This window comes from Trachymyrmex cornetzi, unplaced genomic scaffold (assembly GCF_001594075.2).
Source record: "Trachymyrmex cornetzi isolate Tcor2-1 unplaced genomic scaffold, Tcor1.1 scaffold67, whole genome shotgun sequence".
Lineage (NCBI taxonomy): Eukaryota > Metazoa > Arthropoda > Insecta > Hymenoptera > Formicidae > Trachymyrmex > Trachymyrmex cornetzi.
The window spans coordinates 1,957,121-2,029,209 of NW_017299992.1; the positions used below are offsets into that span (position 1 = coordinate 1,957,121).

A 72,089-nucleotide genomic window follows, 5' to 3' on the forward strand; every position below is an offset into this window, starting at 1 on the left:
TACATCATATGATGTTTTGTAAAATAATATTGATATTTTTTTATTTAAGTATTTTATAATTAAAAAAATAAATTAAAATATAAAATATTTAAAATAAATAAAAAATTTTTTTAACAAATTAAAATAAAAATATTTTATCTGATCAGGATGTTTAAAAACAAATTTTATATGATTTTCCATTTTTAAATAATTTGATAATTCAGTATAGTTACTCACATTTATAGAGAAATGCAAGATATTTCCTTGAATGTTTATCACAATTATGATACTCGTCTCGCATGTTTGATCAATCAGACGTTTGCGTCTTCCTTGAAATCGTCCAGTTATTTCTCGTAATTTTGTCTTCGTAGAAATTCCCGTCCTACAAAAATCTTGACGGATACACAGTTTTCTCATTTGATAAACGTAAAAACTCCTTATTATTGACAAAAGCAACGTTTTCACGGCTTTGATTAATGTATCTTGATATTATTCATGTAAATGCTAATCAAAATTTTAGACCGGTTTGCCATATTGATACACATTGCTCAATCGACGATTATTGGATAGCCTTGCGCAATGTCCTCTATGAGGAAGTTAATATAGTATTATGAAAGAGATTCGTGGTGTAATTTTTTACGCAGCTAACATGCCGTGAGATATTTTTGCTGTTGTATACATAGCGCGGAATATCAATTTAGTTATTCAAATAGGTGAACGGAAATAATTCGTCATGTATAGCAAGCAAGTGATTCAGCATCAATACATCATCTCGAAGAGTTTTTAGAATTAAAATTTAAAGATATATTACATCACAAAAAAAAACTTTATTTTACATATACTCAGAATATATTACATATATCTAGCCCTTAAACATCTTTTTGATATGGCATATCCAATTTTTTTCCAATGCTCTTTCCATTTCTTCTAACTTTTTTATAAATAAAGGTACATATTATTTACTATGTATCATTATATTCTTTAATATGTGGCGTTTTAAGTGAAAGAAATGTTTTTGTGTTCATCTTTATGAAAGCTATTAGCAATCAAATTAGATTGGATACGCCATATTATTTTTTAATTTATACCATATGTTTATTAAAAAACTCTAGTTTACACAATAATCTTTGCATAAAATTAGCGAATGCAGCCTCTTAAAACCATGATTTGTTATCAGAGATTTTAGTGCTAATTAGTCGATTTTTATAGGATGATTCGGATCATATAAATTATAAAGTGGAAATATGACTCACAGACTATTATGATATTTTTAATAGTTATACTTAAGAAATGCATTCTCTTTCTCTTCAAAGTAAAATCTTCAAAATAATGCAAGTTGAATTTTGTTAATGGACGACATCAGCACATCAGCAGCTCGACCTAGACCCTCGTACACCTTTCGGTGAAAGCGTATTCCGATCGACGGGCTACAATTGGCGCGATTATTTCGCGAGAATGCATTACGTTTCATTCGAACGAACTTTTCGCCTTTGTTCGGGCGTAAAATGCAGCTTTAAGCACTAAGCCTTTGCGTGAGTGCATGCTCGAGTTCAAAGGGAGAAAATTGAGCGGAACTGTTGTCTGGAGCCGGACGTTTGCTCTCGACATTAGCGACATGTCAAGACAAGAGAGAGACAGAAAGAAAGAGTGGGGAGATCTTTGCTCCAGATTTTGGAATTAATTTTTGTCCAATATTTGATGTTTTGCGAATTCGCTTTGTTGCAAAATAAAAATATTATCAATTATACTACTAAGAACTTCATATTTTTAAAAAAAGAAGTGAATAAAATACATCTGACAGATTACAGATATGTTGATTTCAATTTTGTTTAAGCATATTAAAAGCGCATTAGATTGGATCATGATTTTAATTATAACTTATAACTAATTTTTCGCGTAATGGAGCCATCCAGTGATGAATAGCCTACTTTGTGAAAATATAATTTTTAGTACGATCGATCGACGATTTGCGCTCAGGCAGGGACAAGAAGAAATTAATCAAGGTTGCTCAACGACAATATCCTTCTTAATGCGATTACATCTCCATGGGTACGGAATGGAAGTTCCGTTGGAGTTAAGAAGGAAGATCAAGTATAGTCTCTCGCTATTCTCTTTTTGATCGCATCTATATTACCATTTATTTATGCAATGCGAGCAGTAGTGAATAACGGTGTATTTAACCAAATTTTTTGTCAGCATGGAATAAAAAATTGCATAAAAAAGAATATAGATCATAGATTGTCTATAAAAATATCTATAAAAATATAGATCTTAGATTGATATCTATAAAGAAGAAGTCAAATATTGATTAATAATTTGCTGCATGTTTAATATATAAATAAAATAAATAACATATACTTAATTATTTAATATATATAACAAATATTGTTTCAAACTTTATTTTTTTATCTGTACATATATTTCTAAGTTTCTTGATCGATTTTCCTTTATAGATCTACATAAACTGTGTATTTACATATATTTTAAGAATTTCTCAAATTACACATTAATAGATTTAAAATGATATTTTGTGATTGTGTATATGTATGAATATGAAATAATAATTTTAATGATATATAAATTATGATCATGATGTCATTATTTGTTCACACAGTATATTGATTCGCGATATCGCTTAAACAAATCGTTTTTTGGAAAAAAAACGTTGAATATTGTGTAAATTTATTCCGTATTATATGAAGGAATCAGTGTACACATAGGCAGAAAGATAATACACGCCGCTCAGAGAGAAACCAGTGAAAAAATGTGACGCACTCATACCAGCGGGTTAGTTCCATAACTGCATTGTGCGTTATTTAGAGCACCGGTAGCGAGGTGCTTTTAGGCACGTAATTCGATAGTCAACTTTCGGAAATGCGGCAAGGTGACATTAACACGGTGACGTGACTGAGTCGATCGTCAGGCTGACAGGAATGGTGAACCGGAACTTTCCCAAAATATGATTTCTGAAAAGTTTTTGTAATTCCGATTGCTTAAAGTTTCATAGATAACGCAACAGTAAAACAAGAATTGATTGACCGGCGGAGAATATATAATACGGCTCTTATTTTTGTGGTTTCTTGGAGAATATAAATAAAATTTAATTTTTATTTTTGTCATTGTATAAAAATGACCTTTGTATAAAAGATAATAATACTGATATTGCCAAAAAATGTATAAGTATTATAAATCCATTTTAATTAAAAAAATATACATATTATTGAACACAGCCATTAACTTACAGTTTTCATAAGCAGTAAACAATTTTCGATTATATTAACTTTCCAAATTTCGTATCATAATTCTTCAATGGAGTTCGTAAATCTTTATCGAATTGAAGAAAGCGCGCGTATCTTAAAGTAAACTTTGACGATTCTTTAACAGTTTCTTAACGGCTACATGCGCACCTTTCGTCCTCTAATTTGCTCATCTTTTAACTTTGCTTCCTTCTTGTACGGTCACTTTTCCGGAAACAGCGCCTCTTCTTTCTCTCATTCCTGCTTCCTAGATCGCACAATAACTTCTATTTTATCGCACAATGGCCCCTTGTCTTAAGATTTAGCTTTTTTTCGCAAGACTTTTTGCTCTAGATAGACGTCCGATGGATGGAAGAGTAATCGGATCTCGTCTGATCGACTTACAATGACTTACATCAAGAAGTTGAACTATGATCAGATAGAATCGCATTATTATGAGAGTCAACATTAATCGAATATACTAATAATAATTAAAGATGCATTTGATTATTGTAATAATATCGTTCTAACAAAAACGTGAAATGAACATATATCAAATCAGCAAAATTGGTTAAACGGAGTTTCAGGACATTTCCTTGTAACGTTGCAATTGATTTAGTATCGGAAAACGAATTGAAAAATATACATCGTGCATGTGTTTTATAAAAAGTCAGTGCTTCAAATATTTTTATTCATTTATCTTCAACTTTGTGATTAATTGCTTCATATTTTAATGCTAAAACTAATGACGTTTAATGTAGACCGATTTCCAGAAGGAGCAAAGTGAATAGATTAGTTTAATCATTTAAAATAATAAGTATCTATAAATGGCTCAGAGAATGAAAATTTAAAGCAAAATCAACAAGGGGTAATGAGCCAGGCACACGAAGTTAAAAAGCTTTTTTAAAAAACAAAGTGTGTATTAAATTACAATATTTTCTTTAAACGTTAATCATTTAAATATTGCAACAAAACTGATAGAAAACCTTAAAAAATGCACTGTCATAAATTTGTTTTAAAAAGTTACAAATCAGTCATTTTAACTGCTTTGGTTTTAGTGTTAAACTAACAATGAGCTCGTGTCTGCTTCTAAATAGGCTCGTTTACACTTCTCTTCGCAGGTGCATTTCTGGTTCCCTACTGTGTGATGTTAGTGGTCGGTGGTATTCCTCTATTTTACATGGAGCTCGCTCTCGGTCAATTCAACAGGAAGGGTGCTATCACCTGTTGGGGTCGGCTGGTACCGCTTTTCAAAGGTAAATATATAAATATTATGTTACAATCACAATGAAGTTACCATCATTTTTTATTTTTTCATAATTTTTTAAACTGATAACAGAGATACTATGATTTTAAATGTTTATATAATGCAAATTGAATATATGTATAATAATGAAAAAATATTGCATTATAACGATGCATTATAAAATCATGTTACATTATTTATTTAATCATATATGAACAATTTCTAGATGTTATGAAATTGAAATGTAATAATGTTCGGCGACATAATGACATAAGTATAGCCAGTAATTTATCAATACACACAATTCGACTTAATCTTTTTATTCCTGTTTAGCGTCAATTCTAGTCAATAGTTATTCCATTGCCATGACTAAAATTCTCAGAATGCAACTGTTTAACTTAACGATGGATAATAGAAATCGTTTTTTCGATTTCTATATTTTTTGATCATTATTTCCATCGTCAAACGTACATGGATATACTTAAAAGTTTATAGCTTCTCGAATCGCTTACGAAGGTCGTGGAAACGCATAACGGTGCTGATCATTGAATCTACTTATACATGTGTCGATTGTGCGCCGCGGGATTCATGAGACATATATCTTGTGACAATTAAGATACACATATATATATATATTTAAAATATATATATATGTATATATGTCTTCAAAAAAATATTGGTGTAGATTTAACACCAATTTATAGACACCACGTGGTGTCTATATAACTTTTACTGTAGTGTTAATATTGACACCAACACGCTGAGAATTATATACCTAGACATTGCATGGTGTTAAATCCACACCGATATTTTTTAAAGTGTATGTACGTATATATATTTCCTGTATATATTCTCATCCGTGAAAGTAGAAATCCGCGCGAATCGTTCGGGAAAATCTTTTCAAAAGCTTAAGAGCTGAAATGGCCCTTTTTACTCTCATTATATTCTAGCTCGCTTTCTCTCCTCACCAGTCCTCGGATATTGGTATTCCAAGACGGTCTCCTTTCTAACTTCGCGATCTTTCCCTTTTTCCAGCTACTCGAACCGCAAGGATGATCGTCCGATTTTGGCGCACGTGAAGCTGAAGATAGAACGGAATATATACAATGTATATACATACATGTATGTATATTATAAATATATACGTGTATGTATCTATATTTTTATATATGTATATCTAAAAAGTATATACATATACATATACTACTACAATACAAACACATCGCACAGTTACTTAAAAAGTGACACGACTAAAAAAAATGTAATTTTTTAGTTATTATCATGAATGAAATAAATATATAAGCATTACTTTATCAAGAATAAAAATTGAACTAAATTTTATAAAAAATTGTCAAGAATAAATACTCTATCAAGAATAAATACTCTATCAAGAATAAAAATTGAACTAAATTGTCAAAATTATCATAGTGCTTTTTTTTAAAAAAAAAGGGTGGTTTAAAAAAAAAATCGTCAAAATCATCATAACTCGAAACGATTGATTTTTTTAAGAACTGTGAAATATGACAATAACAAAAACGACATTTGATCATGTTAATATATTCTTTTTGTCGATATTATTTGATTTGTCAATCATTTTCTATCAAGTTGAAATAGTTTTTTCCCTTTTTTGGAAAACTTAACTTTTTTGAAATAAGGGAGCGATATGTTTATAATCTCATACATTATACATATAACATATACATATATATATATGTAATATATTGTGTATGTATATATATATATATATTCCTTGTCTCACAGATCTCTCTCGTAATACAAAGCCGCGGTTGGGTACTTTATGCGACACGTATAAATCCGAGAGAATCGTAGGATGCGAGAAACGCGACCGGTACTTCTTCGCGTAAAGAGCCTCCATTTCCGCCGATTTCCAACTTCATTTCCACAACCACACTTTCGCCCCGTCCGTCCATCCGACCGTTGATCGCCATATGATCGATCGAGATCCTCCATCGTCGTATTTCTGCGTCGTGCGATAAACGCATCTAACATATACGTACATACGTATTGTAGTATGCGCGATCTTACCATAGTAAAGAAGGTCACGATGTCATTTGTATACAATGTATGTATGCGTAAGAAATAATATCTTCATAGGAAGGACGGTGTGTTTTTAATATTTCTGCCGCGCTGGTCTCGATTTCTTTCGCGTCTACGCAATTATCGTGCTAATTTGTTTAGTAATCTTGTACTTCACAGATTACAGCGATCACATCACACTGAAATCCACATATGATTGTAAGGAGGCAACAAATAGTTTAAAAAGAATAAAGAATCTTCGGATAGTAAAATTTTTACAATAAAAATGTAAATGTCCTTTGTTATACATTGAATCATGATATTCATAATTACCTTTTAAGTATAGAAACAAGATTAGCAATAATCTCATGGATTAATACAATAAGTTTCTTATTTAAATTTAAATTGTTTTAGTACAATCATTAAAAATCTTTACATTAATTATTAGACCACACACTGGAAATATAAAAATAGAAACTAAATTTTTTTCAAAAAAATGGCTCTTATCACCGTGCGATGGATTGTTCGGTCTGAAAACTGAAAAAAAAATGTATTGTTCTTGATCAGGTATCGGATACGCGGTGGTCCTAATCGCGTTTTACGTTGATTTTTACTATAACGTCATCATCGCCTGGTCGCTTCGCTATTTCTTCGCCTCGTTCGCCACGATGCTGCCGTGGACCTCCTGTGACAATGATTGGAACACACCACTTTGTCGCGAATTCGACGCGAATATCTCGTACGCACTCGCGGATACGAACAGCGAGATTAATGAGAATTTTGGAAATACCACTCGGCTGCTGGTCGATTTAGGATCGGATGCTGCTGTTCAGAGTACAATGGATAATTATACGAGTGCTGCTCATGAATACTTCAAGTGAGTGACATTTCGTCTATGAAAACAAAATTCATCTTTGACGTTTCGTATTAATACTAAATGTTTGCCAAATGATTAGCAAAATGATTAGGGTTTGTAGAAAATTCGAATTCTTAGCAAAAAATTAATTTATATGTAACGCAAAGACTGTTCAAATGTGCATAATTTAAAATAGTCGATAATTCTCACATTTGAATAATACTTAAAGAATTAGACATTTATCTTAAACATTGAACTATTTCATTATTTTCTTAATTTAAATTTATTTTAATAAAATTGTAATGTAATAAAAACGATTATAATATATTATGAAAAGGATTTTTTTAATATTAAGTTTATATTTTTTTATATATTTTGGATTTTTGTCTTATGTTGCAATTATTAAACGTATTATTAATATTAAACCTTTCTTTTTTTAAGTAAGTCATTTATTCGATATCTCCATAAATTACAACACTTTTTTTCCTTAAGTCGCGCTATTCTGGAGCTACACCAAAGTGAGGGTTTACACGACCTTGGTGCCATTAAGTGGGACATCGCGCTATGCTTGCTCGTGGTCTATCTGGTCTGCTACTTTTCTCTGTGGAAGGGCATCTCGACTTCCGGCAAGGTAAGCTGAATGCCTCGTCAGAGATTCGACATCCTAAAGGCGGGTAAGTGAGTCTCGACAAGGCATATTTTTGCGAAGGTCCATAATAAAGCACCGTAAAACTCAGAGCTGTATCAAGTGCTATCTAAGGTATATGTATTTCCGATCATGAGGATGCAGTTACAGACCGAACGATTCTTTTGTGTTACAGGTAGTTTGGTTTACCGCTCTTTTCCCTTATGCAGTTCTGCTAATTTTGTTAATAAGAGGTGTCACTTTGCCGGGCAGTATGGAGGGAATTCGTTATTATCTCAGTCCAAATTTCAATGTTATCACAAAGGCAGAGGTATGTTTTGGTATCGCATGATGTGTACGCAATATTTGAAATATTTAGCATGATTTTTAAGAAGCGAATTTTTATCCAATTTATTATAGTCTGTTCTTTGTAGCTGAACTAATATACACTAGTTACACTTAAAATGAAATAGTATATAACTGAAATTTGGTGAAATTGATTAAGAAAGTTTTAGTGCAATTCCAGTGCAGTGACAAGAACATAACTTTTTTTTTTTATTTCTGTTTATATAATACAAATATATTTTGTCAAAATTAAAAAAATTAATAATAAATAAACTTGAACAAAGTTAATAGTCACAATTAATCAAGAAAATTAATATGGTAGTTGCTACTTAATAATGATTAAAAGTAATTTATAATTCCATTTTATTATATAACTAAATCTCGTGTGATTAAGGATAGAAAATAAACTATACAAAATATTAATTATTTAAGCGTATGTTGTAATAAAGGAAACATTACTCTTCTACGAAGCATTGAAAAATTGTTCGTTCACAATATGGAATTTATTTTTTAATAAAACTATATAAAAGGAAAGTATCGGTCGCGCTCGTGATTATTGTTTTATTGCCGTTGACCTGGATTACCACGAACCGCGACGCATTCCCGCGGCAGTGACAAAAGGAGAAAACTTTGGGAGCTAATGCATTTATAGGATCGCGAGCGGGTTCGAGAGCGGAAGCGAGCGGGGAAGAGATCGGGTATGGCGGCCGGGGCGGCCGAGGTATGGGGAAAAATGGAGTAAGAGGAACGTGCAGGGTTAACTGACGACGGTGAAAATGGAAACTCTGTGTAGCTGTCATAATGAACATTAGAGCTCGGTAGGGCACACGCTAGAACGTTAGAACGCACGCCGACCCTCGTGCTTCGCGCGCGGAATGCATTCCACGGGCGACGACGACGGCGACTTTAGCCGCTTATACCATCGTTGCTAAAGTGGGTTTTATATCAATGAGAAAGTGGATTTGTTGATCACCGCTAATCCGTGGATATACGAGAAGAATCAGGCTGATGTATTGGCTGGTGCTCCCCTTTTTCCTTTACTCTCCCTTCTTCGGGGAATTAGATTTTTTTTGCAGTTGTGTACTTACACAATGTTTTTTTTTACATGTACATGTATCGCTCATTATAATAAATATGTGATTAATATACTTGCCATAACGAAATTAATTTATGAAAATTATTAATAGCTTTTATAGACACAATTCAAATAATAAGAAACTGAAGCTTTTAAACTACGTGACTGTATATACACATATGTGGATTCTTAAAATTCACTGGTAGCATTAAATAAGATCCAGTTTGACCATTAAAGGTTTTCTTTCTTTTCTTATTGTGTGTAAATAATTTATATTTCTTATTTTTTACAAAATTTTAAACCTAGGTTATAACAGAAATAAATTGAAGATATAAAAGAGTAAAACAATTTGTAATTTCTGTTTTTTACAAAACTTATCTATTATATATTTCTTATTATGAAAGTGTAAGACTATATTTTATCGCTTTTATGAGGATATTCTTTCCGCTTTTTTCTAGGTGTGGGTGGACGCGGCGACGCAAGTATTCTTCTCTCTAGGACCAGGATTCGGTGTGTTATTGGCCTACGCGAGCTACAACAAGTATCACAACAACGTTTACAAGTAAGAAGGCCGGATTTTTTTGCGCTCACCCATACGATCCCGTCTGACACTCGTATTCTCCGCAGAGACGCCCTGCTGACAAGTTTGATCAACAGTGCAACATCTTTCGTCGCCGGATTTGTCATATTCTCGGTGCTCGGTTATATGGCACGTGCCAGCGGCAAGTCTATCCAGGATGTCGCCACGGAAGGACCCGGTCTGGTTTTCATCGTCTATCCGGCGGCCATCGCTACGATGCCCGGTTCGACATTCTGGGCCCTCATTTTCTTCATGATGCTGCTCACGCTCGGTTTAGACAGCTCGGTGCGTTTTTATCTCTCTCTCCTATATGAATTACTTTAACAATAATAATATTTTTTCGCATTTTTTATTGATATTTTTTTCATTTTGTTTTCGTATAAAGCTATCATTTGATATTAAATATAATATGTTGAAAATATCTTTCCATTAAGCGATGGATCTTCTCGCTCACGAATAATTAAGATCCAAATTAATGTGATTTTATAGTTCGGAGGTTCAGAAGCAATTATAACGGCACTCAGCGACGAGTTTCCAATAATCGGCAATAATCGTGAGGTCTTTGTGGCGTGCTTATTCACTTTATATTTTCTGGTTGGGCTCGCTTCTTGCTCACAGGTAGATATTCTAATTGCTAAAATTGTTGATACGTTAAATACTAATCCGATTTATTTCCAATCCAACAGAAACTTTCAGACAACATAAAAACAAGTGTAAAAAGTGTATATCTTAAAAGAACTTTTAATAAGTATTAATTTTTAAGATTTCTCTTAGATTTTTTGATATTTCCTTAAGTCTTGAATTATTAAGATCATTTTACACTCTTGTATTGTTATAAATCGTGTTAGATTTATGCAAAACAATATTTAATTCCTAATTCGTGTGCCTCACATTATAAACTGAAGATTATTGTTTTTTAATATAGGGTGGGTTTTACTTTTTCCATTTGTTGGATCGATATGCGGCTGGGTATTCAATGCTGTTCGCCGTTCTGGCAGAAACAATCGCGGTCAGTTGGATCTATGGAACGGATCGATTTTGCGCCGATATCAAAGATATGATCGGCTTCAAACCTGGTATCTACTGGCGAGTATGCTGGAAATTTGTAGCACCACTTTTTCTTATGGTATGTCACAATATAGCCGAAAATAATATAAGATTGATCATTAAGTAACAGTATCATTTAAAAAAGAACTTACACTTCTAACAATTTTTGTTAAACATATTTAAAAAATATATTTTTTCCAATTTTTATATAACGAAAGCAATAATAATATTTATAATAATTATAATAAATTTAATGATAATAATATTTATAATTATAATAAATTTAATGATAATAATATTTATAATTATAATAAATTTATTTGGAGAACAATTGTTCTCGGCTGTCTTCTGTTTTAGTTTTTATTTTATTTTATTGTATTTAATTTTTTAGTTTTTATAGGAAGAAATTACTGTACATAACAATCAAGTTTCTTGTCTTTATTCTTAAAACTAAACTTTATTTTTAAAACTTTTATTTGTTGTATTTTGTTTTTATTTTAACAATAAAATATTTTCTCAGTTAAAATTAAATTTTAAAAATCAAATTTGGATTTTCTTGCGTGATGAACAAACACTGAATTATTTTAACATCCTGCTAATAAAAGTCTCATCGTATTTATTACATGTACATTTGTCTTTTATTTGTTTATAGTTTATTATCGTCTATGGTCTAATGGGCTACGAACCATTATCGTACGAGGACTACACTTATCCAGTTTGGGCAAATATATTAGGCTGGTTGATCGCATGCTCTTCTATTATCATGATCCCAGGTATGGCCATCTACAAAATTAGCAGCACATCCGGATCTTTTGTTCAAGTAAGTATTTTATTTAAATGTTACAATATGATTATTATATTTAAATTTATCTAATTTAAAAAAGTTTTTTAAATATACAAAATTAAAATTCTATATATTTATTATTAGAAAAATATTATTCGACAAAAAAAGATACTTTGTTCTTTTTGATACAAATATAATTTACGAATGTAACTAAAGGACACATTTATACACTTGAGTTTAACAGATAATTTTATTAAAAAGATAATTAAATACGATTTGATTGATAAATTAATTTTATTGAAATCTTTAAATTATATTTGTAATATTTGGCTTTCTGAGAAAAATAACGTGGTATATGCATCAAATTTCAACGCAGAGGTTGAAGATCCTAACGACACCTTGGCGGGACACGCAGCATCAGAGGAACGATCTGTCCTCAGTGGCGAACGGTGCGATTCGTCGAAGTTTCCTGGCCGAGCAAGACTTCGAAATTACCAAGGATCACGAATTAACTAAGGAACAGACGGAGGTAATGATTCAATCTAGAGAGAGTGTCAAGGGGAACGATCCGCCCCCCGAGCCAGTCTAGGACAGTGCGGTTGTGATTTTGCACGGTGCCCGGTTCCAAGTATACCTCTGCTAGAGCACGATCGCCGAGCAAGGTCCCACAACGACAAGTAACAATCCACTGATTAAACAAAACAAGGATTAATCTCTTATCAATGGAGCAATATACGACACTCGAGCGCATTTGAATATTGAGGGTATCGGCGTGATTGACGACGTAGTTTTCTTCCTTGAATCGCGGTCGAGAATCCGCGACTCAACGTTCGCGCATCGGATTGCACTTTGTTCCTTCTGTTACAAGAATACAGATGATAAAAAGTCTAAAGAAGAGAAAAGATGTCGTCGTGATAACATCGACGTAACGTCGTCAGCTATGCTTTCCCTCGGATGGGTTTAACCGAACCTCTTAACGATAATCCCTATCCTGTAAATATAATAACGCGCGTCATTGGAGCACACGACGAATCGCATGAGATTGGTGAAACGCCATAGCGAATAAGCATTTGATGTTCACGCTTCTTCTAACAGACAATGTTTATCACAAACGAGCTATTGTCACAAATATGAATTACTACGATCCTATCAGATCTTACCTACTTTGGACAGCTTTAAACCTAGGAGAATCATTTACGCGCAAAATGTTTAATTTAGCGTAGTCTCGACCTTCGTAATGAATCGACTCGGTATTTCCCTGGAGTGTGCCAACTAATGGATCCGCTTTGAGGTAACTAACTGAGAACCGTTATCTTCAATAAAACTCCTTCTTGCGTAAAAGATTCCCCAAGTCGTTTCGCGATATCGCATCCGAAATGAACTTTGTTGTTTAATATCGTTTATTTCAATCCGATGCGAGTTATGTTATGCGAGCAATCGTAAAATGTTTACTTCATATATAAAGATGTTATAAAACAGAGATTATAATGTTAAGATATCTTGTAGGAAATGATTACGCGATTCCGATTAATTGATTGTGATTGACGATTCTCTTGATGGATCACGTTATTGTCTATAAAATAGGAAAGTGAAAGGGAATTGAGTTAATTACAGTTAATCGGCGTCAGTGTCTTAGAAAATGGATTAGATAAATTATATTTCGGTTTGACCAGTCCTCCGGGCTTTCGTAAGCCTGGATGATAAATGCTGTGTGGACTATACGCAAATTATAATCGTCGGTTAAGCAGTTTATTAGGTCTTATTACCGGTATGAATACGCTTCATCGATAGCCTGCTCAATCCTGTGTCGAACACCATCATAGCATGAAATAATGCGTTTTTTATATAGATACAATTTTCGATCACTGGGTTCACGCTGTAATCTTCTAGTCATCGATTATTTCCTTATATATGTATCTATTAAAGATCCGTGAATGTATGATACGCGACTTTTGAAATGAAAATTCTCTAGAAAATTGAACCACGAGTTTCATTCATCTTAATAATATATTATTTTACATGTTAAACGGCTCCGCACGGCTTGTTTATTCGTCGAATATTACAAGATTTTATTACGGATTTTATCATAGATTTTGTATTGAAAACGGATTTTACTATATTACCAAGTGAACGTACATATATTTATCGATTGCGTAATAAACATCAGTTTATAGTATTTTCATATCTTTTTTTTGTATACACAATATTAGATATTACGTGATTTTCAGTTTTAAATATCGAATGTAGAAATTGCATTTGATGAGAGTTAAACTATAACGGTTACTTTATACGTGCTTAACTATCTTTGCAGTTCAAAATAATTCCGATAACCTATAGTGTTACATATTTTATTTTTATTTCGATTAATTTGGATTCAACTGTTATCAGTATTATTTGATGTAACGTTTAATTTCTGTTATTAACAAAAATTTTAAAAACGTCTGTCCTCCGACTATATGGGTGCTAATTTACTATTAGTGTTTATCACTTCAGTATTTAAAATATATGAAGGATATCGTGCCAAATGATTTTTTAAATAAGAGCTTCTGTTTATAGAAATCGCAAAAGATTAATCCTTTGCGGTCCATAAATCATTTCTCGCTAAAATCTATAGAATATTTTATTTTCAATTTTATTTTTAATCAATCTAATATGAATTAAAGGTTTTTATTAGAAGAATTTATAGAGATCTCAAAAATATGGATTTCCGATTATAATAACACTTGAACAATTATATAATAAATCCGCAACGTATTAGATTGAGTCCAATCCGATATAGAATGATCGCAAAGGGTTAAATATGTGCCATGAATACGGGTCGATTCGCGGATAAACGTGTCGTGTGGATCTCATCATAGTCGAGCATCAGCAACATGAATCAGTTGCAATCTTCAGTAGTTTAAAATCATAATACTAAACGAGTATTCAAATTCTAACTAACGTGTGCCGGTTCGTAACTCTATTTGTCTATCTACTTCCACTTATACATTATCGTGCGGTAACAGGGACGATAAATCGTTTCCTAATTCTCATAATATCGCACAGCGCGTGATTTCCCCTTCGATGCAACGCCTTCATTGCGATAGGATCGTTCGTCATTTATCTAGTATTAGTTAGGGTCAGTAGAATTGATCGATATAGTGTAGGTATCTGACGGATGTTCTTATAGATACGTAAATCCAGAGATAAGTATTTGCAAGTAACTTTATGAACGACTATTTTTTTTAAATATTTCTTTTAAATTGCTTTAACATTTGAATTAATTTAAATATTTTAAATAATTAAAAAAGATTATTTTAATTGTGTATTGAAAAAAGAATCTGGTTGCACATTAATTGGAATTCTGAAAAATGTTAATTCTTGAAAATGGACAAAAATTTTCTGGTTGAATCTATTATAATTCTATGAGATAATCAGAATTCTATTTGATATGATCAGAATTTTGTTTGCTTGTTTGTCTTCAATTTAGAAAATTTTTTCAATAATATCCTTATTTTTCAAGATATTTGTATGTACTTTAATCCTTTGGTTACTTTTATACGTCACTATAATGTTTTTCTTCTAAATCTTCTGTGACAAACGCTACTACAGTTACTTTTTTCTATGCCTCGATACCTTGTCACTACTCAGTAGGAACACTCTAATTTATTTTGATTTGTATTTGTTTTATCGAAAAAATTTTTGCTTTTTAGTCAAATTTTGCAATACAGCTCCGTGCCCAGCTCATCTATAGCTAAAAGATTAATCATACATTCGCGATTTTTTTCCAGTCTACTATTTACTAAACTAATTTAATTTAGTGAACTAATTTTAGCAAGTTAGTTCATCAATTTTTCTTAGTGTACCGAATTTTTTCTAAGTTTGTTATTAAATTAGCGCATCAATTAAATCAATTTGCTTCATGATAAAAAACTTTTTTTTGTGTAGCAATGAATCCCAACAGGCACAAAACAGTAGCACAAATTTGCGTATCCTATGAATATCCAAGGATACCTACATCGCCTACCTTCGCTGCGCTACGATTTCGTTTCGTCGGGAGACGAAGAAGTCATCGGAATCTGGCGGAAAATTCCGATATACCATACTTGTAGGTACAATAATTACGTGTATCGCATTGTAGCCCCGTGAACTGGCCAATGAAAAATGGCCGGGCATAGAAATTAAGCATCTCGAAATCGTCGTGATAGAAAATCGTTAGAATCGCGAGGCGATCGCCGCGACCTGCGTTTTCCATCCCTCATCTCTTAACTCATCATCCCTGGCACGCAGGCTCGCGTCGTCGCACGCGCGACACATACATATATATATACATATATAGTTTATTTAGCGATCGTTGTTTAGATACAGAGATGTATACGTATCTATAAACTCACATATGTATGTATATACATATTTAAAAGTAAAATATATATATTTTATACACATCGCATCTGAGTTGCCACCGCAGCCATAGGTAGCAGCTCGGGCCTTGTTAACTCGATTGAACGATTTAAATGACTTTGTCTTCGAGACGAAGAAACTAGCAAGCTTGCGAAAGAAGAAAAAATAACGTCAGTTATAACCCTGTCGACTATAAACCTTTTTTTCCCTACTACCCTCTCAAGTCGGGGCGATCATGCCCGCCCAAGAGCCATATTGGCCGGGCATCCGCCGAGGCTTATAACCGCACATAAGAAAGTTTTGCACCGCTTTGGATTACGGCATTACATCGCACTGTATTTTTTAACGTTATACGCTTCTCTAATTAGTGCACCGATAATTGTCAATCGACATTGTATTAATCGCCGTATTAACATCGTTGTTATTTTCATTAGTTTTATTATTATTTGTAAGTATATAATAAATGTGAGATACTTTTTTCCTTTAGATTTATTATGCGGAATTATATATTATGTGGACGAAACGAGGTCATTATATCGTCGATGCCGCATTGACAACACGGTGCCGAGATAATAGTGACTCCGTTCGTTCACAAAAACAACAGCCCTGACTGAATCTCTAGGGCATTATTCAGTAAAATAAGAAGTACATTAGTTAGTCACTGTGTTTATAGACCTACGTTTATTTACGGAGAGATGAAGATTTTCGCCAGTAATGATGAAACGATATATGGGAGAAGTGGAGAGAATTAGAAGTGATTAGTCCAAAGGAGGAAGTCTCGACGTCCCGACGAGGTCTCACCTAGTGATGTGTATGTCTTCTTTGCAGAATACTTCTACTCGACTGTAGATTGCCGAAAAAAAATCATGCATTGTTTCAAAAACCGAATGGTGCAAAACTGATCTTGAACACGTGCGCTCCGTTTCCCGCTACGTGTCGCATCCCGTCGAAGACTGTTACAGCCGCGGCTTTGGAGTACGATCCCGATTAGCGTTGACCCGCAGAGCGACGTAGCGTTACGCATGTAAGGATGATTTTGTCGAATAAAATTTTGTTCTCTAAAGGAACAGCTTAGGTCATTTATACCATCATGATTTTCTGCGAAAAATAGGTAAACTACAATAAAAAAACATTTTGTGTTTGTATTGGAAACGATTCAAGCCTCAGTTAATATTTTGTGTTGAATTTTTTAACATATTTGAATGTTAATTTAACATAATGTAATTATGATGTTTACATAGGTTGTGCTAAATTGATATTCAAGATTTCTTAGCTTCAAAGTAACACAATTTATAAGTAAGTGAACAAATAAACATAATGTGTTTTAAAATGTAAATTGTAAAATGAATAAATGAAGTATGTATTAATTTATTCGTTTAATATTTCGTAAATGTTAATTTTACTAAAAAAAGTATGTTAAAAAATATGCTAGTTTGTTTATAAACTGTGTTAATATTACTTTTTTCTGCGTTTATCTTCTTAAATTATATTTGCGTTATCCCCTAATATATTTATCTTGTGTTAAATTAACATATGGAGTGGAGTGTTAGGGATATATAACATGTGTCAAATTTAATATAAATTTTCTAACAATGTACATCAAAAAATATGTTACTACGATATGTTGCTACGATAAATTTATCAAACATTTTATTTTTTAAACCAGAAGAAAGTTTTAACACATTGAACAGAAAGCTTTCACATTAAATAAAGTTATAGCAAACATCAAATGTAAAAAAACAGAAAAAAATTTCTTTAAAATATATCTTTAATTTAAGAATAATAATTTTTTAAGCAATTTTTTAGATAAAAAAATCTTCTTTAGATAAAACGAGAGAAAATTTATAAAACTGTAGATTACGGTTATATTTCAAAGATTATTTGCATTTAGTGAAAACTGGATTTATATTAATTTCTTAGATAAAAGTAAAAAAATTAATTTATAAATTAAATTTATTTATATAAAAAATTATTCCTAACTTGAAAAAACTGAATTTTTGTCAATTCTTTTTAAACTTTTTATTTTTTTGTGATGCAAGCTACACAACAATTCTCCGTTTTACTCGTATTTCTTATAATGTCTTCGCTCGTCACAATAAACGCGTTTCCGCCGAAAAGTGTGACGAATGAACACTTTAAACCGCCTACACCAGGTTTACTCAATTCTCACCGAAGAAGTTAAAAGAGCCGCTATATGGATTAATCGCGGGATTTGTCACGCCGCGTATTAAGCGTAATTGAAATGATCTCGTAACCAAAAATTGTCGTTAATTAACAAATCGCAATTTGCAATGTTTTTTTGTTTATTTTTGTTGAGTCACAGGCACGGAAAGAGAACAAACAATTGTAATAGAATCTTATTTTCTTCCTTCTAAATCTTTTGTTAAATCTTCTAATTTAAAGAGCAAATTTAAACTCAGTACGCGTCACAATTTGACGTCACTGCTACCAGTCGACATTTTTAGTCAATTTAAAGTCGATTTGTAAAATCGACATTTAGTCGACTATTTTATATAAGATAGCTTTTTATCGATTTTGAATGTTGATTGTAAGTTGATTTGAGGTTGACTATTTTTGAAAATCTAAAAGTCTTTTTATATCTCACACAAAGTCTAAAACTGAGACAGAGCACGTTCTTAAAACAAATATTTAAAGGTCTTTAAGACATTATTTTACCAATCAAGTTCTATTATTTTACATAAATTCTTCTCCATCGCCTTCACAGAAAATTAAAGGAAAGAAAAGGTAATACCAGGGAAGACAAAGAATTAAAACCCAGTTCTTTTAACAAACAAAAGATTGAAAAGTCAATGATAAACTCCGTGATTCAAGTATTTTTATGCTACGCCACAGTTCCATTTGATAATTCATGATGTAGCTGTGATTATTTAGCTTAATTCAGGTATTTTCATTTATAACATCAATAAATGTATAGATTTCAATTATAGATGAATATTTTTATACACAGTAATACATCAGTCGAGTCTGTCTAAATTTAGACAAAAAGAAGAATCCAATTTTTTTTAGCACCTTTTAAAGTTGTCCTTTCAATTTTAATTGCCAGTAATTAAAAAATAAATTGATGCTTCGAATTTTAAATAATAATTGTAATTTATTTTAAATATATTATATGTATATGTACAGAGAAAATCTGAGAGAGGACGTGAGAGCCTTTTTCCTGTAACCGCAAAATGCCGCCGCGCACTGCTGCCAGTACTGCCCTCTGAACAAGTGGATGTAAACTACACAACAATATCCAATTTTTACGTGGTGCTCCCGATGGAAATAAATCGCTGAAATAAATCTATCAAATTAATAGAGATTTCAACGATTTCATCAATTTATTTTCATTAGAAGCATCGAAAAAAATCGTTATTGTTGTGTAGTTTGCATCCACTTCTTCAGAGGAAAATAGTGCGAGAGCATTTTGCGGTTACAGAAAAAAAGTCCTCGTGTCCTCTTTCAGAGGTTTCTCTCTGATATGTATAAATTATTCGTCAAAAGAATTATTAAATTATTTGTAACTACTATTATCATTTTAGACTATGATTTTAGCATTTCATTCGAGTATTCCTTATTTCTTTGCGCACGCGCAAGTAACTTCAGTCTCATACTGTAGCCAATTAGCTGTTCTACAGTCGCTAAAAGAGATTCGAGTTGTTTATTTGAATATTATTCCTTATTAAAAAAACGATAATTTTTATTAAAATTTATTTAAAGAACGTTTTTAAAATTATAGAGCTGAGTTAAAATTGATAAAAGATTATTTATTAAAAAAAAATTCCTTTCTTGAGGATATTTCCGGATTGATCGATAAAATATTCTAGTAAGCTCTATCTGCTTTTGCTTTGCGTCACTCTACGAGCGACACACAACAACATGGCGCCTGCTACGGAGGATCTCTCAGACTTTCAGAAGGAGATTTTCGAGAGGATCAGCAAGAATGAGGTGTGCGAGCTCAAGACATTGTTGGCACAGAGAAAGATCAAGATGGATTTTGTCGATGAGAATGGTATGAGCCCGCTCCAACATGCCTGTTATAAAGGAAACAAGGAAATCGTGCAGCTACTCCTCGATCAAGTAGGTTATATTGACTGTATCGGTAATATTTTGTGTCAACAGAGTTATGTCTCGTGATTAGCCTGTTATAAATTTTAATGTATTGTCTAAATGACGTTCACGATCTTCTCATGATGGATTTATATCTCTATTTGTGAAATTATTAATATTTTAATCATGTTTATTGAATGCCTTTTTCTATCAATATAGATTAATCAGTATGGATTTCTATCAATATAGATTAGATAGATTAAGTTAATTATGTTTTATGTCTGTTGCCATCAATGTAGATCATCTTTTTCTAGTTTTAAGAATAAGCAAATATAAAGAATAAGTTTTAAAGAGTAAGATTAAAGTTAATCTATATTGATGATAACAGACATAAGGCATAATTAACTTGTATATGAAGACTGACTATTCGTTCTAGGGTGCTGATGTAAACGCATGTCAACACGAACATGCATATACTGCTCTTCATTTCGCTGCTTTAAGTGGAAATGCTGAACTATGTCATCTCTTAATGTCACATGGAGCACGCTTGACAGCAACGAACAGCGTAGGCAGAACAGCTGCGCAAATGGCAGCGTTTGTGGGAAATCACAACTGCGTGGCGACTATTAATAACTTTATTCCAAAAGCTGATATAGATTATTACATTAAGCCACAGGGTTTGCAGACCGAACCTATGCTGCCGCCACATCTAGCAGATTATTTCCATAAATTCATAATGCACGTTAATGTGAATCCTGTACGTGTGTGCATGAATTTACAGAGACTTCCTGCACTTCTGGAAAATTCAGCAAAAGTAAGACAATGTATAGAACAAATTGATAATTGAATGCAATTAATGTATTATTTATTTGATACATTAGAATAGTCAAATATATTTTGAGATATTAAAATACCAAAAAACATACATTTCGTATGTTAAAATGTATCAAATATGTTTCTTGGTTTTATTTGAAGGAAAAAATGTGTTCATATTCAATATTTACTCATTTTGTCATCTATTTTTTAGATACAAAAAGTATTAGAATCCATGCGTTATAAAGAAATGACTCGAGGTGCTGAAATAAATGAAGTAATGGCCTTCAAGTACCATTATCTCAGTTGCGTTGTTGCCGAAGTGTTAAAATGTCAAAAGCGTCAAGAAGCTATGAAAGCAGAGAAAGGCGAAAAGGGGAATGAGGAGAGTGAAGAAAAGAAGTCCGATACTGTAGAACTTCTGATACGAAGATTCCTGAAGTGCAGCAAAAATGACAGCTTACCAGAGTATCAGGAGGCATTTTTGAGGGAATCTGTAAGAGAATTTCCATTCAGAGAAAGCACAATTTTCCGTCAGATGGTTGCTACATTGGCGAGCACAGATCCACCGTCCGCCGTTTCTGTAATCTCTGCTGCAATTAATGGGCAACGAGGATTCTTTGATGGCGCTCAGACTTGCGTGACCTGTGGCGAGGACAAGGCTACCAAAAAATGTAGCAAATGCAAAGCGGTGCAATATTGCGACAGAGAATGTCAGAGATTGCACTGGTTTATGCACAAAAAAGCGTGTGCTAGATTGGGTCAATCTCCGGCAAACAACGGAAAACTCACGGATGTAGATAAAGAACAAATCAGCAACGCTGTCGGCTCCAGGCTACAGAACCTAGCTGTTAAATAAATATATAATGTGTACAAATTTAATGTTAGCATTCCATTTGGAATGCATTATACTCGCGGATGTTTATTTTTTCCTGTATATAGCTATTCTATGTAGAATTGATGGATCTCCGTATGATTGTGCCTATTACATCTGTGGAAGCTAACATTATTATTGTGTAAGTAAAAATCATTTTAAAAATGTGTAAATTTTCGTTTAATCTATCACGCGTTTATATCGATATCTCACTTTTTCGACTTTTCAATCCTTGACAATCAGTTAAGAAATCCAGGAAGGAATCAAACTGAATCAAATTATATAATAAGTTTTTAACTAAATCAAATTATAATATATATTAAGTTTTTGTTATACAAAAGTATTGTGTTTTTCTAATTCCTATACGTGACTACGAGCTGCCGGACTTTTGTAAACTGACTGATTTTTATATAGTTTCCTACTTCCTCATACTTGGACAGTAAAATTGCCAAATATATTTATAAGTTACTATTATTCTTGACGTACGCGCGTGCACTCAGTTAAACATATCTGTCAATATTTTAGAGCTGTGTTTTTCCAAGAACCTTTATTGTGATCTATTTGTCGAAATAAAGCACATTTACTTGCAATTGATATAATATAATAGTTCTGTTATCCTTCTCTAGTATATTATCGTTAAGTAGTGTACGGGCATCTATATTAATTAATAAATTCGATTTTCCCGTGATGTTGTTCTTATCAACAAAATTATTATTCAAATTATTATTCGATCTGAAATACTGGAATAAATTACATTTATCGAGATTAGTCGTTTCAATTACATTAAAAAATATAGTTTATTACATGAATTTTATTCTGTACCAAGCATCTCTTACACATATTACAATAATACTTTTCATTTACCGATAATAGAAAATTATGTGTTCACATTGTGACCTCTATCATCGCGTTAAGTTTTTGTTAATCGTAAAAGGGCGTACGTGCAAATATTCCTTCAGAAGAAATTTCTTAATGCAAACATCGCGTCTTTCACGTCCAACTTTAACGATTCTTTGCTAATTTGTTCCAAGATTCAAATTCAATTGGCAGGACTTTCTCCTTACGCTAAATCACACAGACATCTATGAGGCTTCAAAACTTTCACCTCAAACAGCGGATCTGGTCGTTGCGTTTCGTGTTGCGCAAATATTGCAGCAATAATTTTCGGCAGTACATACATATGTCATCCGTATCCGTAATAACACGACCACCTACTTTATAACTCCTGCGCATGAAAAAGATAGATATTGACATATATAATATTTTTTTAAATAATACATTAAGGTGTATTATATGACTGCGTATGTTTCCTCTAATAAATTTAATAATAATGATACAATTTTATTAAATACAGCACATATGAAATAAACGAATCTATAATATATCTATAATGCATAAAATATAATGCAAAAATTCAAAATTTTTTTGAAGGAAATTTTTTTTAAAGGAGAAATCTTGATAATATTTTCTATCATATATCAATGTTAAATCATTGTTAAATATTTTGGTGATGTAAAACTCCAGATATATTAAAGTCTCTCTTTTTTTAAATATATTATTTTAAAAGAAAATAAAAATAAAATTGGGAAAGAGAATAAAGTTTTTCTACCTATGCAATCCTGATGGTTTGTTGGTAGATCTTTCGTTTTCAATCGCTTTTATTTTAAGAAATTTTGATAGTTTAGACAGTTTTGCTTAAAAAAAAAATAAGACACTCGAAGAACACATCTGCGAATTTTTGTCCACTATTCTGTGAAAATTTTTTATATTAGATATTATTTATATTTTCCGTATAAATACTGTATCTCTTTTATAACTAATTTGTAGAGTGGGTAAAATAATTTTTGCTGTAAAAAATTAGGAGGATTCTTCTATTTAATGCGATACGCGCGTTAAACTATTTGATTTAACTTAATAAATAACTTTCACTTTTCATGGAATTACATGACAATGTCAATTTTGATACAGTACAGTTGTTGAACAAAACGAGAAAGTATATTCTCTTTTTCTCTGTAAGTAATATGTAAGGCACTATTTTTGAAAGTGGTTTCAATAACGCACTTATGTACTCGTATGTAGTCCATTCCAGAATGGGTCTGTCATTGGAATCAGAAATATCGATTGTCTTGGCCGTGAATATTAAGAACATAGTTAAAATTAACATTTTTTTGTACAAAAATTAATTTTAACATTTTTGTTGCATGTCTCAAAAAGTCCACTATATGTCTTTAAGTTAAAATTAATATTTTATTTTATCAGTATGAAGTCAATCTCTCCTGATTGAAAATTATAACTAAGATTAGGAGATCATTATTTGTCAAGATCACTTTTTAACATGGACGTTCAACTTTGTTGTCGATAATTATATTTTAACAATGGAATCTGAAGTTGTATAAGTTTCTATGCTTAAAAAGGAAACATCGTGTGCACGCAAAGCGTTTAAGTGTAGATAGTTCTAAAAAAAAACATCGCATATATATGCAAAGCAGTTATTTCTATGAGGCCTCAAACGGATGTGAAATAATACCGTTGTCACTTACCGTTGTGCACTTCATGTATCGAATTAACTCCGTAGCTGGGGGAACGTGACATGTGTTGAAATATATTTTTCATCGATATCAACAGCGGAGGCTCTCATCTTTAGCACTTTTGCCATACGATGTTGCTCAATCGATTCGCTTCAGCTGTCGCGAACGAGCTGTGTAATTTAGAATTTTATATAATAAATTATATACGTACATTTTTGTCTTACTCCATTTCGTTCTCATTACGTCACTGTGACAAATGATTGAAGTACAGTAAATATTTATTATGTTACACGCTTATTTTATGCATTTGACCGACATATTTGTGGAAAATATTCAATATCACGCATATTTGCTTTACATTATTGGATTGGAACAAAAGTTCGTAGCGCTACGAACTTCAAATTTCAAGCAGTTATAACTTCGTCAAAAATCAACAAAATTTAAATTTAAAAAATGGGTGTCAAAGCTTAAAATTTCTACTTTCGAAAAATTGCTAAGTCTCGATACATTGGTAAATGAGATCTATATGATTCTTTATGACGATTCTGTGATGCACACTCGACAATTTATTTTTTCACGTCCCTTTAAATATGAATAATATGTGTGACCTCGCAGGACATGCTCAGAATCAAAGAATAAAGGCATATATGTATATATACGTTCTGCTTTCGAGCGAAGAGAAACATGTTCGAAAACAGAATATTCGTGATACATTCGGAACTTTTCGGAGACTTTCACTCGAAATGTTTGCACATCGACATTGTAATTATTACAAATCGTTTCATTATGCAAAGCACAATTTAGATTTTCCTGTCGAATAATAATAAGATATGTTTCGTTAATTCGTCCCACTCACATTTTTTTAGACTATTTTGTTGCAAACTTATATAATTGTCGTGCATTTTATGCGAGATAAAAGTTATTATTTTTCACAATTGAATATGATAAAAATCTGTAATTTAAAGCTAATTGAACAATGATTAAACCATATCATTTATCAAAATTTGCCGCAATAACATGTCATTTCTCTTCCTTCTTCTGACGAAATCTCTCTCTCTCTCTCTCTCTCTCTCTCTCTCTCTCTCTCTCTCTCTCTCTCTCTCTCTCTCTCTCTCTCTCTCTCTCTCTCTCTCTCTCTCTCTCTCTCTCTGTGTGTGTGTGTGTGTGTGTGTGTGCGCGCGCGCGCGCGCGTGCGCGTGCGTGCGTGCGTGTGCGTGTGCGTGTGCGTGTGTGTGTACAATATATTGTACGGTATCGATTGTTCTTACGAAATATTTCGGGGTCAAGTTAACAAGGTTGATCTGATTCTTTAACCTACTTTCCACAGATATAAACAATCTTATGCAAACATTTTCTCCCCCCTCCCTCTTACAAAAAAAGATATCCGGAAGTCAATGTACATTACATCATACGATTGATACAATATAATAAAATATATTATTTATACGTGTTCTTTATAATATATGTAATTTTATATAATATAATTAATTGTATTTCATACATATAATTTTATGTTTCGCGTTTCTTAAAGTAAAAAACACATCTAACAGTTGCTCATTAAAAAAATTATACGATTGAATTTAAACAGAATAGAAAATTTTATATATATAAAGTATGTATAAACGATTCTTTTGTACCTATGTATATATTTTTTTACATACATTTTTACGATTGACGAGACGTTTATCGTGACAATGAAAGTCGTAACGTAAACATATAATTTTTTGTTATACATGCAAAATTATATTCGTAATATAAAATGTATACACATAATATACGTATTATATTATGTTTCTGTAAGCGCCTCATAATAAAAAATATATATGATAAAATAATTTATGCATATAATACGTATGCAAGATACTCGATTCTGTTTAAAATTCATTTCTTTATCGAGCTTAATGTCAAACTCTTCTTAATTTCTTGAAAAACGTAAAACATACTACACATTTACATAAATAGATTTATATATTTAACATTTTTGATGTGGATATATCCGTTAGACGCAAATTCACATAAATATTTATAAATCTTTCTAATGTATTTTCGTAATGGTTGCTCTTATCTACGTGTACGAAAATTGATCAACAGGATGATTTCTAATCATCGAAATTAGGGTCAAAAGTTCGGAGACCTCTTCTTGCACGAATGTGCGTTCTCCAGCGAAAAAAGATCGATCTTTCTTTAATAATAGAGGACATTCATTTAAAAGATCGCGAAGAGATGATCCGATACACCCTTTATTTTATAATTATTATATTAATGTTCCTAGTCATCCGGTAAGTGCGAATTACTCAAGTATAGGTGGGGAAGGTAAGATTCTCGAGGAAAGGAGACCAAGAAACAAAACGGGTGGTGACGATTCAACGACGAAGTCATCGCGGAATGACCGCATTGCTCAGTTCTTGAAACGTGGGCGTGAGGTACGCATCGACAATCGCAAAGACAACCCCGGCGAGATGCGAGTGCCCGTGGTGTCGATCGTCCTGGTAGCGTCGTTTTTGACGTCGCGGGTCTGCACCCACGTCATCGCATGGCGGGAAGCGAGGAGAGAAGGACCGATACGGGATGCGATCGAGAGCGGCGCCGCCGCCGAATACAATAGGTACGATTGCATCTGGAGGCGCGGAAATGACCGTGACGTTTGTCCGGACCCGGACGTGCATGTATACCTGTATACACCGGACCAACCACGACGGCTGCTGGACCCCCTGGAGCAGTCCGACTGGCTGCGACGGGATTACGAGCCCACCAGGGACAATGTGATCCTGATTCACGGATACGCAGGTAATTTTTCTGGAGTCGTTTTTTCTCTCTCTCTCTCTCTCTCTCTCATCTGAAATTTTATCTTGTTTACCCGAAAAGTATTCGAAACATCACTCGGCATGACAATTCGGAATGCATACTTGGAGTTATCTTTATTATTAGGAGCAGACTGAATTATGTGTCCAAAAATAAAATAAAAATAGATGAAAAACAATATATTACATTAGATAAAAAAAAATAAAAATAGACATTTCACTAAAGTTTGCGAGCGTTTTCAACATAAAGAATGGCTCGATAGAAGTTAAAATGTCTGTTAATTATTATTATATTAATATATATTATATACTAATATTATATTATATTAATATAATTATAATAATTATTGTATTGTTATATAAATTCTAGCATTAAACTTTATTCCACTTTTATTATATCTTGAAAAATAAGTACATAATAAAAATAAGGTATCAAAGCTAAATAATTCCTCTGATTGATCGGGTAGAGTCTTAATTTGACGGAAGTTAAATATTAATTGTGAAATTTTTAAGTTTTTTTAGAAAAAAGAAACATTTTTGAAATATATTAAGATTTTAAAACGAAAAATTATGTTTCTTACTTATTAACTCTTTCAAAAATTAATAGAATTGTCAAAATTTTGGAATATGCTAAAATATGACTTCGATGAAAATAGAATGCGAAATGAAGGAGAGGCATTTTATTCAAAGATCGACGAGCGACACACATTAAGAGGTTACGATCTTTGAATACATTAAGGGTTAAGAGTCGGTTTGCACTAAAAACGCGATATCGTTTAAGGATATTTTAACTATGCAATATTAACTAAAAGTGCCAGTAAAAAAATTAATATCAGCCAATATTTATTTTAAAAAATTTGATATTAGATCATCTTGAAATCAATTTTAGCAGCAAACTGACCATATTTTGCTGCAGTTTTAAATCAATACCTTTTAAATAAGTTTAATTCAAATAAACTTTTACACAAATATTTATTATTTTTTGTTAGTGTATATATTATATAATTTTATTTAATTCTTAATGTTACTTTCTCTCATTAAATTTACATCAAATGTAGCAAAACAAACAAAAAGATTAATTAAATCAATAAGAGAATTATGCTCAAATTTTACATAATACAAATATTCAAACGAAATAATGTAGAAAAATCTATGAAATTTTTTATATTTAATTTTAGATATAACATCCTTAAATAACTTTAAACATCATTCATTTGGCATAGTGTCTCGAGATAACCTTTATGTCCCAATCTATAGGTGGCGACGATATATTGCCGATGACAATTTTGCGTGACACTTACCTGAAGAACGGCAACTATAATGTATTCCTGGTCGACTGGGGTGCATTATGCGCTCGGCCGTGTTATCCAGCTGCGGTGGCAAATTTGCGACCAGTAGCAAGATGTCTCGCCGGTACTTTGACGACCTTGAGAAATCTTGGCCTACCGATTGCCAGAACCACCTGCGTTGGACATTCCTTGGGCGCTCACATTTGTGGCATTATGGCAAATTATCTTCTCTTTCGAATACACAGGTAAATACTTTATAAATAAGTACGCAGGTCATTTAAAGTAATTTAAGTAATTTCGCTTTTCGACGTTTCTGACATAATTTGACATAATTTCACTATCCAATAAAATAACACACAGCGAGGGTGAAAAATACTAAATATTAATTTACAAATGAAAAAAGAAAATTATTATCAAATTATTAAAAGATTAAGATTCCTATTTAGAACGGGATAGAAATTTATTTTATCGATAAATGCGCGCTTTTATTCTATATATCTAAAATTGTAACAAATCGGGTCACCTAAAATTCGCACGCTCAATTATTATAGTCTCGAGTCTTTTTAGCGCATTAAAATTTTTTCGTCTCAAAATATTATAGTATTACACAATACTCAGTGTAAAATGGTTAGTCGAATCTGATTGAATCGACGTCGATCCGATATTTTCATTATTCTGGGTATTTTTAACATGAAATATATGATTAGGTATTATGATGTAAAAATTTGATGCTACACGCGGTAAGACATACAAAATTCGCTAGGTAGACAAAGTGTTAAAAGCTTGTTGTGCACAGGATAATCGGCTTAGATCCCGCGCGTCCTCTTCTCCGACCAGGCCTGGTGAACCGTTTGGATTCCGGTGATGCTGATTTCGTCGAAGTAATACACACCAACGCCGGATACTACGGCGAGATCGGTCGTATCGGCCACGTAGATTTTTGCGTAAACGGAGGCAAGGTACAACCTTTCTGCGAAGATCGGGAGATGTATCAGCTGTGTAGCCACGTGTGGGCAGTCTGCTTCATGGCGCAAAGCGTGGACGACGCAAACCTGATCGCGGAGTCCTGTTCCAGGAGGTGTCCGTCGGGTCCAAGAATTGCCGCCAGGGCGGGAGAATACACGACGATGGGTCAGTATACCCCGTCCGACGCCAGAGGATCCTTCTGCTTCACTCATTCCGATCCGCCGTACTGCCCGAAGTACTGGAACGGCCACGGCGACGAGAGATGTTGTATTCCGGAAATAACAACCAACGAGGAGATAGAAGAAAATAGCGTCAAATATGACAATTCAACAAAACATTCTAAATCGACGAGGCGTTTAAACTTTGAACTCGACTTAACACGACTTCGACACGTTAATTAAGAAGGAATTATTGTTTATTACGCTATTAATTATGGCACTTAATTTGTTCGTTGACGTAAATTGAATTAAATCGGTAGATATCGTTAAATTCATAGGGAGATATGCTAGATTTATATTATCTTAGCATTATTTTCAACATAAATATCTTTCTTTGAACGAGGCTTCAAAGAAAAAAAATTTCTTTATTAAACTTATAAAGTCTATAGAGATTCGATTACTAAATGTACAAAAAAATCGATCTTTACACCTGCGAATAGAAACAATTGAATCGGGTTTCGTTAGAATTTTAGATTCTATTAAAGAAAAACATTACAAATTATGATTAAAATCTATCTTAATTTAATCAAAATCTACAACATTAATAATAAGCTATTAAGAATCAGTGCAGTAATTATTGCGCTTAATTAATAATAATATTTAAGAATGATAAATTTATTCGAACGTTTCGACTAATTTCTAGCCATCTTCAGTGAGACGACAAACATTATAAACTTGCATTATGCAACAAACATCATTCACATGATTAATCTCCAATATCGTATTTTCCATAACCAGATCAACAGATTTTGTGTGTGTGTGTGTGTGTGTGACCTTAACTTTTAATAGTTAATATGATAGAGTAAAACAAATTAATTAAATTAAAAATTAATTAAAATTTATCGCAATTTGGGAAATACTTTCATGTACTTAATTGTGTATTGATATATTTATGCCTACACATTCTTCAAAAGAAGACGCATAAACTAGATGCGAGGCATTCCCAGATTATGTATTCGCACCACGATGCGACACGTTCCGGAAAAATCCCGCGTTCAAACAGGTGATGCATACCGTTACATGTTCCACTAACTGCTAGCAAATGTATCAGAGATAATAATAAGTCGTCAAGTGTCTTCTTCAGTTAATTTGTATATTAGTTCTCCTTTCTCTGTCTTTCATGAATTTGAATAAATTTCGCGCGTTTATCCTGTCAAAATTAGGAGAGTGGAATTCTGAGAAATATTATGAAATTTATTTTAAAATAGAATCTGAAAGCGATATAAAATTATTTGTACAGCAAGAAATTAAGGAGAAAATTGTTGAAGTAAAATTAATAGATTATTTATGCAGCAAGAAATTAAAAAGAAAATTGGTTAAATGAAAATGAGAATGTAGATTTATTGGAAATTACATTAGTTAATTGGAATCTAGTAATTAATTGGATGAACTACTGCGCGAAGGATTCACTTTCTCAAAGCGATTTGAAAATATCTAGTTTTAGACGATATTTTTTAAATGCACCTTGTAATATGTTATTTATTGAAACAGAAAATATATCGTGTTTATTAAACACCAAGTCTACCAAAATTTTGACTTTAATTATATATATATATAATTATCATATATATCGTTATATATTATATACATACAGTATAATAATAAATTTATTAATAAATTTAGAATTGTTCTATTTCTAAGACAAATACAAGAATTAGATATCACTTCTCTCAGCATTTTCAAATTCAATTTGCGCCGTTAATCTTTTCTGCTGAATTAATTAACGTTTTTAGATTCTGAGGGAAGTTTTAATACAATTTCATTAATATCCTGATTATGTTTCTCTTAAAATTCCATGAACAAGTGGAATCTTCTCTTATCAGCGTACGGTTGCAGCTCCGTTTTGTGGGAGAGCGGGCAAACGGAAGTAGTTTAACAAAAACTTAAAAAAAAATTGTTATATATATACAAAATGTCTAAGTTTCTGTATGCCAGTGTAAACATCTAGCTATAAATTGATGTATTGACAATTTTACTTGAAAAGCAGCAAGTATACTAATTACTTTTTTAATTGTTTAAAAAAAAATGAGCTTTGACTTCCATTATTCTAGAACCAGAATAATGGGAGTCATACATTAGTCACCTGTTAGATTCTAGAAAATAAGATTGCTATATCAATACAATTTATTCTATTCTTACAAAAAATATAATTTGATAATACTGTCATTGATTTGATAGGCCTTAATAACGACAGTACTTAATAACGATAATAAACGATACAATCTTATTTTATACAATTTTTCGACTGAATAAAATAAGCTTTAAATATGAAAGGGAAGATTTCCAGCGACCAGCCGGCTGTATCGGTTGCCTTTTCCTTTTGCGAGATATCCAGAAACAGTCCAGGATCAAATTTGTTTAATTCAATTAATCGCTGGACAATAAAATCTCTTCTAAAGTTATGAAAGTCACTCCCGTTATTCGGAACGATCAAATTTTATCAAAACGGTTCATAAAAATCATTGAAAATTTGCATATTATGGATACGTATAACTTGACAGTTAATCATTTAAGTATACTCTAAAGTTATGAAAAGAAATAAAATTCTTATTTCTATAATACTTATTTTGGCTCCAAAAAATTTCCAAATATTATATCTAACTTTTAAAAAGATGAAACATTGCGAGTGATAAAGGCAACCTGACCATCCCAGACAGAATAGACAATGATTCAGCATTGTTTTGATTCTTTTGCCTGTTTGAAACGGCTGTTTATCGCAAAGCTCATCAGTTAAAAGTGTGTTGACTCTCATCACCCCACTTTTTCTCTACTTTTCAGTTCTTCTGTAAAACTCTCAATTCCCGGTTCGTTTGAATACTCGGGATTTTGTGTTTCGGCCAATCGAGACGATGTTGAGTAGCCTTGTCTCGGACTCTGGCGCCCCGCTGATCCGTATAAAAGTCTCTCGAGAATCAGTGAGCGGACGGATAGGCGACAAACAGGCGCGACACATTACCCGACATCTTGCACTCTTGTCATGCCGTAGATAGCGTGCTTCAAGAGCGACGCGACAAGCGTGGGAGGTTGTCTTACGAAGAGGCCCGATATAAAAGGGAAGGAGAAAGCTTATTATATCTTACAAGATAGGAGCTAATAGTAGAAATATATGCGCAGCAAAAAAATTAAAAAAAATTACGTAATGTCCACTTTCAAAGAAGCGTTGCGTTAACTGGAGTTTTGGTTAAAAATAGATAAATCAACATTTTTTTATTAATTGTATTATACATAAAATTCTAGTTAAAATAACGAGAATTCTGACTGATTTGTTTAGAATCTTCTGATTCATTTATTTTCGATCGGAAATTTTTCTCAATGCATTTCAACTAAATGTAGTCACCACGAATATCGGTGCGGATATCATTTCTCCGAGATTAGAGTTAATCTACATTGTACACAAAACAACAGTATACAAAAAGAACAGTTTTACTGAAGTATCTAAAAATTTAATCAGATCTGAAAATAGTTTTGTTGGACTATCACAATAATTACGTAAAAATCTCAAGTATGCTACAAAAACGCACAAACCAGTTCGGGCGTTCTACATAATTATTTTGATGGTCCAATAAAATTGTTTTCAGATCTGTATCTATAATAGCTAAACTTTTAGATATTTTAGCAAAATCCTTTTTTCCGTGATAAAAACGAACACAAATAAAAGTAAAACAAAGACATACGCGTTAAGTTCAGTAAAATGTACGACAGGAAGGCAATACTTAATATATTTATCTAAACACGAGCACCTAAAAATATTTTTTCAATGTAACTAACTCGGTTTAATTTATTCCTATTTTTAGAAAAAAAAACTCTAATTTTTAGAAAGAGATAAAAAGTAAGTTAAAACGAGATTAAAGTTAATCTATATTGGAAAAAATAGGTATAAATAATAAGTAACAAAGATATAAGTTAAGAAAAAAAAGTTCCGTAAAACATGTGTAAAATACAGTTTGCGCATGACTTAAATGCAAAAATTAATCAACTATTATTATATTTTATATTTTATATTTTGTCATTATTTACTTATATTAGAGTGGAATTGATGATAAGGATATTGTACATCTTTAAATATAAATACAAAAATATGTAAAGTTCATTCATTTTTTTATTTAATGGTATTAATGATATGATTGCGTATAAAAATCGAAAGATAAAAATCTCGAGCATTATTCAAGATATGATATCTTAAATAATGTTTGATTGCGTATCTTCAAAGAGCCGCGTGTATGGTTCTTTGAAAATTCGTGCACATGCTTCCACAAGCAATCGTTGCATAAAATTTAATCGCGACTATTGAATGCGCTCGCTACAAACAGAGATATGATATTACATATGATATGATATGATAGTGTGGTTCTATCACTTTTTTTTAAACAATATTCTGCTCCGTATATGTTTTGTATTGCATGAATCTTGTTAAAAGTTGTATAAAAATATGCGTTATATAAAAAACCTTTATATATAAAAATACTTCATTTATAAAATCTCTTACTAATTAAACAACAGACAAGGTATTCGATCGTTTGTGTTGTAAAAGACTAAAATTCTTCGGATATAAACATATGAGTATTGAAATATCGTATAGCGAGTTGTAATATCGTAAAAAATTGTCTCATTGTGTCGTCACGAAATATCTCTTTGGTAACTAATTAAACAATGGTAACATTATATAATACGACGATAGTGCGATAAAACGAGATGTTGACTGTATAGGTCGTAGGTGCTTTCCATTTCATAATTCAGGTCGACACAATTGTTCTATCTTTGTTACACTGAAAAAAATATAGTCAATTTTAATAAATATTTAGTTGAATATATAACTGCCAACTAAATATTTATTAAATGTAAAGATATATCTATTTTCATACAAGAAATGTTAATTTGATTTAACAATCAATTTTTTTACTGAACAAATATTTATTTACTGTAAGTAAATGTTTAGTTGGCAGTATTGAACTAAATATATATTAAAATTGACTATATTTTTTTCTCAGTGTACTCACGGAATGTCAAGAAAGATAAAATGATGCTTGTATGAACTTGTATCACCAAATGGAAAGCACTTAACAAATAGCAAATATGAATTATTACAGTTGAAGTTCGAAACATATTTTTATTTCTGCGTTAGAGCTCTTGCACACGAAAGCAATAAGATGTAACATGTAAGCAGTAAACAAATTAACATTTTTTATTTGCTATTGCTTACATTATTGCTTTCGATATATTTTTTACATTATATATTATATTACACAATAATTTATATATGTAATATAAAATATAAAAGATATATGTATGTGTTATATATATATATTATATATATATTTATACCATATGTATTTATATGTGTAAATAATATATTATATATATATAAACATACATGAAAAATAAATATATGCAATGTCCGATAAAGATCGTAGCAACGCTTAAGGGTAAATTCTTGAGACCATTTTAAGATGAAGATTCTAATACAATGTGGTATAAAACAAAATTAATGCCAACCACATCTGACCGCGCGAATTTTAGGCGATATGGTTCGCTAACGTTAAATGCTTATAATTCAAAAACTATTATAGCCTTGACATTTTGCAGGTATTCCCTGGCGAAAATTTTTCTCATAATTTTTATACGAATTAGAACATTTTTCAGAAATACTCAGAAAAATTCGAAAAGTTTACATCTTCTCTCAGAATTTTTCATACAAGTGAAATATTCTGAAATATTCTAAAATTTCTCATCCTATAATTTAAAAAAAAAATTTTTTAATTTTTAAGATTTTATAACATTTCATCAGAAATTATACTTACAAAAAATCTTAGAAATCTTATGATATTTTATAATTAACATATATGAAAAATTCTGAGAAAAGATGTAGATTTTCTAAGAAATGTTCCAATTCGTATAAAAAATGTGAGAAAGTTATGAAATTAAATAGAAGTTCTGAAACATTATATAGGGTGGTCCACTTAAATAGACCATCTGAAATATCTCGCTTATTTTTGATGATATAAAAAAATGTTTCAAAAAAAAAATGAAAGTGGAAGGGTTTCGAGGGAGACGTATTTTGGTTGTGTTGGTTTTTTTTTTAGGTGGAGGCACCAAAAAGATATAAAGAAAAACACATAGTTGCTTATTTAAAAAATTATCCATTTTGCATACATATTTTTTAAAAACAACGGTATGTTTTCTTTACACTAACTGATTCATCTCATTATTCTGTTCATAAAAGGTACGATTATCAAAAAGTTAATAGTTTACGAGTTATTTAACATTTTATGTTAATATATATGTGGCAGAATAAAGTGTAAAATATCTCGTAAACTATTGGTTTTTTGATATTACTACTTTAATACTTTTATATGCAGAATAATTAGAGGTATCATATTGTGTAAAAAAATTATACAATTCCATTTTAAAAAGTTGAGATGACCTTCATATCTTTTTGGCGCCTCCATCTAGAAAAAAGACAACATAACCAAAATACGTCCCCTTCGAAACCATTCCACTTTCGTTTGAAACATTATTTTGTATCATCAAGAATAAGCAAAATATTCAAGATGTTCGATTTAAGTGGACCACCCTGTATAGAAATTCTGAAAAATTATATGAAAAATTCTGAGAAAAATTGTTAGAGTAAGGATTTTCATCTCAAAATAATCTTAGGAATCTACTTAGAGACGACGAATCGGCTCGAATTTTGCGGAACGTCCCGATTTTCGGCTCTCTAAAACTCTAAAGACGTCCTGAAAGAACGCAATTTGTCCTGATTTATCATATAATGTAAATTCGTTAGTATATTTAAATAATATAAAGTCCAGGATCGTCCCGATATTTTTTAAATTTTAAGATTGATCCCGGAATTGGCTGATTAAGAGTTGGTCATCTTAGTTATTACGGTCTTTACTAAATATCCGGTATATAAATATTATAGCGAATAACTGAGAAAAAGAAGAAATAAAGTGCGACGGTAGAGTAATTGTGCAATAGTCAGAAATTTCGTCTCTCTTTATTTCTTCTTCCATTTTCATCATACATTATTAAGTATAGTTACAATGAATTTGTTCTACAATAAAACGGCAAATTCTTTTTGGGAGACGTCGATTTAAAACCTTATTTTGAATAGCATTTGTAGATGTTTGACTATGTTGACACTTTATAGATAAGTACGATTGTAAAGTGTTAAACGTGACAAAAATGTCACGTGTAGTTATTGCATTTGTAGCTCCGCAAAATTTCGCATCGATATATTTGTCGTTGCAATATATTTGTAATAATACTCATGTCAAAGATTCATATCTATAAGACATATAAAAACAAACATTCGTATTTCTTAGGTGATTTTATATATAAAATCTTAAATTTAATTTCAACTTTTATACTTTATTCATATTTGTAATTGTAAAATTACAAACTCTTTAATCTTTAAATGTTTTACTTTCTAATATCTTGTCAATGTTTTATTTACACATATATTTACACTTATAAAAAGATGTTATTGTTTTGCTCACTTAAAATAAATCAATTACTTTTTAATTTTTTATTAACAAGCTGTAGGAACAGTAATGTGTAATATACTTAGCGTACGCATTTTGTCGCTAAAAACTCACATTAAATTTTTTCACTTTAAATGTGAAATCTTCAAATTGTAAAATGAGTTTCAACTCATATTATTAAAACCATTTAAGAGGAAATTATATAATATTAATACTATTTATCTATGCAACAATCTTTGGTACATAATCACGTAGAAACGTTTATGGATCTTTAAAATAGCTTAATCAGCATCCTAATTATCTTTAAGTTTCATAAAAGTTATTATATATCTATACATATATATTATAAATTTTATGAGAAATATACGATATAAAAATGATCATCATGCTTTTTTAAATTTTATACTAATTTTAAGCCATTTTAAAGATCCATAAATATTTATACATATATGTATAATATATATATTATTAATATATGTTGTACACATTATATGAATGAAGAATAAGAAGTGCAAGTAATTATGTAAATAATAAATATAACAATATGAAAATATAATGATATATATAGTGTGAATCAGACCCCAGTAACACAACAAGTCACGATACATTAAAATGACATCAAAATGATGTCATTTTGATGTTATCGTGACTTAGTTGTGTTACTTGGGGAGTACCCTAATAGCACACTTTATTCGAAGGACGTTCTAGCGAACGTTCTCAGGACATAGAGATATCCTCTGAATATTCTTTGGAACATCCCTTGGAGATCTGTGCTATTAGGGTAGTTGAACCAGTTTCTTATCCTATGAGAAAATTATCGATTATACATCTAATTATCGACTTAACGATACAGATCGGATGCATGGATATCATGGGCGACGAAACTAACTATGGCTGCTTCCCATTTGATGACACAAATCGACACAAGTCGACACAAATGTCGTTCTATCCTTCTTGATATTCAGAGAGTGACAAAGATAGAACGACACTTGTGTCGATTTGTGTCGACTGTGTCTCCTAAAAGGAAAGCAGCCTATATGATTGATATGGAGTACTGTAGGGGCGTGTCTCTGGGACTATACAATAATATTAGTAATTCGTTGTAATTTTTGTTCTTATCGCGTGAATTTAATTTGAAGGTACATATAACCTGATTATGCCATAATTTTCTAATTAATTTTCAATACAATTACATATTATCGTATTTCAAACTGTTGATATCGCAGTAAAATGTAAATTTGTTTTGTGGTGAAGAACTAGAAAACCTTGCAGGTTATGTTAAAAGACAAATTTAATATACATACATATTGTATGTATATATTAAATTCGTTTTTATAACTTTCAAGGTTTTCTAGTATACATATGTATTGTATGTTATATTACTAATCTACCTGACTTATTTTATTTTCAGAATTTACAAGATCACTAAAGGAAATTACGGCAAAAATTAAAAAACCGTCTTCAATTGCGATAGTCATCTCAGTTACATCGCAGATCAAGATCTGCACCTTCTATAAAAATCTCAAATTTTTGTAAACATACAACAGAAAGAAGTGTTTTCGAGGGACAGCGCAAAAAAAAAGACCACAATTAGAAAACCTGTGAAAAAACTTAATGAGTCAAAAGTAAGGCCTTTAACGTCAAAATTTTTGATGTTGAAATTTATACCTATCGCATATTATTAGTAATGACACTAGTGATAGTTAAATTCTGATTCCTACATCAACTTGTTCGAATAAAAAATCATTTTCTTATTTAAGACATTTACAAAGTTATCTTCGATCGACAATGAGACAAAAATGTTTAAATCATATTGCGACGTTGTACACTCATTAAGAAATTGTCGATAATTTAAATATAGAGTTCATTATTGATTTAAAAAAAAAAATTAGAATAGCTACTTTTGCCATGTAGAAAAGGTATATATGAGGATACATATTTATCCCCTCTCTCCTCTCCCTCAACCTATCCTCGAGAACTCCATACACTAAAAAATTTTATTTCGCCGCTCTTGACGGACATCGTGCGAACTGCTGGTCTGAGCGCAAAAACAAGCACATTTACGTTAAGTTGTGAAAATTTACAAGATTATATTTTTATTATACGAAACTATTAAAAATGCGCCTTTTTCTCAGTTCGCACGATGTATTCACGCATCTGATCTATATCGCTAAGTCGATAATTAAAGTTAATAATTTTCTCGTAGGATAAAAAAGTGGTTCAATTACTCTGATTTACCCTATATATATGCGTATTAGAGTGTTTCAGAAAAACAAAAGTTCTTATTAAAAATTACAAAATTTTTATAAGTAAATCGGATATTATCACTGAACTATAATACAACTGTGGAACGTGCACTGCCGTGCTAACGCATTAGTTGAAAGAGTGCGGAAAACGTGGACGTGAAAATGAAAATGGGCAATTCAGACTGGAAGTCGATTATTTTAAATGGAACATAGTATTGTTTTTGTTATATATTCATAAATAAAAAAATCATATTCCATTAAAAAAAATCGACTTCCAGTCCGAAATTTGTTCATTTTTATTTGGAACCGAAGGAAAACAAAAATATTATCATTAGAGTATTATACGCAATTTACTTATTAAAATTTTGGGATTTTAAAAATAAAAACCTCGTTTTTAAATAGGTAGTACGAGTGGTCTGGGACACCCTGCATACATATATGTATGTATATACTATGTATATATATATATGTGTGTGTGCGTGTATGTGTATTATTTTGATATTATTTATCTGTCATCTTAAATCTTCAGTCTTAATTAATTATTTGCACGTATAATATTATTCTCCATATCATAAAGCATTTGTTGCAACAAAATTACGAGATAAACAAAAACAGCGTTTGTTCGCATGCGACACAGCCATGACTGTATTCGAAGAACATGCTATATCAGGCATTATTGTGTCATTTTATCTTTATCGTTTGTTAACCGTACAATAAGGACAGAATGATATAAGAGTGTTAATAGTGCGCTCTCCAAACACATTCAATATATGATGACAATAACAATTACTGAACTGAAACTGGTGGAAATCACGAAGTGTCATATAATTTTGTATATTGTCCGTATACCATGTATTACCGTATTGATAATGCAGAGAAGGTCGATTATAGTACAATGGTGGTATCATTTGACTGTGTGGTGGTGGATTCAACCAGGGTCTATGAAGGTGCACCTCGTTTTCGGCATTCAATGCTGCTCCTGGGTCCGCGATGATCGGTTCGAACGGATTCGCGGCAATTGGCCTAACATCATTGCGTGCGTCGTTGTCCGTGTTAATTTCGATTTCGCGTCTTAGTCTTTTCGACTCCTGCGTCAAATTTTCCTCACTACTCACAAGGCTACTCCGTTCGCTTGAGACATGATTCGAATCGGAGTCGGAGAAAGAAACGCTGCCCCTCTCATCATCCGCGCGGTTGGAACCCAATTGGGACTGTTGATCGGACTGCTGATATTTGCGCTTGAATCGTGACTGTCCCGTCTCGCGAAAACCTTTTGCGAAAGGGTTATTATTGATCTTCAATTTCGTGATGTTTTCGTTCTGCAAAAAAGATCGCAAACGCTACTATTAGATACAATTGGACACAAAGAAACATATATTACGGTTAGATAGCCTACGTTTTGAAAAAGACAATTTTTAGATGTGTAAAAAAGTAATAAAATGTGTAATAATAATTGATAAAGAAAGAAAAAAAGAATAAGTATATGTATAATAATTAAGATATGTAATTAAAATATGTAACTTTTTATACATAGTCTTAATTCTTTACGATCGAATTTCTACGATTCATCTATTTCTCGCACATAACGAAGATAAAGTATTTTGTCTTTAATTCTAAAAGGCTGATTTAATATGAATCAAAAAATTTTTATTACTTAGAAGAATTTATAAAATCTCGAAAAAATTTAATCGATTATAATTGTACAGATTCAAATGCTTGAAGAATTATGTTAAGCTACTGCAACGCATTTCAGCGTTTCTTTCTCAATATATGATCACAAAAGATTAAATTATATTATACAGTTATTAAAATGTAAATGTTTCAGAAAAAAATAACGAGTTTCGCTTTTAAATTTATTTTATAATACTTACTTGATATGCTGTTACAGCAATAAATTCCGTCTCGTTGAAAATGAACGACGCGGATGGATAAGAAAAAAGCTCATTATAACTCGTCGCATTGGTGCAACGGATTATCCAGAGCTTAGGAATGTACTTGTGCATTGATGTCAATATTGCCTGTAATATCAATTTTTTTTCTTAAATTATTATAATTTTAAAAAAATAATAGATAATTAAAATAAATAATTAATATATAGATAATTAAAAAGCGATTTTCTATCATACATCGTTAAAATTAAAATCAGCAATTTTAGAAGTTCATTAAATTATTATTAAATTAATTATTGAACTATTATTGGACTATTAATAATCAATATTTTATAAGATATTTTTTTCACGTATGTTTTGTTTGAACGATGCGATTTTTCATTAATTAAAAACTATAAAAAACTGAGAATATATACGAAAGCCATGAGTCATATTATATAAATGGGTTTTACTTATTAAGAATTTTTATTTTTGAGTGTTAAATATGAAAAAAAAAATCACTGTTACACAGTATCTGCATCGCGAAAGATGATCCCGGAGGAGAGAAGGAAGAGATGCACGAAAGAAGAGAGTCTTTCTGTTAGCTGCGGATGGGGGTGGAGGGTCGGAAAGAGTGGGACGAAGCGCCGGGAATTTTATTAAATTCGTAATTAGTTTGAGGAACCGGGTAAAAGGAGCGCCGCTTTTTCGAGATAAGTTGGCGCCTCACTAAAGAGGCCGACGGTAGACACAGACGCGATTCCCGAAAACCAGACTAAGCCCTGCAACCTTCTCGGAATCACATGTCTCCGCGCCACCGAGAATCTCTCGTATGAATCAAGAGCAAAATGCATCACTTCAATACGCGATCTGGTAGTCATTACAGTCGATTTCAAGCAGAATATCTATATTTTACATAAAGTTTTATTATGTCAAAATAAGCGTAACATTAAAGACATATAACAAAAGAATAAGGGTATAATAAGTTTTACATTAAAGATCTCAACTTCATCTATTTTTCTTCTGATTGTATAATATATTTTAGATAAAAATTTTAGAAAAATATTCTATTCAGTAAGAACAGAATTCTGTTCAGTGATCTCTGCTTGCTGAAAATATTTAATAAGCATATTAATTTCTTATTTATTTTTTAAATTTTCGATAAATATAAAATGAATCCTGTTTGAAATGGGCTAAGAAGGAAAGTTACGTTAACTCTCGCGCTAAAGCAGAGATTAGTGAAAACTTTTTTGCTAAAATTCTGCAATTCAAAATCGCTTATAATAAAAAATCTTGACGGTTCTTTTTACATTCGAATGTAATCACTTTTCTAATAATTCTTCATAATCTTTTCTGATTGCCTTCATGATCTCTTCTGATTAGATGCTTTAGAGTAGATAAATCATAGAGATTAAATAGATCTTCTTAAATCAGATCTGATCTCGCTTGTTTCCTAGTTGAAGGGAAAGTGACGAAATTGATAAACGCGTAACAATGCGAATGATCTCTTGTTTGTCGCCGCTGTCTAGCCGCGGACCTTTATGGATTACCGTGACGCTTTTCATGCATGAATCAGCACTAATGGACAATAACGAGGGGCAAAAGTGCCGCCGTGCTCTTGCTCCCTGTGCGGATCCTTTTTGCCATCGACAAAGGCAGAAGAGAATTGTAAAACGGCGTTCTTAACACCAACGGCGATGGCGGCAGCTAGGAACTCCGTCGGCTCGTAAACAAACTCACTCTCGTTCAGCCCCAGCAGGGAAGGGAGGTATATCGTCTTGAGTAGCTTAAGTCTCACCCAGAAAATGCATCGCCGATCTTTTTTTTCTCAAAAGTTTCTTTAATCCTCGATCACAAGATGCTTTCGCTTTCGTGCGAATTTCGTGAGAGAATAGCCAGAATATCCATAAAAATATTAGAAGTCTTCGAAAATATTCTTGTGTATACCAAATCAATACGTATAGCTATATATTTTTTAATGATAAATTAAAGTTTATTGAGCGAGGAGAGAGAGAGAGAGAGAAAGTCATCACTTTTTTAATGTTAGGAAAAACTAATTGTAAGTGTGTTCTTATATCACAATTATCCCATAAGAGACATAGACTACTGTATCACTTTTCTGTCTATTACCTAGTTATTATTGTTATTAATACTTATTATCTAAAGATGTACATATAGAAAATAGAAAAAAATAGAGAGAAGGAAAAAATAAAAAGGAAACAGGAAATATTGTAGCGCCTTATGAGTAACTATTACTGCCCATTTCCATCAATGTGTAGATTAACTTTAATCGACATTGGTGGAAACGCATAATTGAGTTAATGCTTAAAAAAAAAACGAATCGAAATTGAATTGGATAAACGAGCTAACGATATTTCTCCATGCAATACAAATGGGAAAAGAAACGTAACACGAAACCAGAACAGCGGAGATGGGAGTGGAGATTTTTAAAAACATTTTAAAGCTGTCAAAACATAGAAGAACCAGATAAATGAGCGACGGTCACTAAATTTTTCTCCTTCTATTTCCTCCAAGGGATTGTCTTATCCTTCGTTGTAATACGTATTTCTCTATTATCTTTCGTATACCGTTTTACGAGATGTTATAATTGTGTAGCGATAATATACTAACTAAATTATCTGTGTTACAAAATATATACCTAATGTTTATTTAAAAAGTAAAAAAAGTTATTTGTTAATTAAAAAATGTATATATTTTATATATATGTATATATGTATTACATATGTATATTTTCTTTTTATTAACAAATAATTTATTTTATCTTTTGTTCTTTTATATATACTGTTATATATAAAATCCAAACTTATAATTAGACATATGTTTTCGTATTTATTTTCAAACTTAGTATACACAGGATGATTCAACAAAAACTATTATCTGAAATAACTCTTACTTATTGATTTTATCAAAAAAAAGTTTTATGAAATACATTGCATTTGATAGGACCCTTCGAATGGATGCATTAAATCTTTTTATGTCTTAAATTTTCTGACATACCAAAATAATCTTTGTTTTTTTTTTTAAGTAGAACAGCATCCTTTTTTTAAATAGGCGTGTAACCTATTTCGTGGCGAGTTTATCAATCTTAGTTTAATATTTTTCAAGGCCAATTATGATTGTTTAAAATCTTTTATTTTTTTATTAATAAATTTTAAAATAATTTGAAAAATGTTCCACTCGCCACCAGAGTATAAGTGCGATAACACAATGATGCTCCTTCTCAAAATGTGACCTTTGAGTTTGAGAAACATTTTTGTCAATATACTTTATCCTTTATAAAATCCTCATATAAAAAGAAAATAGTCTACAGACGTCAAATCCAGAAGTCTTGGTGAGAAAGATAGGATGTCTTACTTTTTCCTATTCAACGACCACAAAACACGTTGAGTGTTTTTCAAACTCGGCGGTCATTCTAAGGAGGAGTTTTATTATCCCGCAAACACATTAGAGTAGCAAACCGTCTTAAAGAATCGATCAATCATAGTCAATTATTTTTCTCACATTCGGCTATGATTGATGAATTTCTTCATTGGGGTTATGCTGGAATCTCCATACTTTGGCGGTGGATGAAATGTCTTGTAAAAGATTTGAAGGTTTGAAGAGGCGTTTTTTCGTCATCCAACCAGAAGCTACAACAACTAAGGCTATCTTCGTCTTCAGGGATCAGAAAACGAAGATAGCCTTAGTTGTGGTAGCTTCTGATTGGATAACGAAAAAACGCCCAAGGTTTTATTGATAAAAAAATAAGACTTCAAACGATTGTAAATGACCTTGAATGATCTCGAAAGATCAACATTTTAAGTGAATAAATTTGTCTCGAAACAGACTATATGTTTAATTAAAAAACGATTTAAAAAAAGATTTAAAAAGACAAAGATTACCTTGATATATTAAAAGAATTAAAGACAAAAAATCTAAATGCATCCATTCGACGAATCCCATCAAACAATGTATTTCATATAAAACATTATTTTTAATAAAATTAATAAATAACCATCGTTACTTCAAATGGTAGCTTTTATTGAACTGCATATTGCATACTAATTACAATAAATACAATAACTTATGGGTCAATTCTAAACACAATCGTAAGACTCGTAACGTGTTCTCGCAAAAGTTGTAAGAACTTATGACTAATATTCTAATTTTATGCGCATCGCAAGACGTACGATTATTCGTAAATATCTACGATTTCTTGTAAATTTTATTAGTAAGTTCTAGTAAGAAGCTGTCTGTAAAAATATTGTATAAAGATACAAGCACTTAAAAATTTTTACAAGTCTTACAAGAGTATATTACGAGCCTTACGATTCTACTTAGAATTTAGGCATTAGTCGGCGTATATTATACTCACGTTACTCTTATCATTGACGTTGTTTGTAAGTTTTAATTTGATAAAATTGATCGAATTTTCCATCCAGTGCTCGCCAGTCGCGGGACTGTCGGGATGCTGATAAAGCCTACGGTTTAAGGGATGCTGCGGATCTGCCGGTCCCGCGATGCTCCAGCCACCTACATTGCCATTCTTATTCCCGTTCTCGTGTCCGCAGTACTTGTGCCGTTGATTGGAGGCTGGTGCTATCTCCAAGAAGACATGATAAATTTCACGCTTTTGCAAACCGTTTATGTTTATTTGAACGAACGGGAACATACGTCTGTAAAAGATAAAAGAAATGTCCTATAAATAATTTGTTGGATGACAATAATATTGAGTCAATTGAATGAGCTGCAAATTTCAAATTTTTCCTAAACCACAAAAGAAGACAATATTTTTCTTTAGCTACGAAATGCGTTCGAAATGAAAATCGACCGCTGTCTGTGGAATTATTGCAAATCAGCCCCTAAAACACAGCACTACAATCACTAGACCCGCACCGTAATTTAATCCCTGCAGTTTTTCTTCCCCTCCCACAATACGAAAATAAAGAAAAGAACAGCTGAAAATTACCAGCTATTATGAACTATATAATGTCACGAATTAGTGATCATTTCCCTGGTTGAAGTTAATAAGATATTTCTGCTTTCTTAAAAAAAGAAATGAGCTTCACTGACCTTATTTTAAAGTAGATGAATAAATTTATGGCTTTTCTAATCAGAATTCAATATAATGTTAACCTTTGTTTATAAAAAATTTCAAAATATATTACAGAGAAGCCATTTTTAATGCATAAAATTTACAGGATTCAAAAATCTGTAAGAAACACTGTGCCAGGTTAAAAATAATTTTTAGCTATAAACTAGTGTTATCAATGACATAAAGTGTTGGAAATGACGCATAGCCATTTTGTAGATAACTTTTAACTCTGAGACCTTTGACGCTATTGAAGAAAAGGTCTCATTTCGTGCAGGTAGTATTCGCACTCTCTCGAAGAACAAAGGCCTTCGTAGGTTTCGTTAGTCATTAACGTGCCGGCGACGAGTGGGCGGCGCCGAGAGGACGACGCGTTAAATCTGCTTCTGTTACTACGCAGGGTTTCCATACTCTCACCCTCGTCAACTAGTTTTTCCGGCTGCGCAAATATTTCTACGGAGTCGCAGTCCCGTTTGCTTGTCTAATTGTGGTTTTCCTCTACGGCACATTTAGCATTTGCCTTCGTATCAAGTCGGCAGACTGACAAAGGCCTTTACATGCCTAGTCTCCGCCCGGTTTTGTCATTGTCAATACATTAGCAGGTATAAAAATGGCAAGCTTCGAGACTTTTCTTTAAAAGATGGTGAGTCCAGGATGAAAAATTAATATTAATCCCTTTTCAATGTAGCAAAAAATTTCTGTATGTCGTTATAAATTCAAACATAGCAAACATATTATTCTTCTTCATTCTCTTGAAATGCACCGTTATAAGAGATTCGTTTTCTGTTGACTATTATTGTGACGTGATTCAAAATCTCATCTTTTACGTTAAATAATTCTTTTCTCTCTCTTCTTCTTCTTCTTCTTCTTATTATTATTATTATTATTATTATTATTATTATTCAAGATTTGGTCGCAATAATATAATCGCGGTTGAATGAAAAGAATGATAGATAAAAGAATAATAAATAAGCCAATTTTTGTCTAAAAAGCGTAAAAAATAAAATACATGTAATCTTATAGTTTTTAAATTGTTGAATACGATTGTAATTTTATTTGTCTAAAGCCGTGAAAAAATTTTACTTATAGAAATACCGAGCGGTCATTATTGACTTTATTTCTACTTATTAATTAGATTAATAGATTTATATTTCTTGTGTAAGAGATAAAATTCTGAAATTTTTTTTTATAATTTATATTCTGATAAAATATTTAATTTTCTATCACTCTATTTATTTTCATAATAATTTGTTTGAGTCCTTTTAGTGAATAAAAAATGTTGATACCCCTGTGAAACTGGCTTTTTTAAAATTTGAAAAAAATAAGTAAAGTTCTGGTTGTCCTCCGAAGAGTTCTAGAATTCTTTATCAATTTTAAAAACAGCCGTTAAAGTGAAAACACCATTTTGATCAGGTCGTTCATCGTTCGTATGACTCAGAATGACTCTAGTATCACTGGGACGTGAATATCGGGTGCTCGTGCGACAGACGCATCTGGTTTAAGGAGTTTCTTGCGATTACGCAGCAATGAGATAACGTCTGTAATGGTGTGATATAACGCCGTGTCTCGGTGGCACGAGCCCTGGCCCGCGTTTTATTCCGCCGATTGCAGAGCCACTCGTGGACTATTCGTATCTCGTATGAGAAACACATGCGTCTGTTTGACATACCTTCGGTATGTATCCCCTATGTGATAAAAACAATAAATACATCTACGTACATACATACGTATATCTTCAAGGTAAGTCTGACGAAAGTTTGGCTCGACCAAAATCGTGATGTACTTCCATTTCTCGATTTTTCATATTTCATTAAATTTATTATTTATCACTTTTTTAAACATATTTCAAGTTTGAATCCATACTATTTTTTAAAGATTACTTGTATTTTTTCTTTAATGAACAATCAATAATTTTTAATGTTTCTTTAATTGATGATAATTAAAAATAATTTCCTAAAAAAGAAAGAAAGACATAAAAGATATTATTCTTTTCTTAACTCATATAAGAAAGATTTCTGAAAGAGATATAAAAATAACAGAGGTTTTCATGTCACTTATAAGAAAACTTTTATTTTTTTTCTAAACAATCCACAATTCTTAATGTTTCTTTAATTTATGATAATTTTAAATTCTTTTAGAAGAAAGATAAACTGCGTTTCTTAAAAAAATATTTTTGAAAAAGATTCAAGGATTATAAATTTTTTATAATATTTTTAAAGAAATCTTTTATTTTTTCTTCAATGAACAACGAACAATTTTTATAACATTTTTTTTAGTTTATGACAATTTAAAATAATTTCCTGGAAGAAAAAGAGACTGTTTTTGTCAACTGAAAAATATTTCTGAGAAAGGTTTAAGAAATACACGCGCACAATAGGATAGTTTTCTTAAAAGTCGAAACACAAAGAAATTCCCCGGAGGAAATCCATTGTCAGAAATATATCATTTATTTTCAATGGATTTTCTTTAATCAGTTTTTCACACAGTCAAAAAAGACCTACCTGTCAATTGCCACTTTTGTTACACATTTTTCAATTCTACTTTATTATCGTATTCATTGTTAAGATGACCAAGGGTGTAACACAGAAGTTAAAATGGTACTTAAAAAGGAAAGAAGTTAATATATGTATATTCCAAAGCGCGGAAGCTGTGGATGCGAACAAATATCGTGCTGTAGAATACAAAATGTGTGATTATGAAATTCGCAAGATCTAGGGCGAGAGAGGAAGAGAAAAGAAGCACGTGGTGGGCACGTGGTGAACTGTACAAATAGCAACGCCGGAAGAGACACGTACGAAGAGACCGACACCTTCGTCGCGACGCTATTGTTGCGGCTAGACCGCCCTGGTGAAGATAAACATGTGTCTCAACGTTTTTTTCATCATCCGCTTGTGATCAGCTCGTTAAAATCACGATCGATGGTCACCCTGCGTCGACCAGCAGAGACTTTAGGTGGTCCAAAGTCACGTAATGAGATATTCACGTATAAGCTTACAAAAGTAGACTGTCTTCCGCAAAAGAAACGCCAGAAAATGCGATTTTTTAGAAAATGCGATTCCCCGAAATAACACGCAACGATCATTTTTATTGCGAACAGATGTACAAGAAAATACAAAAAAATCGCGTAAGTTTACAAAAATATTACAAAAATAAAATACAAAAAAAATTAAAAAACACTCTGTATTAATAAATTGTATATGCTGAAATATTATAAACTAAATAAACTATATAATGTAAATGATTCCTAAGTGTAAAAAAAAACATCAACTTCGCATATTGTAAAATTCGTTAGTGTCGATGATCTTTTTATTGTATTTAATATTATAATTTTATTATATTATAATAGAAGAAATTTATACAATATATTTTTCTAAAAAAATCTATTCCTAAGATATGACTTATAGAAATATATAATTCGAAAAACATTCAATATTATTTACTACATCGCGCATCGTGCCATGTGTCTAAGGAAGAGACCTTCCTTCCTTCCTTCCGTCCTTCCGGTTTTCACGCCCACGCGATACCGATATAACATGAAAGCATGGTGCGTGATATCACGCCCGTTCGCATTATCTTTTTAAAACCACGCAAAATTCTACGTACGTTTTATCACGACTATTTACCGCCCCGAGTCCCCAGTCTGAGAAGAAATTGTTCGATAGTTTCCGACGAGGCATTCCGAAAACTTCTGTCAATAAGAAAATGGAATGTTACAAAGCGACGTCTTTCTGACTAATATTATAATACATTAAAATGACGACGTTAAAAAACGAAAAATACATTTCTAACTGTTATATTATCGCGCCTATTGACGAATTATAAAGGCATGTCGTATGGTGGTGTTCAACGAACACCTTCTGCGAAACTAATCACATTGTCGTCACTTCGGAACGCCCAGTCTATGCTCGTCTGTCTAGTTAAGTAAACGATGCTATCGCATACGTCGCGCCGTTAAGAAAATTACAGAAATATGCGTCGGACTAAATTTCGAAAGCGACGGAAAGGAGAAGATTGATAATTGCGACTAAATATCCACGATATCAATCCCTTAGAACGAATCCCGTTAGAACAATGATTTTGGAACATTGTAACGTGCAGAAAAAACATGTTGCCAAATCATTCCCGACGAGATTTAATAATTTGAAAAAGAACATTGTAACGTTTCTATAAGAGAGAGAGAGAGAATGTAAGTAAATCGATCAATCGTAATCAAGCAGTAAAGCAATAATGTAAACAGTTGCAAATAAAAAGTGTTGATTTATTCAAGAATCAAACTTAATTTGAAATATTGTAAAAATTTTATATTTTTTACGACTATTAATAAATTTATCTTTTTAATCTTAAGTTAAATATTATACTAATAGTTTACTTTGTTTAGCTTTTTTAATAGATTAATCAATTATTACAAAAAAATAATTATATTAATTTATCTTCCAATGTGCGAAATTTAATGTATATCAGAATACCTGCGTCAAATGCTATATTATAATGGAAAATGATTCAACAGCTCGTTAAAACGATTAATGGTTTCCATACATTTCAGGTAAAAAAAACTTTAAGTAGACAGGTATAGTATAGAGACTATAGTATAGAATGGTGAGCTCGATGACTGTGTAAAAATGTAAATTCTTGCGTAAAAATTTTCAAAAAGAAAATAACTTTCTTGAAAGGTATATAACGAATGTCTTTTTCCAATCTCAAGATCTGGTATTCTATAGAAGTTTTATCCGGAAAGAATTTTAGACCGTACTCCCTCGTGGCCACCGCACTACCGCAAATCGGCGATAAGGGATAGTGCTCTCGTATTATGTTTTTTTTTTTTTGCAGAATCCATTATTTCGTAAGGGTATCGTACCGATGGCTTCGAGAGCGCCGGCGTGGCGCCTGACTGAGTCTCCGGTTGCAGACAGTGGGGGAGTGGTCGGCATCTCTTCGGTGCACCTCTCACGGGCGCCGAGAGAAGAAGAGGTCTCAAGGAAAGTATCTCCTTTTGCTTGTCTCCAAGTGAGGACACGGGCGCCACGACCCCATGCCACTCAGACGCGTCATGTAAACGCACGCGGCAACGTGAATAATTATTATTATGATTGAATCTTCCAATTACGATTTTATTGACGATTTATCCAGATCTCTATTATATTTAATTTCGAGTTTTCTTTGTTTTACCCCCCGTGGATTGAAGGAACAAGAACTTGAGAGATTGTTATGATTTCGCGCCGCGATAGATTTGCCATCGAGTTATTTTACCGTTTGATTTAATTTGCGACATTTAAGTTGGAACTATTTTTTAATTATTATCTTATTTATTTTTAACGAAGAACTTACAAATAATATAAAAAATATATATAAGAAATAGTATAAAAAATAGTATAATTTTGACATTATATCTGCTTTGAAAAAGAAAGAAATAGCAACAAAATGAGACTCACCGACCACACTTCGTTATTATCATTTCTGTGTTGTACTTATAAAATTGTTGCCAAAGACTCCGATTAGCTAATTCCGCAGTGACACCGTGTAACAATGGAGGGTTTGGTTGGCATAACCATCCGTTTGAACTCATCCTCTTATCTGCAAATTAACAGCATGATCAATTAATCAATTAATAAAAAAAAAAAGAATGTACAAAATGCATGTGGTTGAAGTTTGGACCTGTAAACTTATTCTGTAACTTCCTAACGATAATGTCGTTATCGTCATGAAGCGACAATTTTCAGTTGCGCTAACGATGGTACAACGAAAAAGCTATTCTGTAACTCAGGATAGCGATGCGATGTCGGTGCAAGATACGATACTGACGTCGTTATCGAAAGGACTATATTCAAATTGATATAACTCCATCGCTGTAGTATTGAACCAATCAAATCTCTTCCTTCATGTATATACATTTCTCGATAAGTTTAGGAAAGTTAAAATGTCTTCGATAGATCCATGATGATTATGGTTAGAGGTTAAAGGTAGTAAATTTGATTTGAAATTGATCCGTTGATTGTTACTGATTGATATTATCTGTGATTCACGCAGTCGTCTCGTGTTAGATACATAATTAAAATATATAAATACGATGTCACAGTAAGAAAGTACATATAAAATAATTTATAAATAATTCAAAAAGATAATATAAAATGACAAAGCACTATGAATAAATCAATCACAATATAAGAAAGAAGCATAACTAGTTATTGTTGGGATCAATGTTTATAAAATTCTTATATAAAATAATAACAAAATACACAAATTGACACGCCATCGAAACGTAAGGAACAAAATTTAATCATATATTGTATAACGACGCTAATTATTAGATGCTACTTTCAATGTTATGTTTAATATGTAATTTAACTGTAATTTTAAATACTGAGGATGACCTAATTTAAAGGACGAAATGTTTTGTTATTATTCTATGTGATAAAAATTTTATAAAGATTGATTGCAACAATAAGTAGCGTTGGTTCTTTCTTATAAAATTAAAAAAAGAAAATAGCTATGTAAAATCAATTTTTAATAATTTATTTTACATAGCTATTTGGGCAAAATGTGGTAGCACAGAGAAATATATATGTATATTATAATTTTAAAAAATATCTACTATTAATAATATAACAAAAATATATGTATAAATGTATTATAGATAATATAATAAAATAAAATAAAAACATTTTCTTAATTTCTCCTAATCAATAAGTCATGTAAGCACACTTGGTGTGTAATTCAAGCTAAAAATCTTCAAATAAAGAACGTTTTCTAATAATAAGAAACACAGCGAGTTTTTTACTTATTACAAAATGACACAGTGTGACACAATGAATAATTACATTCTTGTTCGGTGTAATGTTAAATAAAGGTGAAATGATCACTGTGTCATTTGTTGAAAAGCTCCCGCAGTCCAAGTCTAATATTTCATGTGTCGTACGACAAAGATTTCGAGCTTATTGACTGGCTGCAAGACAGAAAAATCCAAGAATCTCTCTATTCTAAGCTTGAAAAGCTTGTCGTATGACAAAAATAGATAAATGTAATATTAGTCTAACACAATAAATCATTTTATCCATGTGTGTTTAACAAACAATAAGAATATATATAATGATTTATTGTTATTTGTGTGATGTTCAAATATTTTTGCTGGAAAATGCCCAGAAGAAGGAAAGAAAGGAGAACGTGACAATAATATACTGCAAATATTAAGACTGAGAGAATTTAATATAATGATGACTGCTCGCCACTATCTTACGCGATACGAATTGCCAATAGCGCGTAGGCAACATTTCTTCTGAAAAGACGACGCTGTCTAACAATGAGGGTGAATAGGAAAAAATTAGCGTGGGTGAGGTAACATAAATAGCGCAGCAGCAGGGGCTACCCTTTACAGCATCATCGTCGACCGCACTTGTAGCATTATGTATGGAAACGATTATCCCAACACCCATAAACCGCAGTAAAAAGCCATTCATAGTAGGTAGATAACGATTATTTGCCTGACCGAAGGTCGGTATCCTTTCATCTTTCACGAAATAATCAAGGCGCAGTGCCCAATGTGTGTCGCATTACACGGGATATTTGGCGATCGACATCGATACAGGGTGAGCGAGAAGAACACGGTATCCTCATTATGGTGCAAATCAATTGGGAGCGACCTTTCTCTTTTAAGAACACCGCAAATGGGGATGCTAGTCTCAGATTTTCACAGGCAAAATTCTAAAATTCGCATGAGATATCAACTATCACTATAACTATATGAAAATCATTTTCTCCGTAACAGATCCCTTTCTTGAAATTCATAACTTAATCATCTTGCTTTTAAATTAAAAATAAATAAATAATAATTGCGATAAACAATAACAACTTAATTTTATGAAGAAAAAATGAAGAAAAAGTGAAAATAAAAGATTGAATTGAGTATGAGATTATAGTTGTAAATTATATCTTAGATATATTTTTACGTATTATATCAATATATTTCTAACAATTTATTGTAACTTTAAAAAATTTCTAAAAATGTATTATAACTTAATTGTCGTGTTAAGAATTTTCAGTAAAAACAATTTAATTTTTTCGATAAAATCATTCAACTGCAATTAATTTTGAAGAAAATGAAGATGAAAGACTTAATCGAATGAGAGATTATAGTTGATTGCTGATTATATCAGAGAAAAATTATATCTGTTATATACCTTTTACGATTTTATGTCACACTTAACTCACTTTTATATTTTACAATTACCTTGTATGTACATATTATTTTAGATCGGTATTATTATAAAATTAAAATTAGTTGTGAAATGTGTCATATATGTATCGTCTAAGCATGTTATTTTATTTGTCCGTTTTTTGTCGTACAATAAATTTTTCAAACCTGTTAATTGGCTATAGGACAAAGAGATTTAAGAAAAAGCTCTGTTTTAGAGTCAATTAATACACTTAAAAAATTTATCATATAACGACAAATATAATCTCTCTCTCCCCCCCCCCCCCCCCTCTCTCTCTCTCTCTCAGCCTAATTGTGTTGAAGATTCAAAATACTAAATCGCAAACACAAACCGTTAACCTTCATCGGTCTCATCACATTGTTGATTATAAGACAGACTGAAAGTTATTAAGAATATCAGTACATACCAAAGTTTCGTAGAGCGATAGATGGGTGCTGCGTCAAGATTGGCGATCCCAGCAGTTGCAGTTGTAGAGGCACTGAAGGATTGCTTATATCTTGAAGAAACATTTCCAGAGGATTGACGTTTCATCCCCTTTTCAATTGTCGATCCCCGAAAATAACGCGGAAATGCTCAGAACAAATTGTTGGAACCACGTGTACTCTTCTATACTTGTGGAACGGACTGAGGCGACTAACTCTGACTCTTGCCACGGCAGAACGAAATCAGTGCAATCCCGGTATTCAGACCCAACTCCCGAAGTCCCAACTATACATCACCGATTCGCGCTCTCGTTGGTCGAACACGGCCGCCCTCAGGCATTGTCGCACCGCCTACGCGAACTCGATTGGCTGCATCGCTATCTTAACAAGTGGAGGGAGACCGTGAAACCAGGGCGCGCCAAAAGTCGTATATGTGTGTCGCCTTTGCACATTGCTGCACATTGCTTCTCAGGCGACAAACATAACACTCAGAGAGAGAGAGAGAGAGAGAGAGAGAGAGAGAGAGAGAGAGAGGAAAAAGATAAAGACATTACAAGGTAAGAAAATATGTAATATGCATACAAGTTTCACTTTTCTAATATTTCGACACTTAGAACGGCTATTTACTTAAAAGCTTAATTTCTTACTTTCCGCTAACATTTTTTTAGAAATACATGAAAATCAATTAAAATAAATAGATCTTTAAACATATTTAGATATTTTATCTTTACAATATTTTATTTTAAATATTTTAATTCCTTTTCTAAATGTTTAATCCTTCGATGTCTCTCTCATATGACATATACATATATCTAATTTTTTCTTTTGCTTTAGATGTGTCCATGGTTTTTTTTATTATAATAAAGATAAATATAATACGTTTCTCCTTGGGGTACCATATTATATTCCTTAGGTCTGTTTGATTGAAAAAAGAATTTGTTATATGTTTTTATGCAATATTTTTATATAAAACTCAACATGTTGTATACGTGACAAAATGTATAACGTGGCGAAGAATTAATATATGGATATTATTTATAATAAGTATAGATGAATATTATTTATATCAAGAAAAAATTTTGAATTTTCTTGAAAACAAAGGACTCGCTCAAACTTGATTTGTAACAATAACATATATATAACATATATAAAACTATATCTTTATAAATATATATAAATATATAGGGGAAAGTCGCTGATACCGACATATCACTTTGTTTTTAGCCAATATTTCTTAAACAAAAGGTAAAAATACAATTTCAAAAACATAAATACAAAGTAAAAAGTGTCTTCTATCAAATAGTATAAGCAATTTTTATAATACTGTTTGCAATTTTACAATAATTAAGTTTTTCGTAAGTTATGCAAAAATAAGCATCTGACAAAATGCGCTCCAAAACTGACACAGTAGGCAATAATATATGCCAATTTCTATTTTATAAATAAAGATATATCCTATTCTGTAAAGAAAACTAATTCATGAAACTATAAACATTTAAAATGACATAATATTATCAATAATACAGTCACTATTATTTTAATTACGCAATTTGCAAAAGAACACCGTAAGAATTTTCTTCTCGGATTCATAGAATTGGTTTTTAGCTGATTTGGTATAGAAATAAGCCACAAGTAAAGAAAACTAATTCATGAAACTATAAACATTTAAAATGACATAATATTATCAATAATACAGTCACTATTATTTTAATTACGCAATTTGCAAAAGAACATCGTGAGAATTTTCTTCTCGGATTCACAGGATTTGTTTTTAGCTGATTTGGTATAGAAATAAGCCAAAAATATATGAATTATGAGTTTGTACTTCTTTGATTAGCTGAACAGATCATGATTCTATTAGTATTAATAAAGTGCAATAGTTAGTTTCTGAGAAATAAGGGGGTGTCACTTTAGGAGACCTATTGTCAGTATCGGCGACTTTCCTCTATGTGTAAATTATGTATACATTTATACAAATATTTTTTATATATATTTATCTATATACTAACTTATATACGAACAGATCGATTTTGCTGAAGTATCTTAAAATCTAACTAGATATGTAAATCTGAAAATAATTATGTTGAACTATCAAAATAATTATATAGGACGTTTAAGCATAATAGACAATGTTGCACAAAATTTTACATTCTAATAGCAACCAACATTCTACATAATTATTTTGATAATCCATAACAAAATTATTTTCAGATTTGTATCTAATTATAGGAGGATGTTAAGTTAGGGCTGTTTTTCGACCAAAATGAAAAAGTTCTAAGATGTACAAATTATGTATCATATTAAAGGACTACTTAAGCAGAGTCGAGTGGGGTATCGCTTGGGGAAACATCAGGAACGTGGCAGAAATCGTTATCAAAGACAACACAATTAAAAATTGCAGTTTAATAAAATTTTAGATAAGTAGCCCTTTAATATGACATATAATATTTGTATAATATCTCGGAACTTTTTCATTTTCAGATCGAGGCCGAGAAACAATCCTAACTTAACATCCTGATCCTTTTTAGATACTTTGGTTAGTATACTTATGTACCATAATTATGAATAATGTAAATATGTATGAATAATCACATAAATAAATTTTATTAAGCGCGATATTCTGTCTAATAATATAGGATTAACTAGTGTCACCAGCAGGCGTCAATTCCTCGCGTTCCAGCGGCAAGCCGTCGCAAAAAATTGACAAGTGCATCAAATGACTGTGTCGAGATCGTTATCGCCGTTTCCACCAGACACCGACCCTGCACGGATTTGTATCGCGTGTTCCCGCGGATCTCGTCATACGTTCCCGTTATGAACATCGTGCACGAGACAGAACACGGAATTGTCACCACAAATTACAGAATCCGGCGGGCAGACAGACGACCATAAACGGTCTGTTCTCGAGTCGAGACAACGAGGAGAAGAGAATAAAATCACACAATGGACATACTTTACAGAATTCTTCGTAAATCGCGCACTGTGTCAATAGCGAAAGAGTTTCATTATTAGGAACGATCAAAATTTGAAATCTTTTATTCCAACAATGAGATATAAAGTAATATATTTCCTGAATATTCAAAATGTTTTTAAATCTTTGATTTTAATATTAATAATGATTTCTTAAATTTCTTTTTGTTGACAATTATATACATATATACACAGCTATATTTTGCTTATATCTAGATACATATACAAACATCTATATACATATATATTTTTGTATGAATGTATATAATATAATATATATTTATTGCACACATAGCATATATATTATATACATATATGAAATATTTATAATTAATATTATTCCATGCGCGTTCGTACCTATGTGAATATTTAAGAAAATTTTATTATTTTATATAAAAGAATTTTAGAACTTTTAAAAGTATTTTAAGTTATTATTTTGTTATCAATGTTGTACACATTGTTATTATATTTATTTTTTATAATTAATTTAAATTAAATGTTAAAGGACTCTGCGACAGTATAGGTACTTACACTGCTTAATAAGCAATTATCTTAATCCTTTGTCTTGCTTTTTTACCTTATATACTTATATGTATGTCTAAATAGAATCGAATATATATGAACCAAACGGGCAATTGAGAGCTATTATACAGTTCTTAGTATTGTAAATTATTTAATAAATTATTTTTATGATTTTTACATAAAAAACCAAACAAATATCGATGTTTCGGCTGTATTCTTTTCAGCCTAAAGAAAAGACCCATTAATTTCAACTTTTTAAAGATTCGCAAGTCACGCAGTTAAATGCAATATAGAACAAAACTTCGACTCTATAAATCATTCTCAAATTTTACTAAAAAAAGGTGAAATCTCATTCTAAAGAATTTAGAAAGAATATAAAACATCGTACAAATTGTTGCATTAGAAATGTATAAGCCTTTTCAGAATGCAAAAATTGCATATTTGACCCTAAACTTTTATACTTCTTTACTTTTTTACTTTCTCTTTGTACATTTTCATTGTTTATTTTATTGCTCAACTTTCACAACCATAAAATTTTTTCCTCCTCTTTTGATCACTATTATCCTTTTTCATTTTTATTTTTGATTTTGTCTGCAATACCTCAAATATATAGTGACAGCTATAACAAATAAGATCATTACCGTACAAAGAATTAGTGACCTTTTCTGGGCCTTTTTTTTGGATTTTTAAATTGAAATAGGATGACTCATCAACTTAACTTTAACCGTATTGCAATAAACATTTTTTACAAAGAATTGAAAACAATTTTACCACCAGTCAATCTCATAAATATAATTTGTCTTATCTCGCCATAGATACAAGTTACATATTTCTATAGTTATATACCGACAATCAGATTTTAAACTCGATTCTTATGACAAAATATTATCAGTGAAAAGTATTCAGTTCTTTTGATCCAGGAAATTATAAAGAAACTTAGTGAAAAAAGAAAGCGAAAGAACGAAAGCTCAAACGTTTATTAGCATTCTAGGACAAGTTGTCTAAGAACAAACAAAGAAATAAAAACAAGAAAAGAAAATCAACAAAATAATAAGAAAAATTGATATGAAAAATAATAATACAAGATAATAATGATAAAAATAAAATTTTAAAAATTAGGAAAAGAAATTTAAAAATTAAAAAATTTAGAAAAAAAATAAAGAAAGAGAGATCGTAGAGAAAATAAAAAAAAATTAAAATAATATAATGTTTTATAACAAGTAAGAAATAAATTACTAAAGAAAATATGTGTATTCGCTAAAAAACAATAGAACCTTATAGACTTAGTTTTGTACACCGCCCGCGCCGATAGAAACTCATAGAATAAATGTCAGATTAATAACGATTTTATTTTTATTATTAATACACGATTGATTGTTATTCGTGAAGTAAACGATAGAAACGGATTAATGCCAATTTTCGTTATTTTACTATTCTTTTAAATACAATAGATTGAATACGATAGAAAGAAAACATATACCACGAACATCAGATAACAATGGCGATTATTTTAAATCTTTTATTAAATACTTGATTAATTCTTTTATTAAAAAATTGATAATAAATGTTTCGGTCCCAATCGGACCATTTTCAGTATTAACGGTTATAATGTAGATTAATTAGCATCCTATCCTACGTATCATATTTTACGATGTGATTAAGCCGTCATTCATACTTATAACTTAAACTTCTAATAATATCATTTTTAACGCGTACCCTTACAATAAAATTTATTTCCTTCCTTACAAACGGTAGTCATAAATTATTTTGCACTTAAGATTATAATAGTCTTAATTTTACGTGTATTAATACTGGTATTTTTATTAGAATCAGGAAGTTTGCATTCTATTATCGAATCTATGGAGAGCTGCGATGTATTGTAATAAATTGACTGATATTGTTAAATTGACATAATTGCACAGGTATGATAGGAAGAATAATTATATTTAAGTAAGTTTATGACCATTAAAATTTGATAATTTGATAGAATTAGATAACTGTGTGATACAAGAAAAAAATTTTTTCGATGTGACAAATGAGACTAGCAAAGTGGACGTATGAAGCGTAAGGGACAAAAATAATTTATGACTACCGTTTGTAAGGAAGAAAATAAATTTTATTGTAAGGATACGCGTTAAAAATGATATTATTAGAAATTTAAGTTATAAGTATGACGGCTTAATCACATCGTAAAATATGGTGTACGTAGGATAGGAATATGCTAATTAATCTACATTATAACTGTTAATATTGAAGATGGTCCGATTGGGACCGAAACGTTTATTATCAATTCTTTGTATACTTGATAAAAGATTTAAAATAATCGCCACTGTGTTTGTGGTATACTTTCAGACAAATAATTGTTTGTTTTTATTAGAACCACGTTTACTTTATTTGAAGATAGAAAGAGATAGAGTTTCCATCGTTAGTTTCCAATTCGCGTCGCTTGTTAGAAGGCACACTATTTTAATGGTCCAAGAAATTATTTTCAGATTTGTATCTACCTAAAAATGTTTTTACTTCAATAAATTCTTTCTATGTATAGATAGATAAAAGATAAAACTAAGGTGCGTTCCGTATCGCGCATGATGCGCATGATGCATCCATTGTCCTTGTTTAACATTTGGTGAGCAACAAGGATAAACGATGCATTATACGCATCATGCGAGAAACGGAACGCACCCCTAGTGACATTCTGTTACGTCGACACTCGTAGATATTCTTTCTTACGCCAACTGTGGCCAGTCGAAATTTTTAGTGTAAACAGGCAAGAACAGGCGCAGCGCACACTTACCCTCACAAGATTAAGACGCCAGGATGCCTCATTTCGTTCGCTACTGTTTATACACTCCCAACGGAAGTTTTGTCAAATCTCACTCGATATCTGTGTATGTCGCCAGAAATCCTCGCATAAAAGAATAAAAGAAAGAAAAGAAAAAAGAAAAGAACGAGTCAATTTCATATGAGTGTCTCATCACTTCAGATAAAATATTCTCCTGTAGTACTTCGAGATATTATTGCGTGAATAGATACGCGTTAAAAAAAAGAATCAAAGAACTGATAACAAAAAATCAAAGAACTGATAACAAAAATCAAAGAATTGATAACAAAAATGAATGTACCATTTAATAGACATGACTCTATCATTGGACAAAATGATAAAAAATTTCAAATATTAAGCTTTTATGTTAAGTTATATGTAAGATTCTAAATAAATTCGTTGTTTATAAAAATTTAATAACAAATTTACTTAAAATCGTACATAATATTAAAAGCTTAATATTGAAAATTTTGTATCACTTATTTGTCCAATAAAGTGGGTTATGTCCATTAACTGTCAGTAATATTGCTGCAAAATCTGTGTTATATGGCATTGCATATTTCAGCAATATTAATACAGTGTTGCTGCAACTTTTGTGCAACTTTGTGCTGTAAGGGTGGTATATTTATCTTATCAGATGTTTTTGCTGAAAACATGAAATTTGTTGGAGAAATTCTTGTTAACATGTAAGATTAAAATTATGAGTTATGTAAGAGATGATCTTTATGAAAAAGTTAATATCATCACATTGGTTAAGATACTTTGTAAGGTACTTTATAAAATATTTTTATGTATCATGTAAATAATAATAAGTTTTTTATTTTAATTGAATACTTTTATTTCCATCTATTTTTTAAAAATAGAGAATCGTTCGTAACTCGGCGTCTCGTGTAAAGACACGGTGCGGTCCTACGCTGCGCGTTTACTTGATGCGAGACACTACCTTGTTTGTTGATGCAATTAGATTATATCTTTAGGATAGCGTATTTTTTGTTTTACATTGTAATCGAGCTATTAGGTGTTAAAATTAATTCCTACCATTTTTCGTCTCCAAAATTGATTTGTTTCGAAGGGAAATACCTTAATCAAAGTATTATTAATAAAGTATTATTAATTAGTAATAAATTAGAAAATGGAGGAAATTACTTTGATTAAGGTATTCATTCATCTTCCCTTCGAAACAAATCAATTTTAGAGACGAAAAACGGCAGGAATTAAGTTTAACACCTAATACGTAATGTTATTAAAAATTTTGTATTAAATGGTTTTTATTTTTATAAACGATTTTGATGACGCGATACGCATACATCAAAATGATAATAAATAATGTTGGCTTCTTTGGGTTCCTCATATTGGCGCTTAATGTAATAACTTATTATTAGATACGAGCAGAAAGATAAGCATGACACGTTATATCCTTTCTGTGCATTCCACGTATTCTCAAACTATTAATATAATTCGCTGTCGATATTTTGTTAGTCAAACAGAAAATTTCTCCGTGAAAGAATTCTTTTATTAAACAATTTTTTCCTTTCCATATTTTATCTCGTCTTCTCATCACGTGAAAAAGATAAAATTTAAAATAAAAAATATTATCATCTCTTTTATAAGCAGTAAAGATCAATACGATAATCTACCAAATGTTACTTTGAATAACATCATAATAAAAAAAGTCATACTGAATAATAATAAAATGATGTAGACGAATTCAATTATATGTTCATAAGACCGCTGATCCTCATGTGTCGAATCGTGCAACGAGATTATCAAGTTAAATAAATAAAATGTATCATCAAGTTATTAACATAAGCGTCGGCGCAAGAATACTTTATTATTTCAGGACAAATCAAGCTAAACACATATCGTTGCTTTTCACGGGGATGCATAAGAGATAAGCGGGGATACGTATGGAAACCATACTGCTGAGGTCATCGTTAATACTTATAAAAATGCATGCGTGGAATGCACTAAAATGTAACGTCGTGTGATTCTAATATTTCTAATTATTAATATATTTGTAAAAAACATATTTCGTATTTATATTCTGCATACCGTCTTTATATTCATTCATGTTTCTTAATACGTGTGATCCTAATCCTTTGAATGCGTGTAATATAATAAGTTTAATGGTATATACGATTACAGAATTTGATCAGAAAGATCTTGCAATAATTTCTCTATTTTATTTGCAAAGCTGTCAACCAATATTTCGTCTGTCAGCATTAAAATATGTTCCGAACAAGCTCTTTAAATTATGTGCATTTATTTTTTCCATACATCTTTTTCATTGTTTTCCTTTCATCTCTGTTTAACTTTTTTTTCATCGCATAAATTATATAGATAGTTTTCAGTTGGAAAACAAAAGTAACATGTATAAATCTGCGCACGTGTTTTCTATGTTGTCAATTCCATAAATCTCTGAGGCAATACGCAGTGTCGATATCTCTTTATCTTTCAAACATATATTTTAAGCCATATTTGCTCGTTTTCCCTTTTTAAAGTTAAGAGAAAGAGACAGATAAGAGAAAACGTCAAAATAACATTGATACAATATATAATCAGGCTTTAGATATGTTATAAAATGCCACATAAAATGTCATAATGACAGCTATCTTTTTAAATAAAGTAAAATTGATTGAAAATATCATAATGTTACTAGAAAGGAGAGAGCTTTTTTCAATCTACAATCATGATGCACTGCGCAATTATACACTTTAATATCACGTGCTTTCGAAATCGTAATTTTCATCACGATCGTAGCGGACGAAGATCGAATGTGCGCGTGCTACAGCGGAAACCTCCAAGGCGGGGGAAAGAAAGGGAGGGTCTCCTTAATACCTTCGCGAGAGAGATCACGCAGGGGACATAAAGCGCCGCTTCCGGACGCAGTAAAGCGAGAGTTTTCGCGCGTGGGCGACGGCAAAGCTTTGAAGTGCGACGGCGGAACTGCATAACGTGCAGCTGCGGGCCACGTCCCCGTATCTTCGCGGATTGTTCCTTTCCTCTTTCTTCTTTTGTACGGCGAGGTGATTACGCGACAAGTTGCTGGTACGCGAGATTCGCCGGTCGGATGACATTTCGACGACGCTGGGGGGCTGCATTTCCGGCACGGCGCGATACGTCGATCTCTGCGATTTCAAGGAAATTTCTCTATCGTGTAATTGTTATACATATCTATTGCGTGTCCGCTCTCTAAAGATAAGCGGCAACATCGTTGATATATCGCTCCTTCATGTTTAAGATAAGAAAATCGACTGCTAAACAATGATCGAGTAAAATAATGCAAGCACGTAAAAGGATCACGACGTCGCAAAAATCAATTAGCACAGAGCTCGGCACGAAATGCACATTTCGACCGATTTTCGAGTCGGCTCCGCCTCCCGCTATCCCCCTCATCGCACCAACCCGCGCGCAATCCAAATGCCGCTCACGCTTAGGAATGTACTAAGGGGCATTCATTCGGGACGCTCGACACGTTGTAATCTTTATTTTATCTTTTTTTTTCGCTCATTACATACGAAACTAATAGCGAATTCGGTTGAACGTACTAGTGTACATTAAAGCCGTTATATATATATATATACGCAGATTTAAAACGGAATTAAATCATGAAATCTACAATAGATGTTATTGTGCCGTTATGTAAAATCTGTATTTTATAATTTGAAATATTTGCATTTTACTTTTACACGGATTAAATCTGCGTATAACGGCTTTAATGTACACTAATGTGCACTAGTACGTTCAACTGAATTTGCTATTAGTTTCGTATGTAATGAGCGAAAAAAAAGATAGAATAAAGATTACAGCGTGTCGAGCGCTCCGAACGAATACCCCTTACGTCTACGGCGGCTTAGTACCTAAGCGTCGAGCAGCATTTGGATTGCGCGCGGGGCGATGCGATGAGGGGGATAGCGAGAGGCGGAGCCGACTCGAACATCGGTCGCAATGTGCATTTTGTGCCTAGCCTCGAATTAGCAAGTATCGACGAACGTTAATTGATTGCGTCACTAATGTCTATTTTTGTACCATTATATTAATTTTAAACTCGGCTTAATTAATTTTATTTTCCTTATAGTTTTAAGCAGGGAGAGGGGGAGGTGGGATGAGTGGAAAGTCGTAAAATATATTTTAAAGTAGAAAATTTCTGTTTCATATAGTAGAAAGGAGACATCATTTTTCAAACTTTTTTTATTGTTAATAATTTTTTAACGAACAGCGACCGTTACCTAAAACCTGTTAGAAGTCACTCAGGATCATGATCTTAACAACATACGTCAATGTTAAGGGTCCTCTACATAGAAGTCGTAGACGTGGAGTCTTAAGTCGTAGGAAACCAACCAATCACAATCAAATATAAGGAGAATACTCGATTGGAATTGGTCAGTTTCCTACGACTTCTATGTAGAGGACCCTTTAAAATCAATGGAGATTTTCCTTTTGTATATATTTACCTTAAATTTATCAGTGAGATAACAGTTCACTAATGCCACGTTTCTTCGTCTGTTACTATCTTTTTCTTTATATTCTTTTACTATTCAAATTCTAGAGAGATAACATATGTCGGAAAAAAAGACAAGCCTGCCTGTCTAGATAAATAAAATACTATAGATAAATAAAATGTAAAGCATATACAGATTAACATAATACTGTGCGGATGCTGTATGAATATGCGGATGTGTTGCGGATATAGTGTAGATGCGAATGCGCGAATTTGAAGTGTCTGCAGTATGGATGGTCGACCAAATACGAATCAAATTAGAAATAATATTTAAGCTATATGATAAAAACGATACAGAAATATAGAAAATCTATCACATATTTCATATACGTAATCCGAAATTTATGAACAAAAACATGATATTCAGATAGTTCTTTTCCTATTTGATTCTATCGGATTTTTAGAGCAGGGGATAGCAGAAATTGAAGATTGAATATAAGTATAAAAAGTATAAAAAGTTATCCTAAATATGTTTAAAATATAAAAAGTAACGATAAAAGTAACTGTAAAATTTGTTATCAAAAAAAGGTTACTGTTAAAGTTTATACAAAAAAAAAAACACCTTTATCGGTCCGTTATCAAAAAAAGTAACTTGTAACGGTAACAGCGTTACAAGTAATGTGTTATCTTCATTTCCTGTTAAAAACTATAAAAATTATTAATATAAAAAAGAGGAGGCCTATAATATATCAACATCGTATGTACTCACATACGATTAATTTTATATCATAATATCAGAAATTATTTCATAATTTCTTTTTATAGTCAAAACGACTTGAACGGAGATTCCAACGTGGATTACTTCGTGGGTCACTTACGAGGTAACCCACGCGGCACGGAATATGTTAATTGCAATAAAATTTATCCAATACATACATTGTGGTTATAATATAACAATGTACATTGTACGCTAAAGTAATAATTCTTTACTGCAACTTTAATTGCAAATTTTTTTCGATTGGTGATATGCGATAAAGCAATTTGAACAAATTTTTTTAATCATATGCAGAGCTTAAAACTGCAGAAAATGATCATTCTCGTTCTCGTACTCAACAAAAAAATTCTTTATTAGAGAGTTGATCAATTCCTCGAATAGATATATGCAATCTAGGAGGTTGATCATAAATCTTTAGAGAACTTTTTTATTTTTCGCTGTGAAGAATTTTATGTAAGTCATATAAAAAATAAAAAATTTATACGTTTTGTATTACGTATGAAACTTTACTCATCATTAATTCACACTTGGGGAAAAGATTCGTAACGATTCCCCAAAATTGTTTTCTTTCCAGAAAATTCCGAGAAATTGCGCGTGGTTTGGAAAATTACGGGCTGAAAGAAAAGTACTTCCTGTAAATCTATCTCAAGAGGGAATACACAAATGACAGAGACACACTTTAATAGATTTTTAATTTGCGAGAAACCTAATTGCACAATTGTATACAAAAATTTAGAAAGCTGGCGGCAAAATGCTTCTCTCAAACAATTCCTGTTTAAAAAATGTCATATGCAAATGTAGCCAAGAATTTATTATAATAATTGCTTTTCCTAAAAAATTTGTAAACAGAAGAAAAGTTTAAATACCTATGATTAACATCGATCAGCATTTGGCGACCTATCTATGACGTATTTGCCACTTAATGAGAAGGAAACGGAGTCGACTCGTCGTGTGTTTACGGAAACCTCGGGCCACGTGAACAGCTGAAACACACGACTATAGATCGCGAGTGAAGTGTTCCTCTTCGCTCGAAAACGTGAAGTGAAGTGCTTATACTTCTGGTTCATCATATCACTGCCTCCGATCCGTTTCGCTCCCGTCTTTATGTTCGTCGAATGAAGCGTTATAGCGCTGAGACGAAGTGCGATCTTCGACTCTAGGGAGAGAACAATTGCCGGTAATTGCATCACGTAAGTAAACGTCGGGCCCATTGATAAAAATCATATAAAAATACAAAATCCTGAGATTGTCTAGTACGTGTTTGTTTTCATGTGGCAGCGTGGATGCAAAGTGGATTGCACGTCGCGAAAGTCGGTAAATGCGGAGCGATGCGTTTACGGAATCTGTACCGAAGACACTTCAATGATCGAGCCAAGAGTACCATGGCGTTCTGGGGTAGCTCGAGCTGATTTAACAATCTTTACGCAAACTATAGATCCTTATTTCGGCTAAATCAAGCATTCCAGCTGGATAGATCTAGGCATACCCAAGTCCGTCCATATTTCTATCAACAACATCGATACTTTTTTTTATTCTAAAACATAATCTACGTTATTTTATATATATATATATATATATAAATAAATGAAAAACACAATATTACAATAATAAAGCCACATTGTAAATTTTCTCAATAAGTTTTGCGTTACTTGCATCTCCTACAATCACATCCCGGGGGGTTCTTCCAGAATAGTTGTTTTTTTTCAGGACTAGGTACAGAAAAATGGAAATTGTCAAAACGATTAGCTAGCTCGACGATTGTACCGAGCGCCGAAATTTTTTAAATGTTGAATTATTATCTACAAAACACAAACTAACGGTAACATTACATCAATGTTATAATTTTCTATTCAACAATGTAATTGTTATATACAACATGTGTTATATTACATTTATATTGTTGTGTTAGAAATTATAATATTGATGTAATATATTATTGTTAGAGTTCTGTGAGTAGATATTTTTACCGAAGAACTGCCTTTGTTACATACAATTCTTTCAAATATTTGCACAAGTAACAACGTCGCTGGTATAGAAATGATAATATATATTCAATTTCAATCACTATTAATTATTTTTTTATATTATCCTTTATATTTCTTTCTCTATAATTTTTAAGACATCTCTTTATTATTACTACGCTTCGTCACATTTTTTTTATAAAGGCAATAATATAGAAAAATTATCCGTATAAAAAAATGAGATGTTAAAAATAATTTATATTAACAATCAATTCTCAAGAGAACACCTTTAACTAAAAAGGTTCCCATCGTTTGGCTTACTCTTGCACTCTCTGTTCTTTCTTAATATCGACTATATATGCTAAAAGAATTCAAATACGCAACTATACCCTTAAAGCAAATGGTACCACTTCTGCTAATACGTAAACGAGTTTATACATTTGCAAAAGTACAGAAAGTGCAAACAAAATAAATAAATCTAACAGAAGCAAGCGAGCGTTTCCTATACAGCCTCGTAGTTATATGAGCGAATTATTGTGAGCTGGCTTCTACAAGTTAATCGTGTAGATTTTCAAATATTTTTTTCTTACAATAAATGAAAAAATTAATTTTTGATATAACGTATATGTAGTACAACCGTGTTAAGTCTATAAAAAACTTCATAATGTGATCGTGTTTAACATAAATGCAATTATGAACAAAACGTAAGAACTTAAATAATATATCTTGTTTCTTCTTTAACACAAAGAAATCTCGATAATAGATACAGACTGTCACCTCTGATCTTTTAAGTGGAAAAACGCTGGTGCGATTATCGACGTTGAGAGCGTTAGATGTCAGGCGGCCGTTATATGAATCATAGAAAACATCTTTCGTAAAAGTATGTACAATTCTGGTTCGAATCGCTTGATATATTCAGGACATCTTAGTTTAAGTAACTTGAACGTCATCGAGCGACAGTTCCGCTTCACGCTCTTTAATTGTTTATCGAGATACAATGTTGAACGAGCTAGTTTGTTCATAATGCAGCTGATACATGAACGATAATTCTCTTCTTTATAGGGGTCGGGCGAATAATGACGGGTAATACGATTATTGGAACGGGTATAGTGCGTAATAAGCCCCGGGAAGTACAATATCTCTCACGTGAGTAACGTATCATCTAATTCCTCTATTTTGCCCTCTGGTTGAGAGAGAACTTTACGCAATACTTTGCTGACCACGTCGGACAAAGACTCTCTTGCGCCAGCGTCCAAGAAGGCCATGCAGCGCTGAAAGAAGGTGACAAGGCTATTATTAACATTCTACATAAAAAAAATAATTACATATAAGAAAGACAATCACTTAAAAAAAAATTAAATAAGTTTTGTACCGATATTAGGAAATAGTAACTAACCTGGTGTTCTTCTTCGCCTTGTCTCAACCGAAGCACCGCGATAAGTGCGAGCTCGCTGTTCGCTTTGACATATCCGTTCTTCTCTTTCGTACCGTTTACCAACATTGGCAGAAGTGCCCTGAGCAGTTCAGGTGACATATTTTCAGGTGGTATGTTACGCGCGAGATGAATGCAAACTCGGGCGAGTAGTTGCTTCACGTCGTTACTGTTATTATTCATCGACTAAAAGTTACAGTGATATTGATTTAATATTATAAGATATAATTATTATGCTTAATGTTAAATATTTCATGTTACGTGTCTTTTTAGATATCATTACCAGCAATTTATTTATTGAGTCCTGTATATATAGACATAACAAATGTTCTTCTCGAACTTACCCTCACAAAAGGCGACAAAATTTGCTGTGGTATTGATTGCGATTCATTCATAAGATACTGAAATAGATATCCACACGCTCGTACGCCGTTCATAACAATCTGTACTCTATCAGCAGCCAAATAGGAAAGCATCACTGTGCAAACACGATCCTTCTCTTTAGGATTATATACCGTGTCAGGTGATTCCTTTAGCACTACAAAAAGCGCAGCTGAACGTCCATGCCTGAGCACCCAGTCGGCATTAACATCGTTATCTAATCGAATATCAATTGTATATTAATAATTATTGTAAATAATTATTGTCAATTTAAGTTATATTATATTCCTCGTGAACTTACATAAGAGATGATCATTAAATGCCACCGCTAATTGCTCTGGAGTTAACCATCGCAAAAGAGCGCCGAAACAACCAGCGACTGCATTCCTCGTTATATCCTCTGAATGACCAAGCATGCTGCTGAGCGTTGCAAATACCTGTTTCTTCATGGGATCAGTCATTTTGTCGCCAGCCGGGGTCAGTACACCTCTGAGAGCTTGCAGCATTGTTTCCCTGTATTTCGAACAATATTATAAATTCTTGCAAAACGTTTCAATACTCGAAGGATATATCCACAGTTCGGAAGTACCTTATCGCTGGATCATCTCCTGTTTTGATACCAGTGTGAAGTTCAGTGAATAAAGGATCGACACGTGTATGGATGACAATCAGATTGCTAAGAGCATAAGCTGCTTTCAATCTGACCTGCCGATTACTATCGTTCAAAGCTCTTAAAAATGTAGTTTGCAATTGCGGCAAAAATTGTTTCAGCATAACGCCAACCTATAAGCAAGGTAAAACAACAATCTCGAATCAGAAGAAGCTTTACTAGGATGTTAAAAGACAATGTATTATATGCGGTCTTCGTTTCATTTGCAAACCATATAATATAAGATGTAAAATCTTAGTAATGACAAAAATTATGTTCAATCAATACAAACCTTCCCAAGTAATATAGCAAGCGTCTCGAGAACAGCTGCTTTAACGCTCCAATTAAAACGGTCACCAAGAATTCGGATAAGCGGACCGGTAATGTGTACGACGCTCGGTTGCAACGCGGCCGCACTGGACAATCTTATAACTTCTCCCAGTCCTTGAGCTGCATGTTCCTTTGCTTCCGGCAAACCATTCAGTATTGCCTCTCTGAAGATAGGTAAAATCGGTGTAATTCCCTTGGGAAGACAAAATCCGGGTAATAATTCTTGACCTTTCAAATCAGACACCGCAAACCGAACGGCTTGCCTAATGTCCTGTACGTGCGCTATTTGCTGATCAGATGAAAGAGTCTGTAAGAAGTAAAACAATTGAAAGAGCAATTAAAAATGTTAATATTATTTTAAGAATGAATTATTATAATATAATTTATTTTTAACATTTTTCATATTCTTGTATACGTTATATTAATTTTAATGTTCGAATTATCATGCATTTCAATCTATATGTTTACCTTCGTGACGGCTGTAAGTGCCTCCCAACTCATCTGTAACACATCCCTGTCTTCATCGGTGAATAAGTGAATTAAACCTCTAAGCAATTGCGGGACATACTGGCTATAATCGGCGCGAGTGTCACGACAGAACGCACAAAGCAATGTTGCGGCGCTCCGCCGTTTCGAGAGATCTTCCGCTCTCGTGGCTTCCATTAACTGATCCATCACGGTCCTGACGCCTACTTCATCGGTGACGGAAAGAACAACAGCCTGACAATACTCTAACTCCTGTAGTTCGTTTATCGTTCC

The 72,089-nt window shown here is 31.9% G+C and overlaps 5 protein-coding genes across 6 annotated transcripts in view; 3 read left to right on the forward strand and 2 right to left on the reverse strand.

Annotated features, from left to right (window-relative positions):
• DAT (Sodium-dependent dopamine transporter) overlaps positions 1-12,695 on the forward strand; it is a 26,076-nt gene extending 13,381 nt beyond the window's left edge. The window contains exons 3-12 of one of the 2 annotated variants that reach the window (XM_018517190.1): positions 4,337-4,471; positions 7,066-7,375; positions 7,847-7,985; positions 8,176-8,310; positions 9,858-9,961; positions 10,027-10,264; positions 10,469-10,597; positions 10,905-11,105; positions 11,679-11,846; positions 12,187-12,695. In XM_018517190.1, the coding sequence (XP_018372692.1) occupies positions 4,337-4,471; positions 7,066-7,375; positions 7,847-7,985; positions 8,176-8,310; positions 9,858-9,961; positions 10,027-10,264; positions 10,469-10,597; positions 10,905-11,105; positions 11,679-11,846; positions 12,187-12,399 (1,772 nt within the window). In that variant the 3' untranslated portion in view covers positions 12,400-12,695. The remainder of the gene's footprint in view (positions 1-4,336; positions 4,472-7,065; positions 7,376-7,846; positions 7,986-8,175; positions 8,311-9,857; positions 9,962-10,026; positions 10,265-10,468; positions 10,598-10,904; positions 11,106-11,678; positions 11,847-12,186) is intronic. The other variant, XM_018517189.1, reaches the window with a different exon arrangement.
• A 7,341-nt stretch (positions 12,696-20,036) lies between these two features.
• On the forward strand, positions 20,037-22,509 carry LOC108767251 (ankyrin repeat and MYND domain-containing protein 2). Its single transcript, XM_018517000.1, has 3 exons — positions 20,037-20,270; positions 20,677-21,054; positions 21,268-22,509. Exons 1-3 carry the CDS (start codon positions 20,070-20,072, stop codon positions 21,910-21,912), a joined length of 1,224 nt encoding a protein of 407 aa, XP_018372502.1. The 5' UTR covers positions 20,037-20,069; the 3' UTR covers positions 21,913-22,509.
• A 4,359-nt stretch (positions 22,510-26,868) lies between these two features.
• On the forward strand, positions 26,869-29,944 carry LOC108767256 (phospholipase A1). Its single transcript, XM_018517006.1, has 3 exons — positions 26,869-27,242; positions 28,514-28,790; positions 29,342-29,944. Exons 1-3 carry the CDS (start codon positions 26,915-26,917, stop codon positions 29,910-29,912), a joined length of 1,176 nt encoding a protein of 391 aa, XP_018372508.1. The 5' UTR covers positions 26,869-26,914; the 3' UTR covers positions 29,913-29,944.
• A 9,995-nt stretch (positions 29,945-39,939) lies between these two features.
• On the reverse strand, positions 39,940-55,219 carry LOC108767283 (T-box transcription factor TBX3). The gene is made up of 5 exons (XM_018517041.1): positions 55,033-55,219; positions 51,849-51,990; positions 45,703-46,003; positions 41,331-41,477; positions 39,940-40,778 (listed from the first exon to the last, which is right to left on the reverse strand). Exons 1-5 carry the CDS (start codon positions 55,133-55,135, stop codon positions 40,152-40,154), a joined length of 1,320 nt encoding a protein of 439 aa, XP_018372543.1. The 5' UTR covers positions 55,136-55,219; the 3' UTR covers positions 39,940-40,151.
• A 13,463-nt stretch (positions 55,220-68,682) lies between these two features.
• The window catches only part of l(3)80Fj (lethal (3) 80Fj), an 11,399-nt gene continuing 7,992 nt past the window's right edge, over positions 68,683-72,089 (reverse strand). The window contains exons 7-13 of the mRNA XM_018517206.1: positions 71,799-72,089; positions 71,293-71,637; positions 70,941-71,134; positions 70,653-70,864; positions 70,315-70,568; positions 69,935-70,156; positions 68,683-69,809 (exon numbers count right to left, since the gene is read on the reverse strand). The exon at positions 71,799-72,089 is cut by the window's right edge and continues 346 nt beyond it. Coding sequence (XP_018372708.1) covers positions 69,681-69,809; positions 69,935-70,156; positions 70,315-70,568; positions 70,653-70,864; positions 70,941-71,134; positions 71,293-71,637; positions 71,799-72,089 — 1,647 coding nt within the window. The 3' untranslated portion in view covers positions 68,683-69,680. The remainder of the gene's footprint in view (positions 69,810-69,934; positions 70,157-70,314; positions 70,569-70,652; positions 70,865-70,940; positions 71,135-71,292; positions 71,638-71,798) is intronic.

What these genes read in the sequence shown, in the direction of transcription:
- LOC108767251 (XM_018517000.1), top strand. Translation starts at nt 20,070, where the DNA reads ATGGCGCCTGCTACGGAGGATCTCTCAGACTTTCAGAAGGAGATTTTC. An exon ending in TGCAGCTACTCCTCGATCAA is followed by an intron (nt 20,271 to 20,676) that starts GTAGGTTATATT and finishes TATTCGTTCTAG; the next exon opens with GGTGCTGATGTAAACGCATG. An exon ending in TTCTGGAAAATTCAGCAAAA is followed by an intron (nt 21,055 to 21,267) that starts GTAAGACAATGT and finishes TCTATTTTTTAG; the next exon opens with ATACAAAAAGTATTAGAATC.
- LOC108767256 (XM_018517006.1), top strand. Translation starts at nt 26,915, where the DNA reads ATGCGAGTGCCCGTGGTGTCGATCGTCCTGGTAGCGTCGTTTTTGACG. An exon ending in CCTGATTCACGGATACGCAG is followed by an intron (nt 27,243 to 28,513) that starts GTAATTTTTCTG and finishes CCCAATCTATAG; the next exon opens with GTGGCGACGATATATTGCCG. An exon ending in CTTCTCTTTCGAATACACAG is followed by an intron (nt 28,791 to 29,341) that starts GTAAATACTTTA and finishes TGTTGTGCACAG; the next exon opens with GATAATCGGCTTAGATCCCG.
- LOC108767283 (XM_018517041.1), bottom strand. Translation starts at nt 55,135, where the DNA reads ATGTTTCTTCAAGATATAAGCAATCCTTCAGTGCCTCTACAACTGCAA. An exon ending in ATAATAACGAAGTGTGGTCG is followed by an intron (nt 46,004 to 51,848) that starts GTGAGTCTCATT and finishes TATCTTTTACAG; the next exon opens with ACGTATGTTCCCGTTCGTTC. An exon ending in TTGCTGTAACAGCATATCAA is followed by an intron (nt 40,779 to 41,330) that starts GTAAGTATTATA and finishes TCTTTTTTGCAG; the next exon opens with AACGAAAACATCACGAAATT.